At 41.7% G+C, this 69,514-nt stretch overlaps 1 protein-coding gene and 1 pseudogene across 2 annotated transcripts; both read right to left on the reverse strand.

The window, feature by feature from the left end:
- The window catches only part of LOC147889501 (uncharacterized), an 11,299-nt pseudogene extending 831 nt beyond the window's left edge, over positions 1–10,468 (reverse strand).
- A 9,210-nt stretch (positions 10,469–19,678) lies between these two features.
- LOC147889502 (polyadenylate-binding protein RBP47B'-like) lies at positions 19,679–60,535 on the reverse strand. 2 transcript variants are annotated; one of them, XM_087391186.1, is made up of 8 exons: positions 60,242–60,535; positions 59,298–59,778; positions 50,335–50,417; positions 31,940–32,070; positions 20,861–20,969; positions 20,605–20,766; positions 20,056–20,162; positions 19,679–19,975 (listed from the first exon to the last, which is right to left on the reverse strand). In XM_087391186.1, the coding sequence occupies exons 1-8, from the start codon at positions 60,428–60,430 to the stop codon at positions 19,885–19,887; spliced, it is 1,353 nt and encodes a 450-aa protein (XP_087247312.1). In that variant the 5' UTR covers positions 60,431–60,535; the 3' UTR covers positions 19,679–19,884. The 2 variants fall into 2 exon arrangements, with proteins under 2 accessions (XP_087247312.1, XP_087247313.1); XM_087391187.1 differs by having other exon boundaries at positions 19,681–19,975; positions 20,873–20,969.
- Between the last annotated feature and the right edge of the window lie 8,979 nt (positions 60,536–69,514).

The following is a 69,514-nucleotide window of genomic DNA, read 5'->3' on the forward strand; positions in this document are numbered from 1 at the left end:
CAATTTCACATTCATCCAACCTTATGACAAATGTAAGCCATCCCTAACACTCTTCAAATGTGATTTTGTAGAATTCAACCATTCTTTTTTCCAATTATTCAAGATCAACAAAAATATTATTCCAAGGATTATACACAGTGGTCCCCTTACCACCTTCAAATACATCCTCAATATGTGACCACTGACTAATAAAATCATCTACTTGATCATTGAGTGAAGCTCTTAAATTCCAAACTTCTGCTATAAGATTTGGAAGAAGCAGGCATTTGACCCTTTGATCCTTAAAAGTTGATGACACTACTTTGAAAATAGAAGAATAGCCTTTCTTGCTAACTTCACTCTCAGTAAGCGTCTAGCCTTTCCTGTCCCAGTAAGCGTCTAGCCTTTCCTATCCCTGTAAGCATCTAGTGTTCCTATGAGGTGATTATGATTGTTGTGTTTGTCCAAATTTGATCCAATGTTAATCCATGTATTGTAGTTTGGTAGTGTATTAGTTGTCGCATATTTTGACATTCCATGAATGTGAGTAGTTTTTGTGTTGTTTTGATTCTATAGTCTATATTGAAGTCTCCAAGGATATAGGTTGGAATATTGGAGTTCAAGTAATTGAAAATCTGGTCTAGTAATTGTATTAATGTATTTGTATATGCTTATGGTGCCTTCTAAATGTTTACTATAGTTGCTTCTTGGAAGCGTGGAGATTGGAAAATTGTTAGTAAGCATTCGATGCATCATGGAAGTAATATTGCTTGTCTATGAGTTCTACTTCCTTTTTATAATAAGTTGAGATGCCAAGACCTTGTGTTTCATTTATTTGTTGAAAGCTGGGGATATTTGTATCATGGCATTGCTCACAATGTGTTTCTTGCAATATAAGAATGTGTGTGATGGAGTATGTTAGTATTACAAGGTATGTTTTCTAAGTTCTCTGTGTTTGTGGAATGCTCTTGTGTTCAAGAAGACCAGAAATGGCTGATGTGTGCTTTGTTCCGTCAGGTTTTTGGAATCAAAGGTCCATGCACAATTTGAGTGGAGCCTATTAATTTCTTGCAAAATTGATGTGTCAACTTTTGTGTGTTTCATTTGTAATGGTTGTATGATGTAGAGATTCATTAAATCTCACATGCATGACAATGTTGTGTAATCCAAACCATGTAATTTAATGCATGTGGGGTTGAAACCCAAGCAATTCATTGAAAGGCATTGGGAACGATGAATTGGTCTTGCAGCCATTGGTTATAACAGGAACTGATGTCTACAAACCTTTTTGAGCTAGTTTTTCCCTATTTGAAACTCACAAGTGACCTAGAATATTGGTGTCCAAGATGGATTTGTTTTGTGTGTGTAGAATATTGAGATCTTTGTTCTAGTTTTGGTGCCAATTTGGGTGGATGTGAAACATATCCATGCAATAAAAGGTTCTTTCTCTATACTAGAGTCCATGAACATGGCATTCGAACCGTTAATGAGACCCTTTGAAATGTTCAAATTACCAGAACAAAGTTCGATAAGCATACTTGGTTTGAGACGTAGTTCATCATGTAGGCCTCCTGTATTTTTTAGATCAATTGGATTGTCATACTACATGGTTCATGGTTGTGTTCTACACTTAAAGAGCTTTAAATATGTCTTTACACCTTGAAATTTGGATAGCACATGAAAAAGCTACATTAATTTGAGAGGCTATGGGTTTTCATATTTTAGTGTATTTTTTCATCCAAAAGACCCCCCCGCAGGGCCTCACATGCTATGAAAAATGTACAAATCTTAAAATATTGCATATTTTTCAAGGTATATATGTTATATTTTGTGGGAGGGGGGACATGAAATTTTCATATTTTTCCCTTGCATATTTCAAAATTTTAAACAAAATCCATGCATATTATATATGGACCTTGTCCCCCCATACCTTGGATTTTGGACGAGGGTAGTAACATATTACATATTGAGTTGGTGCCCCAGGGTTCTTCAATTTCATTATGTAACTACTCTTTCAATTTGGAGCTTTTGGCTATCTGCTATATTTTTGCATTCACCTCTTTCTCATATAAAGACTTATACATGTGCGCAACTTGATACTGAGCTGTGATATATCCATGCATATCTTTTGTTTTGTTGCCCATAAATTTCAGCAATGTTGTCAGATTTGAGAATGGCAGTGTACTTTGGATAAGGCATTTTTGATAAATCTTCCCACCATAAATCGATATGTTGTAAACCTTCTCCCCTCATGTTTTCTCTTTGCATGGTGCCTATGTGTTATCATTTTGGAAGAGGCACATATTCTTTAGCTAAATCAACATGAAGATGGTGTTGTTGTCTCTTGTTGGCTTGTTCTATAGAGTTGTAGTTTGGTGTTGCAATTTTAAATGCAGTGTTTTTCCATTGCTTTGCAATTTCATTACTCTTTCATAACGAAAAGACTCTTGATGGCAATAAACTTTGAAAAACAAGACTATGGGGAGATTAGTTATGGTATTCCAATGGGGAGAAGCTTAACAATCATGGAGATGGCTAGAAAATGATTGAGAGAAAGATGTGGCTTGTAGGAGCATTGAATAATAACGCTCATGAGATATGGGAGTGAATATAGAAGAATATCTTTATTCTTTCATCCTCTCTCATCCTCTGACATGTTTACAGTACTTATGAATATTTTATTGAGCATTTTATTACTTTCCCATATTTCGGACTCACAAAAAAAGAAATTGTGGATTTCTCTCAGAGCCCCAAAATGAGCTCCCTTTTTTCCTAATGCGAATTTATTGGGGAGGGTAGATATCTTTGTTGAGAGTTCACGCTCAACATCATGTGATCATGTGTGCATAGCACCATCATGTGATCATATGTGCATAGCACTAACCTTATAGAGTGCTATAAAGGAAAGGGTTAGATCCCCTAACCCTAACCCTAAAAGGGTTTGTATATATTCTATTTTTTCAACTAATTCTAGTGTACAGTTAGTCATTTGTGGTGTGCTCTCTAGCTGTGCCCTCTCTCCTCATCTCCACTCTTCTCCTCTCCCCTCTTCATATTTTGTCATGGTATCAGAGCTTCCTTGTCTTCCGCTGAGACATTGAGATTCTTGAGAGTGTGAGAGAGATTGTGAGATTGAGAGTTCTCTTGAGTGATTGTGAGATCCTTCCCTTCACTTCCGTTGAGAGAAATTTCTGTCCATTTGAGAGAAATTTCCGTCCATTTGAGAGAAATTTCCGTCCATGAGAGGTATTCTCTTTGAGTTTCTAATCCTTCTTCTGTGAGAGAGTGATCTTCTTCGAGAGACTTAGTGAGTTCTTTGAGAGATTTCATTGTGTGTGAGAGAGAGATCCTTTGAGAGAAAGTTCCATTGTGAGATGTTTGGTTGATAGAGATGCTCATAAGAATTCAAGTGAGAGTCTTTTGTTCCTGAGAGAACTTAGGGAAATAGATCTTTGTGAGAGCTCCGTCATTACGAGCTCCTTCAAGTCAGCTACAAAGCAAGCTACTCCTACATAGTTTGGCTCTCCAACTGCTACTGGAAGCAAGGCAACGCGCATGCCCACTTCCAGGTCTTGGAGTTCTTGGTAACCACTCCATATAGCCGTTCAGATAGTCTTACTCGAGAGATGAAAAGTGGATTGCTTCTACTCCATTTGTTTGGATGGCAGTACAGAGATAGTATGCGAAGATGAAGGGGTTGTAGCGTGGTGCAGCAACAACAGTAGGTTCTTGTGGGCCTCTCACCTTTTTAAGCAGAGGTTCTTGTGGGTCTACCATGTTTGGTATGGATGTCAAAGAATAAGGCAAGGATAAAACTGAGGGGGTGCACTTTAGATCCCAATGGGCCTCACGAGTTGCCTTTCCCTTTGAGCGTGTTAGGTTCTTGTGTTTTTGTCCCCTTTCTAGGGACTAGTTCTTGTGTAAGTATCGTAATTGCTCATGTCGCTAATTCTCATTGCATGATCATGCGAGGGTACAAGGGAGAGTCTCGTGGTCATATATTTTTCATATTTGCCTGTGATCATCCAATAGTAGGTTCTTGTGTATCTACCTCTTTTTTCAAAGTAGGTTCTTGTGGCACTATTGTGATCTTTGTTGCAAATGATGTAGCGCATTGCATGGTACACACCAAAGACTTGCGCATTCAGGGAAACCAGATGAAGGTGTTGCCTTGGTAGAATTCTTGAGTTTTCAAGAAATTTTTGGGAATGTTTACATCAAACACTTATTTCATTAATTTTGGACTTGTCAATGTACAAATTCATTTTTACATATACTTTTGGACTAGTTTTTGGATAAAATTGAAGAAAATCCCAATCTTCAAAGCATATATGAAAACATAAAAACAAGCATTTTTTTTTATATTTTTAAAGGAGATGAAACTAAAATTATAAAATTTAACGCAGCCTAAATAAGTTACATGAAAAAATAAGATTCAGCAGTTATAAACTCTCTTAATATTTATAATGGTGTTAATAGACACCTTCAAAAGTTACAGTATTAAGGAAACTCACACAATATTTATAAAGGTGTTGACAAACACCAAAAGTTACAATAAGCCTAAGATAAGTTACACAAAAGAATAAGATTCAGCAATCGTAAACTCTCTTAATATTTATAATGGTGTTTAGGAAACATTTTTAAAAGTTACAAGTGGATGTAGAAAACTCTCACAAAATTTATAAAGGTGTTGAAAAACACCAAAAGTTACAATAAGCCTCTCACTGGAAGGCAAATCTATTTTCTCTCTCTATCCTAAATTCAACCCATTTAAGAGCTAAGCTCATCTCATCCTCATCGATGTAGTTAAAATTACAGAAGAGAAGTAAGGATTAATAAATTTTCTCTTGTATAACACTTTGTGTATTCCATCCTGGGGTGGAAATCTTCCATAACGAGTCACACGCGAAGATATCCCACTTTGAAAGTCTATCAGCTCTCTCCTATATGACTGCAATTTATCTATTTCACTAGTAGCCATACTAATTTTTCTTTTCTCCTCCTTCTCTAAGCCCTTCTGACAAGCAAAGTCGTCCTTTTAGTACTGGGTTAACGGAGCTGGATTTTGCTTTTTCTCCTCTCTTTTCCCCTGGTTTGGTGCTGCTAATGGCTTGCTCGACGGAATTGATTACTTCAAAAAGATCCATGGAAACAAGAGGAGGAAGGTAACGAGAGCGAGAAAGGTAACTAGAGGAGGTAAGGCAAGATGGAAGGAGTATTCTTAAGGAGAGGAAGTAAGGCTGCGGGCAAGATGGAAGGAAGAAGCTTGAGGAGAGGAGTAAGGTAAGAAGAGCAAAGTGGAAGAAGTGTTTACTGTGGGTGAGATGTAGAAGGCGAACGACTAGAGAGGGATTTATAGAACTGCAGACTCATAATGCGAGATGAAAGATTTAGAAAAAAGAATTGGGAGAGGCTAAGATGACTAGATTGTGTGAAGTAACAGATGCAAGACCGTAATGTGAGACATGTGAGATGGTAGATTTTGAGTACATTGAAATCTATAAAAAAAAGTAATGGAACACAAGAACGATATAATTATTAGAATCTCATCATGAGATGTTTTTTTAATATAATAAGTTAGACTGAGATATTTTTTTGATATAATAAGTTAGATCTACAGATGCAAGATTTTATATAATAAGTTAGACTTGCAGATGTAAGACCGTAATGCGAGACATGTGAGATGATAGATTTTGAGGACATTGAAATCTATAAAATAAAGTGATGGAACATAAGAATGATATAATTATTAGATTCTCATCATGAGATATTTATTGTATATAATAAGTTAGACTTCAAAAAAAGTAGAACCGATTGAATAAATTTAGAGAGGTGAGTTTTCCATTGAGTGAAGTAAAAAATGAAAGACTGTAGATGTGAGAGACACCTGAAATGATAGATTTTGAATCGTTTTAAATCTATGAAATAAAGTGATTGAAGACAAGAATAATATAATTATCAGACTCCCTTCTTTCATCCATCCTAGCCCTTCTACAAGCACATTCTTTGTTCATCACTCTTAATTTATCATCTCTCCACCCACCATGGATGTCCTTGGCATTGTCGGAAACATGGAGTCTGGAATTGATAGTCTCAAGAGTGGATTGCTGACCAAGGAGCAAGGAGAGAAGTGAGAATTCGACAAGGCTCTCCACTGACACAGATGGAGAGAGAGGAATTCAGTGCATAGAGGCAGATAGAGAGGGAGGAGACTCAAAAGATAGCAAAGAGCGAAAGACTTTTACAATGTATTATAAAAGCACGATAAGATCTCTTGGAGTTGTTAAGCAACCTACGTTATCAAAGCACTCAGTATGGCCGAATTGATGCTGAAAGAACAATAAGGGCCTCCCAAAGAGATTATAAAGAAACAATCTATGACTACTTGAATTTCTTCCTTCATTGTAATTATGTTGAGGATACGGACGTGAAGTCTGTGGAAGATTGGATTGTTAAGAAGATAAGAGATACTAATAATGAGATCTTCTAGTGTTATCTCGGCTTGTGTGGCCTGTAATAGTTTTGTATTCTCTACAACAAGCCTGGTAGGGCTGAGCAGATCATATTAGAATTGCTAATACAATTTATTTTTTAAGAATTGCTAATACAATAATAATACAAATTGAATAAACATCATAAGTAAATATCCTAATGTATTGTAACATTTAACATAAGTAAAAAAAACACTATCATTAGTCAACACAAACAAGATAAAAATATTCAAGGACTCATGTTTCTGTCTACATGCTTTACAACGGAATAGAGTCTGATGAATCCTCTTGAGGTTGTGATGCTCTAAGAGAACATTGGGTCTCTACTTTGTGTGTAGATGGTGTACATTGAGTTTCTACTTCTGGTGCAATCAGGATAGACTCAATCTCTTCCTCCTTTGCAAGATGTGATGTTGTAGATGCACATTGAGTCTCTACTTCTTGTGTAGGAAGAATGCATTGAGTCTCTAGTTCAAGTGGAGACTGTAATGCTTCTGCTTGAGGCAGAAGGAGACTAAATTGTCTCTTGTTTTTCTTTGGCTCCCTTAGGTTCTTCATTGAGTCCATCATGTTATTTCCCAATGGTAGCAGTTAGGTAATGAACAATTTTAGCCAATAAAATCTTGTAGCTCGATGTATATGCTTCTATTGAGACATGTTCAAAATTTTCATTGAGGAACAACATGAAGATATAGGCAACTCTCCACCCACTACTAAACTTGTCTTTCTACTCCACCATGAGGTGTGTTTGGAAAATTGGTTGGTTTGATGCTCCCTGACTTTCATAATCACAGATACTAACTTGTTTGTAGATGTGTCCATCATGACATATGACAAAGTGAATTTGTGTAGTAAATAGTAAGATGCATGTTCATAATGATATGATAAAAGAACACTTACTTGAACACCCCATGAAAGCCTGTAAATGAATTGACAAACCAACAATGGTTGTCATCAAGATCCCATACTATCATGCTCCAATGTGAGCTACATCACCAATAAAGCACAATGAGATTTATCACAATATTAAGTATTAATTGACACAATATTACAAATAAAAGAGTAAAAGAAAGATTGAGATGATACTAAGTTCTCATAATATGGCATAAAGACCACTAGCATGCCATCCAAGTCTAAAGGTTGTAGCATTGAACTAACATCATCTACCATCTTCTTGGTGTCACTAAGTACAGCTGAAAGGAGAGAATCGAGCATACACACACGATTCTATACTAATGTAGGAAAGTGAGATACAACCGTACTGCAGCAATAAGTAAACAAATGTTAGAAGCAGATTGAATCAAATGATTGAAGTATCAAGCCAAGAGATGTTCATATCAAACCTGAGAATGGCCATCATGACTTTGTCATTAGCCTCTTTCAAAGGGTCAGAGAGGATTGTAACTTCCTTGCTACCAAATGTCAGAACATGAGGTCGCTTGGTAATGATAACCCTGACCTCAAAAGAGCTCCCCATTTCATCCAATACAGCGGCGGTTACATTAGGACAACTTATGGGGATAGCAACCAATGTTTCCTTTGGATGCTCCACCACGTTATCAATAAATGCCTTTATGGTAGATTACATAAATGCATGTAGATGCAAGTCTATATATGTCGACAATGAGGTTTCACTGCCGCTCAAATTAAAAATTTGGGCAAGGAGCAAAAAGCAATTATATCCAACTCTCCACCCACAACTGTGGCCATCATTTTGCTTCACTGTGGGGCATGTTACATACTCTATTTGATCTTCTAAGTCACCTTCCATTTGCATAAGTGCATCTATAGCACCTACCAACTTCCGAGCCAATCTACACATCAAAATAGATAACATAATTGAATGTGCGCATTGCATAGGATGCATCTCATTGAAGTAATTGTGACACAGGTAGGTTATAGTTACTCTGACACACTGCCATGGATAGATGCTATTGAATTGACAAAGAAACATTGCTTGGCTAAGATGTTCACAATCACCAAGCTCCAATGCGAGCTGCATTATCAATTAAGAATAATTATTATTTGACATAATCCTCTGCAATGTAATAGATAAGCTAAGTAAGGATTGATACTCACTCCTCATGATATGTAGTAAGGATAACTCGCACCACAGTCAAATCAACAAGTTGTAACCACTTAAAAACATCATCTATGATATTTTGCTTATTGTGCTAAGTACATTAGAAACAAGAGGATCGACCATATATGCACATCTTTGTATATATAGGGGAAGCTGTTCTAAAACCATACTGCAATAAAAAGAAAGAAAAGAATATTAGTTCATTTGATCCAATCTTAGAGGCCTCCACATTCGAGCCGTCATCTCTTTTTTCTCAATCTTCTTTGCCTTGTCTTTAATCAACGATGGAGCCTCATATGTGACATCTCCCTTCTCACATGCAAGACACACGTCTTTTATCTTATGAAAAACTTCATCACTATGAAAAATTATCCTTGTGTAGTCTTGATACCTGTCCCTTACTATCTTAAACCTTGTAATCACCTCTGTTCTTTCCTGTTTTCCCCTTGGTACAATGGAACTCAAGCATGTGTAGAAGTCAACAAGATTATCTGCTTCCACTTTAGTTGTAGTTCTTTTGAGAGTGGTCACAGGAGAATGAAAAGTTCTCCATATGGTCCTCACTTTGAGCAACATCTCTGAAGTGGAGGTGATCTTTTGTAGTGCATGAATGTCATGATTAAGTCTTTCCGACTCAATCAAATACTTTTTCTCATTCTTGAAGATACAAATGCTTGCAGAATAGTGGTGGAATTGAGGCACACTCGTGAAGGTTTGATAAGTACTTTCTCCTTTGTTGTATGCCTCTCTAGAACACTCATTACAAGCATCTATTGCCTCAAATGTGCAATGAGTTAAGAAATTTCTCTTGGCATCCTTTATATGTCGTTTTGGATCATTCATTGAACTCTATCCTTCCTGAAGTGAGGGAACTTGTTTTTCGAGGAACTTAGTGAATTGCATCTCAAAATATATAGGCTGAAAGAAATTGATGGTTTGACTAGAATCTCCTTTGACTGGCCAAAATGCCCTTGGACGGATTACCAAATTAGAAACAATTGGTTTTTTCCCATCAATCAAAGCCTGAAAAATCTTTTCAGCATAGACAATATCTAAGGTCCTGCTATTGGTGAAGACACTTGCTTTGACCACCGTTGAAGCATGTACAACTTGAGTCTTCTGGCCCCATATATATCCTAGATCCTCATTTGCCACTACCTCATTCAAGCAAAGATTTAGGTTCTTCATTTTGATTTCTGAATATGACTCCATTTCAAGACCCTCTGCATCCTCTTCATGTTCTTCCTCTTCTCTTCTTTGCCCTTTCTTTGTAGATGAACAACCTCTTTTTTAAGTTATAGGACTTGGAACTGTAGCTCGTGAAGTACTCGCCTTTTGCATTTGAGGTCGGGGTTTATTTTTTAGGAGCTCTATGTGAACCACTTTAGATCGCCCTACTTCTTCTTTGAGTCCTTGGTGAGCAATTTTGAAACAACTCACGTAGCATACCCTAAAGAAACAACCGAGGATGAGGAACAAAATGCAATCAGCCTCTTGCATACCACCGCCCCCTCTGCAGATATTCCATTACCGCCTCCACTAGATCTCGCCCAACCCACCCAACAAGCTACCCAACCTCCTCTCCCTCGGACAACACTACCCGAGTACTCATCCAATGCTTCCAACACCACCACTACACAGCACGAACACTCCCCATCCACACCATCACCTCCAACGCTCCAGTCGAGACCTCCCTGATGAGGCATTCAACATGTTGCTCAAAGCAGCACATTTTGTACAAAGCACCAACGTTGCGACTCCTACAGGCCCCCCAGAGATAGAGCCAATGCCGCTTGCTATGACGAAGCTCCGCCATCCCCACCAAGGTCTCCTCTTGAAGATTTTCATTGGTGTCCAAACTTTCAATCCTTCCAAGAGTTGCCAGATAAACCAGCTCAAGGGCTCCAACCTCCATCTCTATAAGATTCTGGAAGTGCTCCCTTGCACACAGTTCATAATGCAGTCATTCGACGATTGGTGCAAAGCACATCCTAGGTGCACAAGAGGAGGATACAACCTCGCCCCTGTCCCAAGGATTGATGCAGATGCCAGTCTACATCCCAATTGGTGGATCCCATTTTTGAAGCTAGAGAAATTTTGGTGCTATAACTATGGCAGCACGCCCATCGATCATCGAGTCCACCTACTCTACATGCCCATGGAATGATATTGGGGACTTGGGCCACCTTTCGAGCTCTCCAACAACAAGACCCAATGTGTTGTACAATTTGCCTAAGTATAACTTCCCAAAAGAAATGACGTAGGAAGGTTTTTTCTTTCGCCTCCAGTCATTCAATGACACTTATGACTCCATCCCCAATCTAGTCGTCATCACTATGGTCCACTTCAATCGCCTCCACTGCCGTCCACTTCAATCGCCTCATCCTCTTACTCCTCCGCGATCTTCCGACCCACAGCCACCCCATCGATGACCGCATTCAGAATCTGACCAACCAGATTGTCTTCAACCTTGACGACTCAGTTTCACGACCTCTGACTCTACCTACGTGTCTGCAACCTCCACGGGCATCACCTCCACACTTACGAGGATATGCATGCCACCCATTTTTGGAAGTACCACTACCTCACTCACCTCACGTCTAGGCAGTTGGACTGCTATGCCATCCTACAGTCAGTCCTCTTCACCACCCTCCTCCAACCCGATCATCAATAGGAAAGGGGACATGTTAACATCCATAGAGTACAACCACCAAATGCAAGGTAATCAATGAGAAAATGTTGACCGAGCTGAATGATCCCCAAATACCCTAAGCCCACCCAAAATTCCAAATATTTTAGGCAACATGCACAGGTTGTATGTTCTAGTTGCCCCTGCCTAGAACAAGGAGGTGCTGGAACAAGGAGATGCATACTTCTGAGCCATGAAGAGTGCATGCGCCTTGCACTTTTTAGTTCCACATCCACAAGAAATAGCGACACCAACGGAAATAGCCATGAAAGGATTATAGCTCAAAATCAGGGAGTTTGTTCCCCAAATATCATCTTGGGTTAGGGTTACGATTGAGTGTCCTGACAAATCTGAGCTCGTCCCACTCCAGGTTTGAGTCTCATGCATCGTGCATGATACCAAACACGCGAAGTGTGAGAGCGCTCAAGGAGTTTGAGCCCCAAATCACCCAAGCCTAGGAGTGGTGAGGCTAACACAAGCACTATTTGGGAACCGCCGGTTAGGACCACCTCCTAACACTAGGTTTGTCCCAAGCACTTTAATATGGTTAACACAAGCGCTATTTCCGCTAGTAGGGAGAGTTGGTAAGAATAGCAATATGCCTCGGTGCCCTATGAGCCCAAGAGCCCATGGTTGTAAAGTCAGGGAGATTGCTAAAAAGGAAACGGGTTGGCCCTCCCTTCAAAAGGTGACTTGTATAAAAGGCCAAAAGTTTGACTTTGGTCTTCATTCTTGTTTGCACAAGTTTGAATACAAGCTCCCTCTTCTCTTTCAAGAGAGTGTTTTGGGTGTTCTCTTGTTTCCATTGTAGTGCATTTGTGGTTGTCACTCTATCCCCCTTACTCCTCTCCATCCGTTCGCACAAGGAGCTTCTTGATCTGCATAACATTAATATTAGTGAGAGGAAGTCCCCCTCACATCCATCCGTTTGCCTCCTCTCCATCCGTCCATCTCCTCTCCATTAGTTCGCCTCCTCTCCATCCATCGAAGTCATCCTCCTCTCCATCCATTGGCTTCTAGGTTCTTTTGTCTCTCTCTCTCTCTCTCTCTCTCTCTCTCTCTCTCTCTCTCTCTCTCTCTGTGTATATACATATATATATATATATATATATATATATATATATTCAAATGGGAGCAGGTCGTTAAGGGGGAGAAGAAGAAGAGGAACAAGATGGAGGAAAGGGGGAGGTGAAGGCTAGGAGTGGAGAAATGACAGGAGTAAGAGCTCACAAGGGACTGGCTATTTAAGGGCATGCTCTTTGATTCTCAAGCTATGTGTGTTTAGAGAGTTGAACTGCAATAGAGCTTGAAAGAGAGAGAGAGAGAGATGTGTACAAATGAACGGGATTAGGAGAAATTCCCAACCCTTCTAATCGTTTTCTTTTTTACACTCTTTAATGTGTGTAGAGAGAGAAAGAGAGAGAGAGAGAGAGAGAACCACACAAAGGGAGGGAGGGAAAAACACAAACACAAACACAAACACACACACACACACACACACACACACACACACACACCAATAGAGAGAGAGAGAGAGAGAGAGGTGGGGTGGAGCAAAACAAACACAAAGAGATCAAGATCGAGAGAGAGAGAGAGAGAGAGAGAGAAGTGAGGGAAGGAACTGAGAGGCAAAGAAATGAGAGAGGGAGAACTAATAGCCAGAGGGACAGACAGAGAACTGACACAAAGAGAGAGAGAGAGCTGGCTTCAAAGTTGTGCATGTGTAGAACTAAGAGAGAGAGAGAGAGAGAGAGAGAGAGAGAGAGAGACCATTTCCTTTTTATGGTGTTTTTTTTGCTCAACTGGCATTTTATTTGCTCAACTTTGACATTTCCAATCTCTATTACAAAGTGAATAAAGTAGTTTAAATAAAAAAGATTTGCTCAACTGGCATTTTATTCATTAGCTTCTCTCTTAAGTATGGAAACTTTTGGCATTTTATTTGCTCAACTTTGACATCTCCAAACTCTATTACAAATTTGAATAAAGTAGTTTGAATAAAAATGATTTGCTCAACGAGCATTTTATTCATTGGCTTCTCTCTTAATCACTCTCAATATAATAATATTATACATAAATAATTACTTATTAAACACATTTATATCATATGGCAATATCTTCCAAGTGTTTTTATAGTATTAATAACAAGATATTTATGAACATGTTTCTACATAAGTTTAAATTACTGTAAATAAGTATTAACTTGGGCTTATATATCACTCTCATAAAATACATGTAATATTTAATACTATATATGCAAGGTTTTCCAAAATATAACCCCATAGATGTGCTCAAATGGGGTTTTCCGATCAATTTGAGTGGCTGAATGACTATATTTGGACATTGGATGTGAAAGTTATGTCACTTTTAAAAGTGTTGTCCAAGGTAGTTTCACCAGCGAAACTACCTTGAAAGACCTTGTTCAAAGGGGTTTTGCTGGCAAAACTACGTTGATGGCTTGCTTCAATGAGTTTTCTTTAGAGAAACCCTTTCATGAAGATAGGTTGAGAAAGGTTTTTCAATCTCACCCCCTATTAAGTAAAAAGTTGTAAGAAGGATCATAAGGGAATTTTCATAGAGAAGTCTACTCTACATGTGGGTTCAAAAGCCATCCCATTATGTTCTCACCATTCCCAAAGATTCACATAAATATTCGTGTATAAAATAGGCATTCCTATAATACTTTTCATATTTCTAAGTGAAACTATGTTTTCTTTTGATCCATTTTTGTCATATTTTTGCATAGTTGGAAGCTTTTTTTTTCCTTCGCTCGAACGCTCGGAAAATGCTCGTCCCCCAAGTAAGGCTAGGTAAGGAGCAAAATCGAATAGTGCATTGTGGTCACAAAATATTTAATGCTGTTGTTATTTCTGTTGAGGACCTCATCACCAACTGGCTTCCATGAAGATGAGAGGGAAGAGCGGAGGAAGAGGGGCAAGCTCAGAGAGCAGACGATGAGGGAGAGGGCTAGCTTGAGGGGGTGATAGTGAGGTAAGGGAGGTGGCATGAGAGAGATGCTCAACAAGGGAGAGTAGAGGGTTGAGAATTTTAGTTGAGGCACATTTGTGCCGAAACAAAGTTTTCGAAGCCCCATCCACTCTGAAACTAATCAACTTTAGAGTACCATTGTATGCCTTGCTCAACACTGTGAAGAAAGAATTCTCCCAAGTCTCCACCACAGTGACATAGAGTGACGTACAAGGGATCAGTGGAAGAGGTAGGCAACCAGTCTGAGCAAAGAAGGGCAAAGTAGCAATACGTGACCCAGAAGGGAGAAGGATGGAGAGCAGAGCGAAAGACTAAACACTAGGAGAGGTGGGGAGGGGGGATCCAATGGAGAGTAAGAAGGAGAGCGAGAAATGAGAAATAGGAGGAGAATGGTTGAGGAGGAAGGATGGGCATGGTAGTTCATGAAGAGAAAAGGAAGCAAGAAGCAAGGCTGCTTAATATTTCATCATGGGGTGGCTTGCTTTCTACCCCCCTCCTCTCTTTTGTCCCAGCTAGGCCATCCTCTCTCCTCTCTTCCCTCCCTCAGCCCTTCCGTGTTCCTGTCCTTGCCATTCTCTCCCTACTTTTAGTCCTTTGCTCTCTCCCCATCTACCTCTCCCTCGCTTAGCCCCCCCTCATTTCTCATTATCTCTCTCTACTCAGTCTCTCTCCCTCCCTCTGCTCAGCCCTCACTACCTCCCTCCACATCACCTCCCTACATGATACTAATGCATGGCAGTTGAACCAGTGGAGGCAATTTATACGAGAGACCAATGTCGAGGGATCAAATGCATGGCGGGAGGAATGAATAATGAGATAGCATGGATAGATAAGACTCACAGGGCTAAGGTGACTCAGAGGGTTGAGGGCTCACGTGAGGATCGAAGAGTGAGATGGGTTGAGGGCTAAGGTGACTAAAGAGGGGAGGAGGAGGGAGTGAGAGAAATGAAGAGGAGGTCGAGGAAGCTTTTTTCATGCAAGGATGGTGACACACTGTGATAAGTAATATGATTTGGGGGAGGAGGGCAAAGCTTGATGAGATGTAGTCAGGATTGAAAGGTGGGGATGCCATAGCTTCAAAGAAAGGACATAGAGCATACAAGAAGTAGGTCAGATGTAGATTTTTGAGGGGATGATTCTAGATGCCATTAATTCATCATGTCATACGTCTTTTCAAATTTTTAATGCCTAAGGGACCTTATTTTATCTTCATTAAACACATTAACAACCTTCTCACCTTACATTAACACCTCCGTATGTGGGAGCAGTAAATAATTGGAATTTTGATTTAAAGTTTGTTAGGGGCACATATTGATGTAAACAGTGGCCTAAAATAAGGGAGAGTTCTTGTTGGATTTCGCACATGTTTGCATGTGAAGGAGGGTTGGTTGACCTAAACATGAGCTGCTTCAGGCTTGTTGCTGCATGAATTTGTTGTTCGGTGTTTTCAACCACTGCTTGGAGGCTAGATGACTGCATATATGGCTTGAAGCTGGCCAAGTTGCTTGCTAGTGTATGCCTGCGTACTTGCTGGAAATTGCAAAGATCAGAACTGATTTTTTGGAAGTGCTACTAACTAGAAGAAGAGATCCGGAGCAAGTAGTGACCTAGAATAGGAAGAAAAGAGAGGATTTTGAGGCTGATCTGTTGGTTTATAAAAATCATTCTAGGTCATCAAGAGTATCAATACGTAAATATTGTTTGATTTATATAAAACTACTTTTTTCCTAGATCGCCACATACATGCACATATGCATACAAACATATATACATATACATAAGAGTATCTATGCATGTGTATGTAAGTGTGTATGCATGCACACACTTTTTGTTATATTGTTTCTATCATTAATTCTTGCATTAGTTTTGATATTTCAGGTGAGAGCTCAACAACCACGTTGATCATTATCTTTCGATAAAATAAATGGGATAACACATAGATTCAGCTTTAACGCCTCATGATAACTATTCTCAACTCATGAGAATTATCCAATTGAAGGGTTACACCATTTAATGTCTTATGCATACGCAATAACATTGTATATAACAAAAAGATTTTCCTCACCTTGAGTTTAAGCTATCCAAAGAATCATCATTCTCAATCACTTAGCTAAAGGCCAATTGAGTGATCTTAGAGAAGTATGTCAAAAAATTTTTAAACCCAAAAAACTTTTAAACCAATGTTTATCACTTCTACAACATGAATGAATGAACCAATCTAATGCTTTCTCTGAATGGTGGTCGAAAAAATATTTGCCTATTTACATCATGATAAGATGTCACTCAAGCACACATTTAATCAATTCTAATAGGGAACCACGGATACCAACGTCCAAACAACTTTGAGCACTCACTTGTTAGCTTGAATTTAAGCTCACATGACAAGAAACTCCTTTTTGAAAAATGGTATAGTTAACAACCACCAAATTACTCTACATTCACCAATTACACCATCACACCTACTAGGAAAAGGATGATTATCACCGTATATTTGCACAAGCACAATAAAGATGTCATTTCCCCTTCAAGTAAAGGCTCCTTGAAGCCAATTTAATTGTTGAAAACACTAACATGTACATGCAATTTTAGATGACCAAATGCAAAGCATTGATGGTATGGATGGTATTTCTTTTACAAGAAATGGACCTCATATTAGAGAAATCACCTTGAAGATCAAGCCACCTCAAATCAAAGGGTCACCACGAAGAGGATGATTTGTCATCATTACTTACTCTAGCAATCAAGGACATACCAACAATGCAGCTTAAAATATACAAGATAGTTCTCAATGGATTCTCTTGTAGTGCCCATAGGTACTTACACTAAGATGTAAAAAGTATGGCCGACAAAAATAAACCTATATTCAAGAATATAAAAACTTTTTAAATATGACCTCTCTAAATTGTGCCGATGGACAAGCTTGATCAATTGTGTATCTCAAGTTGGGTTTTATTGGTGCACACTAATGCAAAAATAAATGAGGATAGACAACTCATTCAACTAGTGGAGCACATATAAACCTCTAAGGAAATCATCAAAGGATTTTGTGTCCACAATTTTACATATGTATCATCATCAATGGCAAAGGTTGATGTCTACAAGGAAGAACCGACTATGCTAATCTCATCTTGATATTGTACCAATGGACAATAAAAAATGTCAATTGTTTAGGATGATAAATATCAAGTAAAAGTTCGCCGAATCTTGGGATTGGGGTAAAGATCCTTCTAGTACCAAACATGAAAAACTACTTCATGAAGGATTGATTAGCATACATTGGAATTTGGAACACCAATTTTTACATAAAATAATGACCCATTCCAAGAGATTAATACTATGCTTGATATCTCCACATACTCATTATTTAAGAAATCAAGAAAATTTTGCTCATATTTCTTATCATGAGGTATTGAAGTCCTACTTTGTACTTATTCACAAATGATTTGAAACATATGTAGTGTGATAGTTGACTCAATGCAATTAGGTATGATTTCCCATATTGTGGATTCTTATACTATCCATGTACTACAATAAGTATTCAAGGATACTTTTGTTCAAACAAAGATACAACTCCCCATCCACATGTTATTGCTGCTTCTTCAAATACTTTTGTTCCCACTGGTTTTAATATGTTGCAAATATGCCCACTAATGTTCATGCAACTATGTTGTGGCCATAGAGGATGTTCAATATCTACAAGATGTGCATTTAATGGTCAAGATTTAATGGATGCCTCATAGTCTCATTTGGTAGAGTTTAAGGGGATCAAACACCTTCATTTTGATAATAGTGAAACTCTTCCCTTGAATACATTTAAGAAAAACCGAAGATTGTCCTTGGATGACTTAATCCTCATGCGTCGAAATGGTTCTTACTTTGATAATAATGAAATTGTTCCCTTGCCTACTTTTAAGAAAATACCAAAGATTGTCCTTTGGATGATTGAATCCTAATGCATCGAAATGGTTATTACTAAGTTTTCATTTTGACTTTAGCCTCCAAACTCCTTTACCACAACCTCATATTAGTAATTTTTTGCTTATGTACTTCATTCAAAGTTTTTGCCACTCTTGAGGTTTCCAATAAAGTATTTTATAAAAGTGAGTGAGTGGGTGCTTGCCTATGTGCGTGCGGTGCAAGAGAGCGAGCAAGCATGCAAGCTTATGGAGACTATCCAATAATTGATTGGAAGTTTTACAATTCAAGGCCTTAAAATATAAATTTTGTTATCATTATTGACCACAACCATCAGATTTATGCAATGGTCAAGGGAAAAGAGCTCTAATGTCTAGACAACTTAAGAATCCTATTGCGAATGCACATCTTTTCGTAAAAAGCCCCGTGCACTTTCCAAGACTAATTAGTCTACCAAAATTCATCTTATTTCAAGGTCTTGCAATTTAAAGAGCTCTCTTCAATAAAAATATATGTTTAAAATTTATCGTTTGGGAAAAAAATCATATTTATCACAAGGAATAGATACACCCCTCTATTTTGGTTGTTAATAAAGTCCCAACGTCATGAGAGATTTAGTGGTCCACCTCCAAAAATTTTCCTAATTCCCCATATGGCGATATCTTCACCAAGTCAGCATCTACTTACTTTTTGACAAATTGACCAATAAAGCTCATGACTCTCATAAGTTACTTATTAGAATATGCTTCAAAAGCAAAGAAAATCATGCATAATACAAGACAAACAAAAAGCACCAATTATGGTGGAGTCTCAACTCATGCCACTTGCACGGGCATATGCACCTACCTGCACCATATGGCAAAATCATAGGCATGCTATGCCATCCACAATATTGGACGTGTCCATAAGGATAGGCCACACACACACGAGTGTGGGTGTGCATGTCCATGTGAATACCATAGTTATTGCAAGCTATTCATTCTCCAAATCCTGAATAGAACAGTCGTGTATCTTGCAGTTCAACACTTATTTCAAGCTATTATTTCCCCGAAGGTTGAAGAGAAACCCAATCTTCAAATAGAAACATCAAAGGTATCCCTTTTCAAATCAATGCAAGCTGCTAGTTATTCTACAAGGCTAAATTGAACTATTGGCATTAAGACATCAATGCATCCATTACCTTTCAGCTCTCACTCTACATACAACCCCAAGCATCAACACTGCTTCCTCCAATAAAACCTCACAGATAGAATCTAGCCACCTAGAATAGACTTCAAATCTGCATCTTCTAGCACCAGCTAACCAGGGATTGATCACAGAAAAACGCATATTCAAGATATTGCTGATGCCTGCTTGGATATTATTTGGGATACAATACAGGTTGAGAAGCCTCTCCGACCACAGCATTATACTGAAAGAATAAACGTTACGATGCAGAATGCAACAAGCAGCTCCTCAATGATAGATGCAGTGTAATCTTTTCTTCATAGCCATAGGTCCCCCCCTCCCCCCCCCAAAAAAAAAAAAACAAACAAACAAACAAAAAAAGCAAAAAAAGGAACAAGGAAATAGAAGGTACGTGTGAATATAGATGCATATACAACATGCAGAAAGCTCTTTCTGATAGGAGCTTTGCATCATACCCTGCCTATCCAAAAACCATGAAATCCAAAATAGCATAACATCCATAAAGAACTCATAATCTTCCTTCTATGCTCCTCCAGCTCTGAAATATCCGATTATGCGGCTTGCACCTGTTCTGAAGTCTTGAGCCAAAGATGGCGACCTAAAGCAGAAGCCTCATGAACTGCAATGTAAGACGCATTTAACCTGCATCAATTGGAAACTGTGTGATCAAATAGCACAGACAACTATTGTAACATGTCATTCAAGTCTAGCCTTCAACTTACTTGTCAATATCAGGTGGAGCGAGGGGATCATAGATTTCCTCCTCTTGGTCAACTGAGGGAACCATACCATGGTGCGAAGCAGTTCCTGATACAGCCTGAGCTTCCATCTGCACCAAATACCATTTTAAAAAATATATATTTATTTCGCAGAAGGCGCCATGATAACAACAATCAAAATACTACCATACTAGCACAAAATCCTATTATCCTTTACGACAAAGTTGCACATAGCACTTCACATGGACGTGTCCATAGTTTTTAACTTGATCCTTCAAAGGGTATTCCATCTTGACATTAGTCTATTCGCTTATCTCTACCCTATAACTCCAACAACAAAGAAATAACAATGGCATGCTTTGTTAATTGGCCCAACAAGCAACTGTTAACCAAATGTGTCTTCATGAATCTGAGCCCAATTCATCCTATAACAGAAGAACAACCGATGCAGTTAACCACAAGCATCCATTTACTATCCGAAAAATGCCATACAATCATAAGAAAGCACCCTATGCTTACACCAAGCACATAATTCAAAGAAAGAAATAGCACCTGCTGAGGGTAATTCTCGTTTCCTCCATATGCATAACCATACGATCCTGCATCTTGAGGATTAGCTGCATATCCATAGTTGTCATATCCTTGGCCATAGCCATAGTAGCCGGCATTCCACTGGTTTGGATCAGGCTGTGCTTGGCCCCAAGCATTGGGAGTCTACATTAAACACATGTAAGGCACACAAGAGATAATGTAAAAGATAGAAGACTGATGTCTTCTAAATCCGACTGATTATTGACAAAAAGTGCACCTCAGGATAGACCTGCTTATTTCCAAGACTTCTGCCCCAAGACAACCGGATCGCTTGCTGACCAATTACTGTTCCATGCAGCCTTTGCAAGGCTTCCTCAGCACAAGACCTGGAAGGCAGACACAAAACTTAAGCTTCAGAACAAGATTAAAAAAAGATAAATTTTCTTTTTCTATCACACGTGCATATACATATATGTATCTCTACACCTATGCCGCCGTGTGTGCATGGGCGTGCGTGCGGGCGTGCGCGCACGTGTGTGAGCGCGCGCACATGTATATTTATATATCTATGGACACTAATGAGCACACACGAGCACATACATACATACATTTGTTTGCTTATTTATTTACGTGTGCGCACGAACGAGTATGTTCTATTGATAAATATATATTATAAATGATACCATGACCTTCACTTCCAAAAAGGGAAAAAAAAATTAGTTTGGTTTCAACCTTATGGGAAGGTTGAAAACCATGACGTCCATCAACCTAAACACATGTTCACATATACACACATATGAGCATGTTCAAAAAAAGTGATGTGGAGGTAGTTCACTAAATAATGCTCATGGTACATTTGGGTTAGGATTAATTAAAGGATTAGTAGGTAGACCTAAGGTCCTAGGTTAGGGACCTTAGGTTAGGACATCCTTCTTGTTATGTCATGGATAGGGTTTGAATTTTAAGGGCCGCAAGATCCACCAAGCCCCACCTACATCCATCATGGATAAAGGGGATGAGTGCCAGGAGAGACCCACCCATGGATACTATGAGATTCAAAGAAGGTATCACTAGCTTTTCACCCATGGATATCTGAATATGAGCAAAGTGATTGATGACCTAGACCAAAGACGTAATGCACGTTTCATACATGGGGTCACCTGACTCAAGCCTAGACTCACAAGACTCGCCAAGGAGCATGGCCCCAAATAGCAGGAGATCACAGATGACTTTTCCACAAGAGAAGGCGAGGTTAAGACACATCTACATTGAGATTATAAATTTAAGGCATGTCAAGTTAGGAGGCTACCACACGAGCACCCATCCATTCGTGGTAGCATGATTGCGGCATCTCAACAATAGGCTACATCACACCAACCACGAGAAAACCCTACAGAGAGAGTCAAGGATGCAAGTGACAGGTCTTGTACTTATTCCAAAGACACCAAGACTCCCCGTGGGACCAGAGTCAGGCCCACACAAAGTTCAAGCTACTTATGGCAAAAACATGACAAGACAAAGACGATTCACGATCCCTCGATCCCCTACCTTCACATCAAAGACTTTTGGCTCATGGTGCACCCCTTTATGCCAGGAGCAGCAGACCACTCATATATCCTTTGACTTGACCCTTTCCCAACCCTTACAAGATTTCCACAGGTCTTGCCTCCACATCTATGATAGCTAGACACATTTACTAGACCGCATCTATGATCATTCACTAGACCGCATCTATGATAGCTATCTTGCCAATTTCTTAGAGCACATAGATGAGAAACCTGACATAGATTCAAAAGCTCACCAACACAATCTACATCGCAGCACAACACTCCTTTCCATACACAATTAAAACATTGGAAAGTCACCTGCAAGGTTAGAATAGTTAGTACGATGACCACATCAACTGCTTAGTCAAAACCACTTAGACAATGTTGGCGCTCTAAGACCAACCAAGGACACCCTACTCAACATCAAACTAGAAAAGAGTAATTGTAGTTTACAGTAGAATTCCAAAGAATTTTGGATGAACTTGTTGGAGAAGAGATCCATGTTCTATAAAGAATTATAGAACCCTAGCCTTTAGGAAGCTTACATGGATACACTCTATGATGTTCCTAACCAACCCATGGACATCCCTCACCCCACCACATCCACGCTCTTCACTACAACCCGCCTAAAAGAAGCCATCAAGAGTCTCCAGAATGGTAAAGCCAAGGATCAACAAGACCTCCAAGAAGAAGAGCTAACCCACAAGTGAGAGGTACTTGCTACGATCCTAGCCAAAATGTTCAATGAAGTCTTTTCCACGTGCCTTTCAAGCTCTTGGACCGCACACACCATCATACCCATTCAACAAAGTAGAGGATCCCATGCAACTACCAGACTATCATGCTGAGAGCATAGGCTAACACGTTACGCTATAGGACAAGTAGGTTTTAGATGGGATCGCTCCACACTAGACCACTTCTTAACTTAGAGAACCATAATAGAGGATCTCAGATTCCAAAAACAAAGAGTATGATGTTGCTTTCTCAACTTTCGAAAGGCATTCCACTCTATGTCTCAAGCTCAACTCATCACACAACTTTGAACTTTCAGTATTTGGGAGGTCATAGCTTTGCATGAGAGGATTATAAGCAATGTGCGAGGACGTGAACTACACCATTGAGTGATGCAAGGTTGTTGCACCTCCCCACCCTCTTTAGACTTTACATGGATGAGCTAGCCTCCTTGTGGATACAATTGGAGGTTGAGGATCGACTCGCACATAGCTTTGCATGAGAGGATTACAAGCAATGTGCGAGGACGTGAACAACACCATTGAGTGACGCAAGGTTGTTGCACCTCCCCACCCTCTTTAGACTTTACATGGATGAGTTGGCCTCGTTGTGGATACAATTGGAGGTTGAGGATTGACTCACACAATCAATTATACTCATATATAAATGATGTGCTGCTGATACCAGACACAGCACAGGGTTACATATGCATCTCACAGCTCTACAAGTTTTTGTGAGGGCCGTGACATGAAGGTCGACTTAGTAAGATGAAGGTTATGATCTTCAACACTAACAAGGCTCAGCTCTAACAAGAGGCCTTCACATTTGGAGAGGGGTAGGCAAAGATAGATAGGCCTTTCGTATACTGGGGGTGCATTTTCACAAGCCCCAAGTTTACCATAAAACCAACAACACATGCATGACTGACCGAGGGACGTTCCTCCTTGTCAGGGCTACAATGATCCAAGCACATTTCCAACATGTGTACATAAAGTCACTCCTCGTTGACTCTATTGCTGACCAACAGCTTTATATGCAGATGGATTTTGGGTGGATCTCCGAGCAAGAGACGGATGAGTGGACTTAGATTTGAGAGGCTAAAGGTAACAATTTCATCTTGCATGATTTGAGGGAAGCAATGTATCTTACATGACATCATCCTAGCAAATTTGCAGCCAGACCTCTCCGCATAACCCCTCATTCTAGATCATTACATACCTAGAATAGACAGTTTCAATGGACGGATGCAAGTCAACTAAGACTACCATGGAGAGACATCTCATCATCAATGCAGCTTGCCACTTAGGGAGATGAACAAATAAAGTATGCACAAGCATCCACATGGTTTTGATTGTAGGGCGTGTCTATGGTAAAACTACCCCCACACCAACATTCTCTAGATGCCGCTAATTTGGGCTTGAATCAACAGGAGATTCATCAGATTTTTTTGGGCCTTCAGTAGCCCCCCGCCCTACCTACCTCCCTTGTTGGAAAGGTCGCCCCATCTGTAAGCCCCAAATGAGGAGAGCATGGGGGAAGGAGACCTAGGGCAAGATCTGCCCAAAGAAGAGACAAAGGTGGAGAGGGGGCTGCCAAATGGGCAGCACCTCACAGAGAAAGAGAAGAGACTGCCATGTGGGCAGCAAGCCAAAGCACATACCTAGAGGTACAAAAACGACCTGGAGCAAGGTCTCTGGGCTGAATGGGTCTGCAGCAGACAAGGAGGCTGATAGCGCAACAGTACAGACCTGTACAGAGGGCTTGGAGCAGATGCAGAGGACCATGATGCTGGAACAGAGGCGCAATGCAGACGACATTAGGAGCAGGATGGTTTGGGTGCCGGCAAAAGACCTACAGACAAGTCGGCCTGAATAGGGAGCTGGTTGGGCTGGGAATAGCCAGCCAACCATGCCCATTTATAGGCTGGGTGCTGGGCTAGGCCATGCATGGAAGTGGCAAAGGCCCTAGTAATGTGAGCCCCTCAGGGGCAGTTGTCCAGCAGGCTGGTCAGCCTGTTTGGGTAGGCCAGAATCAACCTGCTGGTCGGTTTTCTTGAGCAGGGCTTTTGCCCTATAAATAGAGGCACTTGGGCCTCATAACATCATTCACTTGGAGCAGCAGTTGGAAAGCAGACACCAGCAGCAGTAAGCCCACCCTCGGACCTACACACAAGAGGAGGAGGCTCTGACATAGGGCTGCAGACTGAGCTCAAGGTGCCGCCCACCTAGGCTGGCTTCCGGACAAGGTGGAAGGGCTCTGGAGAGAGTCTACATACACTCGAGGTGGAGCACGCGGACTCAGGGTTCTAGAGGAGACTAGAAGATAGAGAAGGACCTTTTGGTAAGATCAGAGTACCACACCTTGGTGGGACTCTGGATCTAACTCTTGTATCGTGTCCATAGCTTTGGACGGAAATATATTGTTTTGGTGGATTCTATATCTGGCTTTGTCTACTATATATTTCCTGATCTGCACATATGTGAAGCACATTAAGTAAAGAAGTTTGTGATTCCACTCCCCACACACACTGTGTGAGCTCCTAGGCTATTCTATCAGTCTTTTGCTGTGCGTACCCTTTGTTGGTTGATTTCTAACATTCCTCCCCCCCCCCTTCTCTCTCTCTCTCTCTCTCTCTCTCTCTCTCTCTCTCTCTGACTCTGACTCTGACTCCTCACTCTCAGTCCACCTAGCTCCCCCTCAACCCGCCTAGCTCTCCCTCAGCCCCACACTTGCTTTCACAGTTCTATGCGCGCCAGTAAAGCAGCTCCCACAACTCGTGGCAGTCCTAGGCGACTCCAGGCCGTGGCAGTTCCAACTCCAAGCCACTCCATCTAGTAAGCAGATCGCGCTGCAGATCTATCATTAGATCGTGGCAACTCTGGGCAACTCCAAGCAGCACACAAGACGCGTGCAGGTTTAACTTCAGTTCGTAGCAGAAGGCTAGTTCGTCGAAGTAACTCTCAGTTCAGTTTTCATCTCACAGCAGTAGCAGGTTCAGTTTCTTAAGCCCCACTTCAGGTTGGGCTGAACCCTCGAGTCCAACTCGGGGGTTAACTACAGCAGATAGGTTTTTCAGCTTATGCATATTACATGAAGACGCCCAAGTGGCTACCAGGTCTGCTTGCTTAACGCTTGCAGCTTTTTCCCTGACTCCTCCGTATGCAAAGACATATCAAAGGATGAGACTATTTCAGATCCACAGGAGAGTATTTATTACCTAGCACATGAAGTTCAAAAACTCCAGCTCCGACTTGCAGCTCTAGAAAGGAACGTTCAGGATATGGAGGACAATGGAAAGCAGAAAGTCATCCATGAGGTACTACACAAATGTAATGCATCTCCACCAGCACCACAGCTGCTTTCTGAAGTGCAGGAAATGGTCACCGCTCAGGTGAAACTAATGAAAGAAGAGATGATTGTTGATGTATATAGCAAAGTCAACAAAGCTGATCTTTACATGGAAGTGAATGAGCAGAAGCCAGAGAAACTAACAAGCTGATTTATGCGTGGGGGGATTACCAAATGGCTGTCTTGGCATTACGCGAATACACAAAAGATACAGTCAATTGCCTCAATAAGAAGATACCACAAGTGGAATGGTATCCAGATGCTATTTGGAATATCCAGCAAAAGGGAACACAGATACAAATCTCTCAAAGTGACAAGGCAGCAAGGATTAAAATTCTCTGAAAAACACACAAGCTGAAGGGCACGAAGATACGGAAATTTAAGGAGCCCACTCTGACTCAGCTCAAGCAAAGAGCCACTGAACTTATCAAATTGAAAGAAGCCAAGAAAGCAGGAAAATGGGTGGTCTACTAGGAAGACAAGCATTGATTAGCGAATTCAAATCTAAGTCCAAAGACTCTCAGTCTTAAATTATGTAATGAAGGTCACGCTATGACAGTACGAGAGAGAGAGAGAGAGAGAGACACACACACACACACACACACACACACACACAAAATGTGTGATCCCCTCTCCTCGGAGATGATGTAGTTTCTTTTTTATGTGTACCTTGTCCCATAGGCCCATGAGGCCTTCTACAAATGTTAATAGATCTCTTTCTCTCTCAACAGTCAACCTTGGGAAGACCAAGGTCATGATCTTCAACACCTCACGTGCAGTACTAAGGTAAGCCAGTAGATATAGTGCAGTCCTACACATACTTGGGAGCAATCTTTACAGGGCCAATTTATAGAATGGTAGATGCGGCCAGAGCACAACTCACATGTGGACAAGGAGCTTTGGCCCGACTAGAGAGCTAGTGCTTTTAGGGGCACTTTCAAGACCCGCCAACGAAGGGCTAGCTTTTCAACACCCTAGTGAGGCTGATTGCCATGTACCTAGCACCTTTCCGGGGGAGCTACCTTTCAGCGACAGAGCGGAAGAGATTTGAGCAGCTACAAGTGATAATGGGTTCCAGAATGATTCAGAGTAAGCCCTTAATCCCACATCAGATAGTGCAGGCAAAGTTTGCCATGACACCTCTCCAGATCGATGCCTTATTCCAAACAGTGACTTACCTCGACAAGGTGTAGGCCTTACCTCATTGAGACTACCGAGGCTAGCACTACACTCTTCCATACGACTAGCAGACAGCAGAGATGATACATGGTATGCATGCGTATCCACATGGTTTGCCAGACATGGTATCCAGATGGACCGATTGCCTAGTACAGCATGTATGCACCACCCGAGTTGATCCCTCGAAATGAGATTAACCATATCATACGGCTAGACCTCCTCCAACTCTGTACATCTCGGACTTGGGGGGGAAGGGGTTTCCCACCAAGATCCAGTTTTATCGTGATCATTTCCTAATAGTATCGGAGGATCGACTCATCATCAGACCAATATCTCGAGGATAGAGGAGTCGCACATGCATTGAGGATTGCTAGTGGCAAATGCCGGTCTCGTCACATCAATTGGGGATCGAGGCAAGGAGAGATGCGGGCATACCTAGAGAGCAGCGAATGTGCAGGTCATGCACACTTGAGAAGGTCGAGACAGAGGTGCATTTCTTATGTGTCTGCCCAATCTACTATGAGATCCGGGAACGCTATCACTGCCTCTTTCAAGAGGGGCATGGCTTTGGCCCACTCTCTCGCCTAAATCCACTTCCATGATCAAGTTTGCATTGGGTTCTACCTAATCGAGATGCGGACACAAAGAGACTACTACAACAAATCAGACAATAGAAGGATTGATAGCACCACAGGAGGCTGAGCCTAACCGATCACAACGACATGTCACATATTTCTATACTTTCGAGTCTGCTCTCGGCCATAGAGGGATCGAGGTCTGACCCATGTCTGCTCTCCTTAGAGAGACAACCCGAGACTCTCTATCACAGGGACGTGAAAAGTGATGTAAAGTATCTTTGTAACTCAACCTATGCTTAGCCCGAGGTTAATCATGGTTAAGTCTTGTAATGGTTTGGCCGTGAGGGATTGGCTACAGGAAGTGCACACTTCTTAGAAGTTCCTAGAGGCAAAGTCTAGGTGCACCACTAGGTCCTAGGGACAAGGCAAAGGCTTTAAAAGAGGGGTCTAAAAGTTGGGCCCAAGGACAACCAACGTTATCCTCGGTATGGGGGTTAGGACTTTAATGAGGGGCAAATGGCAAGGAGCTTCCATGTGTATGCATGCCCTTCCCCCCCCCTTCCATCTCTCTTCCCTCACTCTCCCAGCGATGCTAGACGTTTTCAGTTATTTTATGAGCTGTTTGAGCTGTTTCAAGCCTGTTTTCAGTGGTTTAAAGCTTGTTTTGGCTGTTCCAAGGCTAGTACGCACTCCTAAGAAGTGCTAGAAGTCATTTTTTAACTTTTTGAAAATTTTCGTACGGATTGTATGGGCATCCGTACGGACGGGTACAGCCGCCTCCAGCAAGTGCCCAAGGTTGTCTTTTGTTGTGCTAGATCTTTCTGCACGTGTTTCTGGATGCGTGGTGGATTCTGGAGCTGTTCTGGACCAGTGCAAGTTGGAGGAGGAACTTTCCCTGTTGCTTTTGGCATGTGCTCTTAGGAGGACTCACGCACAGATCCCGAGGCAATCATTTCGAGACAGATATGTGGACCTTCTTTCCTCTACAGCTCTTTCTTGTTCACCCTCCGCTCTCTACCTTCATTTCTCTCTTCTCCTGATTACTGGAAGACACTTGCACCATGTGGGGAGTCTAGACAGAGGATAGGTGCGAGGAAGGAGCTCGCCCCACTACCACAGACAACGGGAATAGGTTCCAGGTTCTGTTTTTCCTTGTTCTTTCTTGTTTTCAGCTTTTTGCAGTGCATGCGTGTTGTTTGCAGTCCTTTCAGGACTCCTATAGGTTCTAGCAAGCACCCAGAGGCAAGGGTGCTCCTATGGAAGGCCTAGGGACTGTGGATGCATGTGATAGCCTTGAAGCTACCTTGAGCTCAGTTTGTCAGAGGTATGGATGCCTGAGTATGCCTTGCCAGTGGGAATTCTAATGGTGCACTTGGATTAGATGCCTTGAAGACAAGTAGAGGACTTGCAGAGGGGAACGGTGCAGGGTTGAACCCCTGTTGTAAAGCATTTCCATTCAGAAGCATTAAATAAATACCGTAAGGGGCGCCAAGGCATTTAGGGCCAGTGGGTGCACTATGTACTAGTTTCATTGAGCAGGGGCATTCTAGCCTCACCTTTGTTATTGTTGAAGTTTGTTTCTAAGTTGTGCTAAGTGATTGAAGTCACTGAAGCATGCATTGTGGCCATTTATGAAGTTTATGATTGAGTAGAAGAAGATCACTGCCCTTTTGTTTATCGAAGGCCGGTTTCACTCTCTCTCTCTCTCTCTCTCTCTCTCTCTCTCTCTCCAACTCCCTGCCTAGCTCAGCCCGTAGCTTCTACCTATAGTTCCCGCCTTAGCCCATAGCTCCTGCTGTAGCTCTCGCCTGTAGATCCCACTTCAAACCCCACCTCAGCTCCACCTTGTAGTTGCCTAAGTGCCTCAACAAGGACCAGCCTCAAATCCATAGTTCACAGTTCGCCACACAATAGCAGCTCAGTTCAGGTCGGGGAGCTGCACGTAGGAGCCCCCAGCAGGGTCACGGGACAGGTCGCAGACAGACAGGTCAGGCTATACCTAAGTTAGGGCTGACCCCCAGCCCTGCTCAGGGGTTAAGAACAGCCCCTCTGAACCCTAGGGGTACTGTTTAAAGCTCAGCCAATATGGAGAAGCAGCAGCAACAAATCTCTGCTCTTGCCACCCCAACTCACCACCTTTTCCCCAACTCCCTCCCCTATGCATTGAATTACCAAAGGCAAAGAAGGAAACTCATGGGCATAAATCCAAAAGAACAAGTCTACTATATACAGTAGGAACTCAGACAGGTTAAGGCTAGACTTGCCTCCTTGGAAATGAAAGTTTGAAAACAAGGGAAAACAGGAAGTAATACAGGAAGTATTGCAGATACACAATGTAACAGCACCTGCACCACAGTTGGTGACCAAAGTCCAGGATATAGTTACAACTCAGATCAAATGAGCGAAGCATGAAATTACAGCAACAATCGACAATAAAATCAGCAAAAGCGACGTGTATGAAGAGGTACAAGAACAGGAAAAAGGGCTGCTAATACCCGATGTCTACACATAGGAGGATTGCCCAAGGATGGGCATGATGGGAGCATGACACAAAAGATTCATCATATTATAGCAGCAACCCCCCAGATTGAGTGGGACTCAAAGGATATAGTCTGCATTTCCAACAGGGGACACAAGACAAATTGGTTCTCAATGATAAGATGGCAAGAAGCAAGGTTCTCAAGCAAACCAATAAGCTTAGAGGCACCAAGATATGGATCTTGGAGGAGCTCACCCCAAGTCAACTCAAAGTGAAAGCCATAAAAGTGACCAAAGTGAAGGACGCTCGCAAGGCAGGAAAATGGGCTGTTTACGGAGATGGAAAAGCACTTATCAGAGACTTAAAATCCAAACCCAAAGACTCTCAGTCTTAAACTGATGTAATGCAAGCTGATTACTTTCATAGTAGATCATAGCTAACCTATAATACCTTTGGGGATGCTGATGTACTCCCAAGAGACTCTCAGTCAATAACTGTTGTTGGTGTTCATCCTTTTTTGGTTTGTACTTTGTCTCGTAGGCCCACAAGGCCTAAAGTTAATCTCTCTCTCTCTCTCTCTCTCTCTCTCTCTCTCTCTCTCTCTCTACATGGGCCCGTGAGGCCTCCCAAGGACGTTAATCTCTCTCTCTCTCTCTCTCTCTCTCTCTCTCTCACACACACACACACAACACATGCACTTTTTTGGGTGAAATCACACAACACGCACGTGTGCACACACACACAAACACACAGAGCAAGGATTTGGGAAGTAAGCCCAACTGGTGGAATAGATATGGAGCTCACAAAATTATCGGATACTGGGCCTATCAAAATATCAAATATCAAAGAGATGTGCACCATCCAAAAGATTTGGAAAAACATTAAAGTATACTCGAGTACCCAAAAAAGCTCCTGGAAAGGGCCCGTAACCTGCTCAGATCATCCCCAAACTCATAGATATACACAACATAAAGCTCCAGTTGTAACTCAGAATAATAGTTCTTTCAGCTGTCCAATAGATGCTGTTGGGCCTCTAGTGGATACCCCCCTTCTCTCTCTCTCTCTCTCTCTCTCTCTCTCTCTCTCTGTGGCACACAAACACTGCTTGTCTGTGTCTGTTTCATTCTGCCTAGCTCTGCCAAGAAAATCATCCTGTCTCAATCCTCCCTCCCTCTTTCGCTCAGACCACCTGAAAATTCAGGTCCTCACATTCCTCATCCTTGTTCTATGAACCTCTCATTCCAAAGCAAAGAAACCACTTTGAAGAGTTATATACATGTAATTCTATCCATCTCTCAATTCATAAGCATTTGGCATCTCTCCCCCAATACCCATTCCCATTTCTGTTTGGGTTCCCATTTCCAAATTTTGGGCTTTGTCCCTGTTAGCATGCAATTATCCTTTGTATTGCTTTATGCACAGTCTCTCCTCCCCAAAGAAGCGAGACAGGTTAGTTGAAGCAAAAAAGTGGTAAGGTGATCAGAATTAGATACCTGTAGCTAAACTGCACAAAGCCACATCCTTTCCCATGGGGAATTTTGACGTATACCAATTCTCCAAATTGTCCAAAGACTTGTCGCAAATCTTCATCCGTTACATAAGGATCCAAACCACCAACAAAAATCTGCAAACAAGCGTTACACTGCTCACATCAAACGGCACTACAGAATTTAAAGCACTAGTGAGCTTCCACAATTCAAATGGAGATGTGACCACAAAGGGAACAAACGACAGGAAGAGGGCAAAAGAGAAGGGGAGAAAGCATGCACGATAGTTGTTCAGTCATGTTACATTAAACTCATCCATTCAAAAAATCTGTCAAAAAACTAGTGTTTAAGCTTCCTAAAGTCAATTAGATCAATTGTTATGCAGACGCAGTTTTAGTCAGTTAGCGACCTGTGCATACAGGCCAGAATCTAACCAAATACTATGGGATAGTTTGCCTGGGGTATTCTATGATTCTCCGATGATAGAACATACATGCATTTTATAGGGACCTTTACAAACTTTGAAATTTAGAGGCAACTGAGGGATTCCCCTCCATAAAGAAGATATCATATGTTTAGAATAGTTGGGCAAAGGGAGGATGCAACCAGCACGGTACACACTGCAAGAGACCTCAAGTTTGGGGTGGATAAATTCCAACTCGGAGATGCGTGGAGAGTGGGGAGGGATGATACATACAAGAAGCTGTTGGTGTACTGAAAGGAAAGCATGGAGTGAACACAAACTGAGAATTCTTGCTTATGGAATGAAGAAAGGTGAGGTCCTTAAGTAGGCACCTCTTACATGATCACTGACATCACTGATGACCTCTGAGCTCCACAATCATCTCCTCAATCTGCTCCTAGATTCTCTCAATCATCCTAGGTGGCTTCTATCACCACCTGACTGTGCTTATGGGCACCTAACTGTGCCTCTAGCACACACACATAGAAACCAAGGTGTGCCTGAGGCATACACCTTGAGATATCCCAACAAAACCCCCCCTCAAGGGAATGCCTCACGCTATGTCAAGGATACAGCTAGCACAAGGTGTCACATGCCATCTCATGGTGGTCATGGATCTATCAATGGCTAGGATCTCAAGCTAGCAAGGGTTCCCATGGGTGTAAGGTAAACAAAAGGAATACAAAAGACCTTCCAATGGTTATCTCCCCTCCATGTACATGCACACAATGTCTGCAGGAGGTACCATGGAGCAAAAACACATACACATGGCCTACATCATATGGTGACCAGAGGTGTTTACAAGATACACAATAGTTTATTTCATTCATTTTGGAGGACTATCCAGGCTGAGTACCTTGACTCAACAAAAAAGAGAGATCTGGAGCATACATGGAGCAAAAACACATACACATGGCCTACATCATATGGTGACCAGAGGTGTTTACAAAACACACAATAGTTTATTTCATTCATTTTGGAGGACTATCCAGGCTGAGTACCTTGACTCAACAAAAAAGAGAGATCTGGAGCATACATGGAGATGATTCAAAAAAGCATAATCTTCAAAGGATGCCGCATCTTGTGGAGGCACATCCACAAAAAGTAGATTGGCATTTTCTGACTTTGAAGTTGCTTCCTTTTTTGCTCTACAAAACTTTTCATGATGATTGTTTTTGCCACAGTGTTTGCATGGATTGATCTTGAAGCAGTCTTTTGAGAGGTAATTAGTCTTCCCACAATGATTGCAAGGTGAAAACTTGCCCTTCTGGATTTTTATGGCATAGGCTGTGTCATTGCCTCTCCAAAGTTCCATGTGCCTTTCTTCTTCTTGAAGAGCAGAGATAAGACCTTCAAGATTAGGATTAGGAAGATTTTTCAAAGTGGTAACAACATGATCATAATCTTCAGGCATACTCTTGAGCAATACTGCCATAGCATCATCTCTAGTGATAGGAGAGTTGATAGAAGCAAGTTGAGTCATGAGACTCCGCATGTAATTGACATGGGCAGCCAAAGGAGTGCCACTAACCATCTTCAATTCAAAGAAAGCAATCTTAAGTGAGAATTTTGAGATGTAAGAGCTAGCACCAAAAATAATATCAAGCTTCTGCCAAGCTTCTGAAGGAGACTCTAAGTCAGAGATGTGATGAATATAGTCATCTCCTAAAGCAAGAGCAATGATGCCATATGCTTTCTCCTCTCTAGCAGGATCTCTTGCCGGGCGTGTCGGAGCTGAGGATTCTCCAGCATTGGAAGCTGTTGAAGAAGAAGTTGAAGTCGACTTGACAAGCCCCCAGAGGTTTTCCCTCATAAATGCAAATTCATCTGCCATGTGTGGAAGCCCTTACCATTGAACTTATCTATATTCAATATGGTAGCCATGAGAGGATCTAACCCAGGAATTGGACAGTGTCCTCTCTCTTACAAGGCTAGAAAAACAACTGAAAAGCTTCAAAGTATAAGCATTTAATGTAGCAAAGACTTGTGACCAAATTTCAATCAATGATGCTTTCACTTACATGCTTCACAGAGGTGGCTAAATGAAAGTTTTCCAAGCAAATCTAGGTGTAACAACTCAAAGCAAAGCTGTAGCCACAGTTCTACTAATGTTATTTAACACTTTAAAACATTAGAAATGCTAAAGTAGCATCTAATGTAGCATCAAACTCACAACCTTGTCAAAACTGTCCAAAACAAAGGCCTGAACTTGGAGGGCTTGTATCTCACTCTCCAAAGCAAAGAAAAAGGGGCTTTCTAAAGCAAAAGAAAGCTTATATACCAGAGAAGATCCACTGAGGAGGAGAGGCACAAATCCGCGTCACGTCGCCATAGCTAGCTTCTTCAAAGTCGACTGGTTTTTCTTTGTTTTCTCCTTGAATATGCAGCCATTGCTGCTCAAATTTCAACACAAGATAGCCCAAGGTATGGAGAAGCTTCCCCTGAAAGGAATTAGAGAAAGGTGGAGCAGGCACAGAGAAAACGTAGAACAGAGATTCGACGATCTGCGCGAAATGGCGACCAACAGAGATGATGATACTTCAATTCCTTCCAGGTGAAGGTTCGCCCCTTTGAGAGGTATCTCCAGGAGGAAGGGCTTGGAGAATGGAGGAGAAACGGAGGAGAACAAGCTTTAGCAAGATTTGGGAAGAAATGGTGAAGATGAAGAAGAAGATGATGATGTGGCACAAATGTACTCAAGGGGGATCAAAGGGCTCTGATACCATGTTGGTGTACTGAAAGGAAAGCATGGAGTGAACACAAACTGAGAATTCTTGCTTATGGAATGAAGAAAGGTGAGGTCCTTAAGTAGGCACCTCTTACATGATCACTGACATCACTGATGACCTCTGAGCTCCACAATCATCTCCTCAATCTGCTCCTAAATTCTCTCAATCATCCTATGTGGCTTCTATCACCACCTAACTGTGCTTATGGGCACCTAACTGTGCCTCTAGCACACACACATAGAAACCAAGGTGTGCCTGAGGCATACACCTTGAGATATCCCAATGCAGATTGAACAAAGGAAAGAGGGCATCAGGATGCTGATGGAAACACAAGAAAGGGGGAAATGGGCAGTTTACAGTGACATAGGGTCATTATCCAGGACTGGAGAGCCCCAAACTAGGAGTACACAGTCTATGGGACCATCAGTGCTTTGTCATTCACTTTCTGAAATGCGAAAGGACTCCGTTGTCCTTGTCAGGCAATTTTTGCAGAGACTTTCCAGGGGGAACATCTTGTAGTGTACACTGAGACACAGCAGAGCCCAGAGAGGGACTACCCATAGTACATGGATACACATGGCAGTCTGCATACCATCCCGAGACCCACACAGGCAGAGGGCTAGAGTATCAAGACTCTTCCAATCCCATCTATAGGCACTGATCACATTTCACCAACATACATGAGCACGCCCACTATATATATATTGCCCACATGGAGGTGGTCACACTGTAGAGAACCACATCATGGGATCCCCTGCCTTCGTGCCATAAATTTCTGATCTCATAATGCACCCCCTTATACCAAGAGGAGACTCTCTTTGCTAAGGAGACACCGGGACTGAGACCTGCACACCCAGTCAGTAGGAGAGTCGACACAGGTCCTATGAGCACCTGACACATTCATCATCGTGGCATCTCGACATCAGGCTGCCTCACGATGTACCTGCCCAGTCTACTATGAGATCCGTGGACAATACCACTGGCTTTTCCAGGAGGGGCACAGTTTTCTGCCTCCATCAAGTAATCCACTTTCATGACCAGGTCTGCGTTGATCTCTATCTGAATGAGATGTGGGGACACAGAGAGACCCTACTGAAAAATATCACACAACAAGAGGTAGCTTGAGCACAACAGCATGTCACATATGTCTACACATTTGAGCTAGTTTTGAGCTTCTTAATGTAGCACTTAGCAAGGGCCCTTTGCCTCATCCCATAGTGGCTTGTATTGTACCTTGTCTCATCTCGTATGCCTATAAGGCCTCCCGGAGCCTCTCTCTCTCTCTCTCTCTCTCTCTCTCTCTCTCTCTCTCTGCACCCGCCCCTCAGCCCTCTAGCTCCGCAGCTTTATCTCGAAGCCCCAAGGTCAATAATGCGACTATTAACTATCACAAGGATCTTGAATAAATGAGGGAGCATTATGCCACTAATTCAGACTTTGGAGAGATTATGCAGCATATGCAAGACCGGCAATCAACAAGTCAATATTCAATGAAGGATGAAAGATGATTGCCTATGCATCATCCGAGACATGAGGCAAAAGATTCTAAAGGAATGCCATCATATGTTGACCATAGAGGAATTGCAGCTACCACTCAAACTTTAAAGAGGTATTTTTATTGGCTCGCTATGCGTAAAATATAAGTTTGGTACGGAATGCCTTACTTGTCAAAAGGTCAAATATGACAGACAGAAGGCACCTCGCCTACTAATGCCTCAACTTGTTCCTCATGCACCATGGTAAAGTATTGCAATGACTTCATTTTTTATTTGCCATGATCAAAGTCACGAAATAATGGGATATGGACTATCATTGATGGATTCAACAAACACGCCCGCTTCATTCCAGTACACAAAACCATAAAGACAAATCATATGGCCAAGGTTTTTATGGCACAGATCTTTAAGCATATCTCTTTAAACACCATGGTATGCCAAAGTCCGTTGTCAGTGACCAAGACCCATGAATGACCAGCCTATTCAAGAGCCCATTGTTAGATAATATGGGAACAAATCTAAATTTTTCTTCTCCTTTCCACCCCTAGACAGATGGTCAACATGAAGTAGCAAATTCAACGGTGTTAGATCTTTTGAAATGCTACATGGCTGACCAAAAATTAGATTGGAAAAACTACCTTCACTTGTAGTTTGCATATAACAATACTGTTCACACCTTTGAGGTCGTTTATGGAAAGGTGATTCTGCCATTTATCTTGAGGACCAAAGAGGAGATATTTGCAGCTGATCAAAATGTCAAATGACAAAGACCTCCAAACAACTTTCAGTCAGGTTCAGACAGGAATAGAAAGGTATCAAGAAAAGCATAAGAAGACTGCAGATAAGCACAGGAGACAACTAGATCTCAAGCAGGGCGATTGGGTACTTTTGAAGTTTAAAAAAGTCAAGCTCCGCAAGCTTAAAGGCAAAGAGAAAGTATATGCAAAGCTATCTCCCAGGTATTATGGGTTTCAGATGAGATTAATGAGGTTACATACAGATTAAAACTGCCAAAGCATTGGAGAATTCACAATGCCCCTCATGTGAGACTTCTAAAGAAATATCAAGAGGAGGAGCCTACAAAGCCAAAAACAGAAGATCCACGGAATTGGATGAGCTCAAGGAGGTCCTTCAGCCAAAGCAAACTGTGTACTATATTGTACGCAAAGATGCCAAGGCAAGGAATTTTATGTGTACCTTGTAAAATTCAAGAACTATTCAGCATTGAATGCCAAGTGGATGGATAAAGACATGTTGTCTGATCATCCATAACTCCTAGATATTTACAAGGAAGCTTTTCAATTGACGTCAACTGAATAGAAGCCAAGGGAATGTCACCAAGTTGTAAATACTCCAAGTCAAAGTTCCAATTGACCATTTACACGATCATAACTATAGAGCTTTTCATTTATTTAATTATGATAAACAATTTTTTTTCCCCCATTCGTCAAAGTATTCACTTCAGTCAAACATACTTAACTCCAGTTAAGTATGCCTAACCTTGGTTAGGGAGACTTGGCTTAGGCCAAGAGGATTCACTACAGTTAACCAGAGCATTACAGAGCTGGCTTCTCCAGAGAGTTATGACTTCGGTAAACAAGGCTTGAATTCGGCTAAGGAGGGTTGACTTCTACCAGCCAAGATATTCTAGACTCCGATCGAAGAGTTTTGGCTTTAACTAAGGCGCCTTGACCCATGGTCAAAGCCCCTTAATTACGGTCAAGAGGGTTGACCTCGGTCAATCAAAGTATTTTCTATGTTATGTACGCACATGTATTTGGTGGGGATGCCCAAAGTGACTAGGATTAATCTAACATTTTATTTGGCATGCAAGCGCTAACTGTTAATGGGTGCCGTGGTGGTATGTCTCGTTAATTGTTGCAGGTGCCAAGAGGGGTTTGAAAACCTAAAGCCTTATGGAGCTTAGCAAGCAATCAAGAGATACTCCGTGTGGCCAAGCGCTATGAAGGCTCCAAATTTTCCCTTTAGGGACATGTAGTCTAGCCAGTAGTTTTTATATTGACAAGTGGCATGTTGCCAAAAGGATGAGCCATGGGTTCTTGTAAAAGTTTGATCACATTTGTATTATTCAGCCTCGAGCTGCAACGTTGTACAGAGATTTTTACTGTGAAATAAAGACCATACCGAGGGGTCCATCCTGTTGATTCTAGGCCCTAGTGTGTTTGTAGAGAGAAAAAGAAAGAAAGTTGTAGTAACGTCTTCGAGAGGCCTCACGAGCCTATGAGACAAGGTACAATCAGCAAAATAATTCATACAAGCCGCCATGGGCTGAAGCAAAGGGCTCGATAAGGCCCTTGCTAAGTGCTAAGCTAAGCTAATGATCTCATAAACTCAAAACTCGAAAAACACTCTCTGGGTTTCTCAAGAGACTCCAGTAGGTAATGCGAAAGCTCCGAGGACATATCCGAGAGTCGAGGTATCCCTCCGATAAGACACAAAGATGTCACGTATCTGTAGCTCTCTAGCTCTGTCTGGTCGTGGCAGGAGGCGTAGTCTCCAGGATCTCTATATATGGTGGACCGTGGGGCGACATCCAAGGTGACACCTTGGGTCAATCGATCCCCTTTGAGGATGGGCTAGATTCTATCGTGCGTGTTGGTCATCCTCTTTGACGCCTGCTCTAGGTCATCTATGCCCGCTGATCCATGCTATCCTCATGTCTACTATCTCCTCATCCTCTACTCCGATGTGTCCCGGGGCTGACTCAAAGATATAAAAATCAATGACGTGTCTCTGTGCCTAATCAGTGTCCTATGGTGCTGTCCCCTCTAGCTGTCTGATCTGGTGTAGCAGAGTCTCTCTGTGTTGCCACATCTCTATCAGAAAGAGGCCAACACAAACCTGGTCATGGAAGTGGATCAAAGGGGAGAGTGGGCGAACCCATGTCCCTCCTGAAAGAAGCAATGATAGCGTCCTTTGATAGTAAGTAAGGCAAATACATAGGAAATGCTCCTCCGTCTCCATTGCTGCCAAAGTGCATAGCCTGGTCTGTTGCTCTCTGAGTGTGCATGCGGCCCTCCTTGCCTCGATCCTCAACTAATGAGACGAGACCAACATCTGCCCTATCGCAATCCTCAGCACGTGGGTAACTTGTCTATCCTCCAAATACTACGGTCTGATGATCAATCCCTCCTCTGATACTCTCTGGAAATGGTCTCGGTAGAACTGGATCTTGGTAGGGAACTCATGGTCCTCCTCCCCAAGTCCATGATGTGTATGACTGGAGTAGGTCCAACCATATGATACGGTTGATCTCATCTCGTGGGATCTAGAGGGATGGGGAGTCCAAACTATACTAAAAGGCGATCGATTTGAACACCCTGAGACCAAAACCATTTGGAGATGCGTGCAAACCAAGCTTGGTTGTCCCAGCTCTCAGCTAGCCATCTAGACTAGGCATCTCCATCTCTGTAAGGCCCATACATTGTGTAGGTATGTCACTATCTAAAAGGGGCATCGATCAGCAATGGTGTCATAGTGAACTCAGCATGTATGATCTGGTGGAGAACCGATGGGTTACTCCTGATCATCCTGAATCCGAAGCGCCAATCGATCACTTGAGGAAATCGTTGTATGAATCATTCTATTTCACAACAAGGTGCTATTGTCATCGGTTGTGATAACCAATCATGCATTTCTTTAGCCAAGATGATGCTGACAATTCTGAGACAAAACACACAAAATGGTAGATATCACTATCACCGTGTAGATTCCATAAAAGGATCCAACCCTAATCACAAGTCATAACACAATCAGTAGTAACAACAAATCATGTAGCATCCAAACTCACTACCCAACCACCCATAACTACAAATCATGTAGCATCCAAACTCACTACCCAACCACCCCCAAGCACATGGGCTAAAGCTCAAACTCCCACAAGCCCATTCATATCGGGCATCCCCTACCACCAAAACCCATTCCCAAGGAGCCTTCGACATAGCATCTCATGGTTCGCCATGTAGATCATAGTTGCCAGACGTTTGGAAACGCGTTTGCAAACGTTTGGAAAATTTTCCAAACGTGTTTCGATTCAAAATTTTCCCTAGGTGCTTGCTTTACCAAAAATTATATGCCTACTATACAAGTACACATTCCCAGACCTAAAATGCATGATTTCACGCACTAATGGCACCCAAAACACTGAGGACATAGAGGAAAATATTTCAGCAATCTAATATGTTCATACACTCTGAATTGAGCCTAGGAAGGCATTTTCCAACAAAGCCTAATGGCGATAGCTCCTTCAACAATTTTGATAAAAATTAGGGTCCAAAATTGACCTTAGGGCCTTTTGCACAAAAACCACTGCCAAAAAACACGTTTTTATTTCCAAACGTTTGGCAACGTTTGAAAACATTTCAAACAATAAAAAGCGTGTTTCATTGGAACTATGAATCTAGATGACAGGAGCCTTAGCTCTCCACACCATCCAATGGTGTGTGGACATTGAATGAATGCACAATAGCCTTGATAACTCTTATATAGAAAAGCACCTCGCTATAAACTGTCACTTTGCTATTGTCCAAGTCGTCTAGACCCACGTAAGCTTGCGTCTCTCAATCCCAAATCCCCCTAGCCTTGCTAGAGTAAATCCACTAATCCAAGGATTAGGATCCAGGTACATAACATACTCCCCTTCTTCGAGCGTGTGCTTTTCAACACCATTGGGAAAGTTTTTCTATAAACTAGCAATTGACTCCTAGGTTGAGTCTTCTTCAAACCTATCCAAGTCCTCTAGACCCACATTAGCCTGCTTCTCTTAATGCCCCTTAACCTTGCTACATTAAGTCCACCAATCCAAGGATTAGCATCCAGATACATAACATACTTCCCCTCGCTTTTAAACAACATTGGGAAAGTTTTTCTGCAAACTAGCAATTGACTCCCAAGTTGAGTCTTCTTAAAAACTACCCTTAAATATAACTTTGAACTCTGAAATCAACTTGTTCTTGAGTTCCCTTTTCCTAAAATCAATAACTCTTTCAAGTTTCCTCAGCAATATAGGTCAAAGCGACAACTTCCACAAGTGCTTAGGGTGAAACGAGACTATTCCAGGGCCCAACACCTCTTTCAATCTATTTACATAAAAGATCGGGCAAACTTTCACATGTGGAGGCAATTCTAGTTTATGTGCAAACTCACTAATCTTTTTCAAGATCATAAAGGGTCCACAATACCTCTAAGGGATAACTTCTAGTTTATGTGGGGCCAGTTTGGGGGGTCAGCCAGCAGCATGCTGGTCGGTGGACTTTGAGGAAGCATCTACCCCTATAAAAGGGGCCCCTTGAGGGGCATAATATCATCCAGCAGATCAGCCAAACAAGGAGCAGGAAGGAGTAGCAGAGCCTCATCCTTAGGCCTACATCCAAGAGGTAAAGGAAAGCCAGAAGTGGCTGCAGACTAGCCCATAGGGCTGAACCCCAGCCTGTCTACCAGGGCAGCAAGGTGCTGAGGTCTAGATGGAGAGCCTACATACGCTCGAGGTGGAGCACGCGGGCTCAGAGATCTAGAAAGATAGTAGAAGAACCCTTTCGTAAGATCAAAGAACCACATCCTTGTGGGACTCTGGATCTATCTTTTGTATTGTCCATAGCTTTGGACAAAAATATATTCTTTTGGTGGATTCTATATCTGGCTTGGTTCACTGTCTATTTGCTAGTCTGCACACTACATCTATGTGAAGCACATTAAGTAAAGAAGTTCACACACACACACACACTTTTTTTTTTTTTTGGTGAGAAGAAATATATTATTACTGTAAAATAATTACATTCATAGTTACTTCAAAAGCGGAGTAACTACTACTCAACTGAAAATCTCAATATAAGCTATAAATACATCATGTTCAATCAAATGAGTTTGAAAGCAATCATAAAATGATTGCCGCAGAGATCGTTTGAAAAAAACAAAAGATGGAAAAGTAGGATCACCAAAGACTCTATGATTTCTGTCCATCCAAAGAGTCCACAGTGCCCAGTAGCCACCCAAACAAAAAATAAATCAAAACCCTGTCTAGCTGCATGAAAACCAAATAACCAGAAGAACCTGCCAAAAGTAACAGTAGGAAATCTCGCTCGAAGCCCCTGTCGAATGAGAGCGAGGAAATCACAAGTGTGTGGACAGTGCCAAAAGATATGAAGCACAGATTCAACAGAATGTAGACATCTGTGGCAAACCGGGAGCAATATGTCTATGCGCGAGTAACTGCCCAGATAGAAAAATGCCAAGTAGGACTCGCCAAAGGAAAAGCTATTGCCGAAGAGGGACTTTATAATGCCAAAGGAGACGCAGCCACTTTCTCCACCAATTTAGTGGGCGATCCATATGCCAAACAGAATTTGCTCTGTCAGAAATCCAAGGCGGAAGTAACAACACTTTATACAGAGAAGGCACTGTGATATGTGAGAGCTTCAAAGGACGGGCTGAAGAGGAAGAAGAATGTAGAGTCCAATCCTCAAGCCTGTCCTGAAATTTCAAACGAGGTACCCGCAAGAAAGGTTGAAGCATTTCAAAAATTTTATGCCATAAAGGACGATAATGAGCTCCCAAACCATATTTGCTAGCAGCCGTAGAAAAAGATAAAAGAGTGCCATCATCCTGAAGTACATCCGCCACACAAGAAATGCCTTTGAAAGCTATAAAATAAGAACGCCTGGGTTCTTGTATAGCCAAAGAAGGGTGGAATACTTTGGACTAATAAATATTCTCAGCCCTCAAGGAATTTCCCGACAAAGAATCCCTGCCGTGCCATTCCAAGTGGGATAAAATATGCTTCCAATCAAGAAGCAAACGAGAGACAAAAGGGCAGCCTCTGATCTTTCCTTGAATAGAGCCAAATAGAAAATCCCACTGTGTAGGCTGCCAATGCCCAAAAGCAGAAGTATCAACATGCAATAAAAGAGAGCGGATCACGAAAGCCCAAGGCTAATCCCCTTGCATAAACTGCAACATAATTTGAATATTGAGTATGCTAAAACCCCGTGCATCTTTGGAGAGCAGAGATGATGCATAGAAAGTAATCTGAGACTTTTCTTGCCATTTTTTAAACACCAAAAAATCTCAATGAAGGAAACCAGATCTAACTTAGTGAACATGATGAGAGGCAGATAGAATTGTATGTATGCTATCAACATGGATTGCGTTATTTGCAATCGAACATGTAATGGCCAAGTTGCAAGCTTTTAATATTCAAATTTTGCCCTCAACTTTGTGAGCACCCAATCAATTTGTTGAGAACAAGTGAGCCCTCAACCTAGAGGATAGCCAAGATGTCGAATCAATTGAGAAGTTGGAACAATTTCCCCAGGCCACAAAAGACTATGCCAGTCTTTAGCATGCAACGGCAGTAGCTTTGATTTCTGAAAATTTACATGAAGACCAGCAACCAAACCATATGTAGAAAGAGCCTGCATAATCATGGAGAGATTGCTCTGAGTATTTTTCGGGGTAAAGAAAGAATCATCAGCATATGCTTGAGCGATCGTGCTACGGCTGCCAAGAATTTCCAATCCGTTCAGCATGCCAGTGTCCAAAAGGTGGTCCATATATTGAAGCATTGGATGAGTGGCTATGGCAAATAGTAAAGCACTGAGGGGACATCCTTGCCGAACAAAACCACCAAGAGTCCAAGTTGTAGAAATATCCCCTAAAAGTATGCAAGCAGCTTTACTATCTTGATATAGCCAATCGATAACTTGCTGCATTTTTGTGCCAAATCCCAAGGCCTGCATAGTTGATGAAATAAAGTCCCACTTAACAATATCAAAAGCTTTGGCAATATCAATAGCAAAACATCCTGCTGCATAAATTTAGCATATTCGATTCCAACATAAGCATTAGCAATGTTATCTATGATATGCCTACGAGGAACAAAACCATATTGCGCACGATGCAACCCATCATGTAAATAGCCTTTTAGCCGATCAATAATTATTTTGGTAGTAAATTTGTAAATGACTGGCATAAGCATGATAGGTCTCCAATCAGCCAAAGATTCATAAATTTGCGTTTTTGGAAGGAGTTTAACAAGACCTCTCTTCCATGTGTCTGGCATTTTCTGATTTTGCCAAGCAAAGTTCACCATATGCAACAATGTATGCTTCAAAAGAGACCAATATTCTAGAAAAAACTCAACTGTAAGACCATCCCATCCTGGAGATTTCCATCTACCACAGGATTTGATTGCATCTGGCAAACCTCTCAGTAAAAGGTTCCTCCAATTCCAAAGCTTGAGTAGTGGAAATAATAGGAGAAACATGCCGCAAAAGAAAATTTCTTGCAGACAAAACTTGCTGCGAGGGAGGATTTGCAGAACCAAACTGCTAAGAGAAATTATGTATACAAACAGAAGCAAGTTGTGACCGTGCTGTAGTCCATGAACCATCAGGTAGAAGCACCCTGCAAATGTTTGTTTTTAATCTCTTCTGATGCAAGCTTTTAAAAAATTGTTTGGAAGAGCAGCCTTTATCTGTAAAAGCTCTTTGTCTTGCTCTAGTCTCCCATTTAGCCAATTTCCTGTTATCATTGATTTGAAGACAATGTTAAGCTTGGCATAGTGTTGTTTGCTCATGCAAGGACAAGGGACGAAGATGACTGAGTTCAGTGAGGTCTTGACAAATCAATTTGGCCTGAGCAACAGTTTCCCTCAGAGTCTTCATGTAAGACTTACCATAACCTCTAATTACAACTCGCATTTTGGAAACAACAGAATCCCATGCATTATCAATATCAAAGTGGCTCTGAGAAGACAGAGATTGATATGCTTCAGTAACCATTGCCTTGAAAACAACATGTTGCAAATAGCTATTGTTGACAATCAGATGTCCCCTTTGAGGCAGTCTATCATCTGGCATATCATAAAAAGATAATCTCAACCATAACGGTGCATGATCTGAATGCATAAAGGCATAGTCAATCCACATTTTGCATGTAAAATCATCATTTTGTTGTGGAGCGACACTATACCAACAATCCAGACGTGCCTGATAAGAAGAAAGGGCATTATGTTGGAAAGTGTATCCTGGTGACAAAGGCTGCAATTCCTTCCAAAGATCAACCAAATCAAGATGCATCAGTAATTGCGACCATGCATGCCTTTCAAGGGTTAACATATGAGTATTTCCTGATGTATTGTCACCCTGTTGCGGAGCATTATTGAAATCCCCACATATAAAGGCATGATATCTCCATGGATATCGTTGCATGTCATCCCAAATTGTACTTCTATCCCGAGAAGATTGAAGTGCATATATAGAAGCAAATTCAAACACCTCGCCTTGAATGATGCATTAAAGAATAATCCATCTGCCTTAATTGTCATTTAAAGCAATAACTGGCTGAAGCTCGTGCTTAATCAGAAAGACCACACCTGAGAAAGAGTGCTCCCCAGCATAGAAGATATTATAGCCATTGTAATGACCTGTCTTTCCTGCATAGACATGTTGATTGTGTTCTTGTAAAGCCACTATATCAGGTTGAAATCTATTGATATACAACCACACATATTTCCATTTCCTACTGTCACACATCCCCTGAACATAAAGTGTAAAGCATTTGATATGAGCAGTCATATTTCCAAATATTTATAGGAGAGAAACAGCTATGTACAGCAGCAACCTTAAAGATGTCAACCCTGCATTTCTACCTCAGGGTCAGGGCCTCTTCCCTGAGAAGAAACATCTGCCTGAGGAGTAGACAACAAAGCAGCAACCTCTTATTCAAGGAAGAGGGTTCTGCTAGCTGTCACTGCAGCCCATGTGATCCCAATTCCTAAATTGACCTCTAGAGAGTTTCCACTAGAAGATGCACCATTCCAAGTGCGAGGGGGTGGAGGTCGTCGAACAGAAATAACTTTTCTTGGACTTTGCTATCCATCAATTGGAGTTTTTGGTCCTTTTGCTGAGGGTTGAATGTCAGAAAGCGAAGGGAAAGAAGCAGTCCCATTTGAAACCATTGGAGCTTTGCCTTTATCTTGATTCACAAAAAACTGTCTATTACCTTTATTTTTATTCCCAATAGAGGCAGGAGCATCCTTATTAGGCATCTGAACAGGCAAAGTGACAAGAGGCATTTTATGCTGACTCATTGGACACTGCGAAGCCATGTACCCAAATTTTTTACATTCAAAGCAAGCCCCTTCAAATAATCCCCATTTCAATTTATAAAATGCACTTCCCATGTCAACATTGTTCACCGTAACTGAATAAGATTGATGTGGGGTTATCAGTATCCCAGAGAATGCAAAATTGATTAGAGTTGCCGTTAGGTCGTTGTGGGCAAACCACTTTGCCTAAAGTTGCTGCAATTTTAGGCAAGAGTGAAGCCATGCATTGCGGGAAGTCTACAACTTCAACCCAGACCGGACATCTGTGTCGGATCAAAGCCTAAAAATCCCTTGTGGGAGACCATGGCAAAACGTGCACCATTTGCTTTCCAAAAAAGAGTGGCAAATGTTCCAAAAGCATTTGCCTATGAATCTCATCTACCATAATGACCTCAAAAAAACCTCTAGCTGCATAGTGTACCTTCCAAACAAACGAGCCAACCAGTGTGCGGGTCAACCAGTTGCCTACCTTTGCAGCAGGTTACATCCAACCTGGGAAAAATAAAATAACTGCTGTGTCTGCAAATCCTTCATGCATGACATCATAAACCAGTTGTGCTTCAACAGAATCATGCACTGGGTCATGCTAACCCTCAGCCTGCTTTTGCTTTTTGCATTGAACCGATTGATCCTTTTGAAAAGTTTTTTCATAAGAGTATTCAACCATGTCTTCTGAAGAAGATGGAACCCAAAAAAGGGGGGTACCTATAAAGTGATAATAGAGAAAAAACAGCCCACAAAGAAGAAGAAAATAGTGTATTTGCAAGGAGAAGAAGGGAAAAGAGAGATTTAGGGATTTAGAGAGAAGAAAATACAAGTTCTGTAGAAGAAAAGAGAAAAAAACCAGTAAAAGTTCCCAGATGAACTATATTTCAGAAAAAGAAGGGAGATTCTGGCGATGGAAAGACTAAACAAGACCCAGAAACCAAATAGGAGAGAAAGGGGAAGAGAAAGCCCTCAGAACCAGCGTACAGATGCAGTCCGTGAGCAAAACCCTGCACAAAAGCGGCCCAGGAGCAGGGAATCAACTAGCAGCAGCAGCTTGAGCATGGTGGGACAGGCCGGCAGGTCCGTACACCTGTACGAAAACTGTACAGAGCTATGGCGGGCTGTACAACAGGTAATTAATGCCCCAAAACACCGTTTTTTGTACTCTGATATGGCGCAGCAGGTAGAGGCAAACGGGCTGGTCTGAAGAGGCTAGGGAGCTGATGGGAAGGCTGGAGCAAGGGCTGCAGGTCCTCTCTCTCTCTCTCTCTCTCTCTCTCTCTCTCTCACACACACACACATACTCTCTCTGTGATCTCTCTCTCTCACACACACACACACACAGTGTGAGCTCCTAGGCTATTCTATCAATCTTCAGCTAGGTGTACCCTCTGTTGGTCGATATCTAACAATGACGAGTTCCCTCGAGGTGGTGCAAGAAGAGCAGTAGAAGTAATTGAGCTTGTAGAGACTAATGTTCGTGGTAGCATGCAGACTACGTTGAAAGGAGGAAATTACTACTTCCTCAAATTCACATATAATTTCAGCTGAAAATTTTTAAAAAGCTACGCGAGTGGTTGACTCCCCTTGCTAAGTACTTCACTCGTAACTCTGGATCATAAACGAGATGTATAAGTAAATCGTCTTTACCTATAACTTCCCACCTCTTATGACATGTTGGATGGCTTTATAAATGCATGCAAAAGAAGAGAGAAAACAATATATAGCTTCATAAGACTAGAATATATCCAATCTTACAAATTAAATTTTTTTATAGAACTAGAAAAAGAAGAAAGGAAAGAAGGGACAATGTAAGCAAATTTAGACAAAATTATGAGTAAATGAGAAAAATACAAAAGCAAAGCTACACTTATGGCATAAGCTGCCATCTCACAATTGAAGAGGGATAGCATGTACATGAGTGTGTCAATAATACACATAACGTAGCTTGTCTAGAACTATGTATACAAATTAGAGTTTCCACAACCCTAGATAATGTGGTAGTGCCACATGGCAAACCAAAACAATTTTACTTTCCTCTTACGTAAAGAAGCTATGCTACCCAAGCGTGACTGATGTCAAAATTTGAATTGGCCACTAGTTGGTTTTTAAAAATATCAAAATTTGATAAAACCAATGATAATTTCTACCATCGTGTATTGATGTCACATGCACCCCTGCACTTGGGTGCAAGGTGACACACTGGCTACATCAACAAGTGCATAATAGTTCCCAGATAGGAGACTTTGTCGTATGCTGTGACCCCTTTGTGAGCCCTTGTCCAGGGACAGTTAGGCACAAGCTACGTAGGTCAGTAAGTCAGTTCTTGTTCTTCACTAGTACCCACTGGAGAACAGTAGGTTAAGTGTTTCCATCTTATAGTTTAGGTCTTGGCCTAGGTTAGGAGTCCCTTTAGGGTCCCCAAAGGCTGGACAGGTAAGCAGGGAAGGCAGCCTGCAAAGGCTGCCCAAAAACTCCCCTAGCAAATGAGCCAGGGAGGGCTTTTTATAGGCTGGTTGTAGGCCAACCAGTTTGTAAAACAGACCGACTCAGTCGGCTGTTTACAGACTGGGTTGGCTCAATCCAGCCCTATAAAAGGGCCCCTTGGCTGGCCCTCTTTCCTCATTCAGATGCCTTCAGCTCTCCTACAAGCTCCACTCCAGCCTCCTTGTGCAGCCCCTGAGATCCTCAATTCTGGCCCTACTCTAGCCTCAGTCCCTTGGCCATCAATTCAGCCTGATCTGAAGGTGTCCACGCAGCACAACAGTCGAAGGTTTGGACCAGCAAACGGAAAGAGATTTGGACACAGTCTCCTCAGCTTTTCTCAGTTTTCTTTACAAACTACACAGCCTACTTCTTAGCTCTTGTTTCTCAGTCATATCTCAGCTCTCTCTCAGTATCTATTACTCTCAGCTATCACACTCTCACTCACGCGGTAACCCTGCATTTCCGGTAGACAGCACAAGCCTCTCCCTTGCCTTGCAGAAGCATCCAACATCGTCAGTGTGGACAGCATCAAGGTCTCGGTACTGGTTGTTGTTGCCTCTCAGGTCTTTGGGTCTGCTATACGTGTGCACAGTGAGCTCTTCAGAAGCGCGTTCCGTGCTCTCTCCAAGAGTGTTCTTTGTATTTCTCAGTTCTCCAAGTATAAAGCAAATTCTCCCCTGATTGGGGGAGGGGGCCCTCAGTGGGTACAGGGACCCAATCGGTTGTCGACTCTACTCTCTCTCTACCCTCATCTCCTTTCTCTCTCTATGGTAAACAACACTCATTCCTCGCTAAAGCTTTAAGAAGGTCTTGCTGTGAATAACACGATCAGATTGCCGTTGCATGTTACAATTGTTCATGGAAAAGTAAACTCATGGCATAATGTAACCTAGCTTGAAAAAACTTCCCTAATCATCTTTGAAAAATTTATGCTTAGACGCTTGTGCATGCAACTTCTCCACCTTGTAACTTGCAAAACAATCTTCGAATACTCACCAATGCACCAAAATATCATCTAACAACACCACACTATAATTTCCTAAGTAGGGGCAAGATATATCATCAAAGCTGCCAATTGCGTTAATGACACAAAATGCTTAGGTAATTCATACCGTAGTGTTGTTTGGGTCATTATCATATGTAAGAGATTGCGAAGAAGATGGCGGGGTGCTGTATGCCGGTGATTGATACGAAGCTGTACTCAAACAAATACAATCCTCAATAGTCAGATGCAAACCAAGCAAGCACTAATCATCAAGCAACCAGTCAACATTCCAATTTGACAAAGGAGGGAACCTTCGTTAAACATAACACAAATGCTCTTTTTACTAGAATGGTATATGCACACATGTGCCTTTCCAAATAAGAAATGGGCACATCAAAAGCAATCCCAAGTATAAACCACATATAAAGTGAAACATGTACCACACTCCTAAAAAAACAGAGAATCCGAAACAAGTGGTGGACTTATACATGCACATTGCACTATACCAAGGCCAATAATTCCTTTAGATTGCCATAAGCCATCACTAGCATGTGGACGAAGCCAACAAATAGATGCATAGTTACCACACCTACAATGAGAAAATGATGACAGTGATGATGACCATCTCTCTACAAGGGTCTTAGCGAGCCCATTGCTTCAGCCCACTGCGTCCTCTATGAGTCATTCTATGATTGTATTGTCTCATAGGCTGCGAGGCCTCTTGAAGACACCTCTCTCTCTCTCTCTCTCTCTCTCTCTCTCTCTCTCTCTCTTCCCCCCCTCCCTCCGGACAGAGGGGATGATTCGAGTTATAGCAGCAAGACACAAAGGGAAATGGGCTATGCAAAATAAATGAAGAACTCTGACTATGGTCAAATAAAAGGTCAACTTTGTATTTAGCTTGGAGTATTTACAACTTGGTGACATCTCCTCGGCTTCTAATCAATTGGCCTCAACAGAAAAGCCTCTTTGTCAATATCCAAAACTTGTGTGGATAATCTAACATGTGTTCATCCATCCACTTGGCATTCAATACCGAATAATTCTTAAACTTGGCAAGGTACCTATAATTTACCTTGCCATGGGGTCCCTTGCATACTATATGATACACAATCTGCTCTGGCTGGAGGATCTCCTCCAACTCATCCACATCTGGTGGATCTTCCAATATAGCCTCTATAGGCTCCGGTGATATTTCTTTAGTAGACTCACGTGAAATGCATTGTGGATCTTCCAATGCTCTAGCAACTCCAATCTATAAGCTACCTTATTGATTTCATCAGTGACCCGAAAGGGGCCATAGTACTTGATAGACAGCTTGGCAAACAATTGCTCTTTGCCCTTAAACTTGCAGAGCCAAGCCTTCTCAAACCCATCCCCTTGCTTGGGGTCTAGCTGTCTTCTATGCTTACCTAAATCTTTCTTTTGTTTCTCTGAGATCTCTCCGTTGCTGTCCGCGCTCTCTGAAGATAGCTGACATACTGATCAGCTGCATATATCTCATCTTTAGTCCTCAGGATTTGTGGTAGAATCACCTTTCTCAAATGGGACTTTTCCTGTGGAGGTATGAACCGTTGTATGCAAACTCCACGAGCGAAAGGCACTTTTCCCAATCTGATTTCTAATCAGCCACATACTAAAAGATCTAAGGCAAATGAATTTGCTACGTCACTTTGACCATCTGTCTGGGGAAAAAGAAAAAAAATTCAGACTCGTCCCCATATTGTCAAATAAAGCTCTCCAGAATATTGGACTGGTCATTCTGGCATCTCGATCAATGACAATGGACTTTGGCATTCCATAGTGCTTAAAGATCTAGGCCATGAAGACTTTGGCCATGTGATTTGCCTTAATGGTCTTAAGCACCGGAAGATCTGCAATGGCATATAGGCCTACTACATGGGCAGGTGCAAGCTGCCATGTGGGCAGCAAGGACAGCAAAGGATGCGTCAAAACAATGTACACAGGCCTTGGAGCTGGGACAAGACCGCAACAGATGCTGAAGCAAAGAAAACCCTGCAAGAACAACCAAAAAGGGCCTGCCAATACACCTGCAGATCTACACAGAAGACAGCGGGTCGGGGCAGGCAGAACAGCATCAGAACAGCAAGTCACACTACAGCAAGGCTGCCATGTGGCAGTAAGGCACTACCTGTGTCTGCAGATCTGGGTCGGGCCAGTCTGCAGACTGGTCGGTAGACTTTGGGCATCCAGCCCCTATCTAAGGCCCCTCCAATGGGCAGGCACTCATTTCAGGTTTTGGGGCTTTTGGTGCCTTCGACTGGGATGCCTACACAGCAGCAGGGACGTCCAAAAACACATACAAACAGTGCCTCATATCGGGCAGCCATCACAGCAGCAAGGACGACAGGAATCAGGGGAGACTTGTGCCTCACCATTGGCTGTCCACTGGGCAGCAAGGAGGTGTGTTTGCAGGAAATCCCTACGCAGCCAACTGAAGCTCTAGCAGAGCATGCAAGTTGACAATGTTTTGAGGGTGCGATGAGGACGTAGAACAGTTTTTGTAGTTACAGGCATCCACATCTAGGCAGCACCTTGTTGCTGAGCTTTGTACAAGGTCTTCTGCATCCTTGGATCAATATATATTTATTGTTTCTACTCTCTTGAGCATAGTTCAATTAATGTATGCATCTCTCTCTACACAACTGCACACATTACAGAAAGCTGTGAGATTTGAAGATTACTTTGAGGTGAACAATACAGGCAGAGTACTACAGCTCAAAGACAACTTCATTCTTTGAGGATGAGAGAGTGACCTCGACCAGCTCCTTGTCGCAGACGAGTGCCAAGAGCTATAGTTCCAAGACAGACATCATCACTTGTCACAAAATCCCGAGTCCTTTTGAAACCCAAAGATTTTTAGTCATGAAGCCCCAAAGACAATTGTTGGTGTCATCCAACTTATCCTCTTCAGCAAGGACTCCGAACACATCACTGGTATTTTAGGCCATCTCAGATAAATGCACAAAAATACGACCTCTCAAAAATTCACTTGCTCTGAATTAAACTGCACCAACAAAATTCAATAACCCCCAAGATAATGCTTGGCCAAAGTCTGCACAATCTGGCTGAAATCTGACTTGTAACTGCAAATGAAAATCCCCTTGGCACAAGGGCCAAAAAATGTAAGCAATGGAGACCAAAACCCCTAAACTTATGAGGCCAAAAATGCAAGCAATGGAGACTAAAAGCCCTAAAGTTATAAGGGCAAAAGACACTCCAAATGCAAGCAGAAATGAGGCAAAGCTAAGCAGGAAAGTTGCAACCTGTATAGCAAGCATCCAAACCTGTACAGCCGTACGTACGGCCTTCCGTACGTGCCCTTTTTTGGGGGAAAATAATCAGGGTGCCCATAAGTCTAAAAACCTTGAAAAAACGTTTTTTCAGCCCCTATTCTAATCCATACGTCTGTCCCAACTCCTGACCTGGTCCTCGAATCCCGAATAGACCCAATTGCTGCCAACTAAGGCCCGACTTGGCTGTGGTTGGCTGTGGCTGGCTTCAAGGCTGCCTATATAAGCAGCTCTTTGCTCCTTTCTTCAACAGGAAGGTCCCCTCAAGGCTCAGGCTCAAGCTCAGCCCTTCACCTTGCATCTCGCCCTTGTGCAGCCTTGGCCCCCTACCTGATCCAAACTCTAAAACTCAGCTCAGGAGCAAGCATCAAGGTAAAGCTATAGCTGCTCTCTTTTCCAATTTTCCAGTAGTTATGGCTGCTCTCTTCTTAGTTTAGTTGAAGGAGATCTTCAACAGCCTACAAGGCTTCAAGTCCTCTTTTGCTCCTTTGCCTTATTTGCCCTCTTTTGCAAATTTGCAGCTTGCAAGTCTGCAATTTGGAAATGGGAAGACAAAAAGGACCTGAATGGAAATTTGTAGAGATGTTGAAGCCTTTGGGGAAGGGCCAGTACACAAGTACTACCCTCATAAATGGGATGGAGGACCGATCCACATAAGGGCACATTTTCTTGGGCTTGGGGGCTTAGGGGTTGAGAAGTGTACCGCCCCTCCCGAAAATGTGAAAGAAACTTGTCAAAGATTGCAAGCAAACGCAGATCTGAAAAAGGCTACAACACAGATTGATGCAGATCTGCAGATGTGGCTGATTTGGGGGATGCCTCGATGAGTGGTACTACAAGTGGAAGTGCATCTGCATATGAGCCAAACAAAAGAAATGGGAGAAGTCAAAGGGAGTCTTGGCCAAGGCATGGGGGTCACAGGCATGAAAGGAAGCATACATTGCCCTTCGTTGCTTTTTCTTTGCAAAGGACATTCCTCATTGGAAGGTAAGGAGCCCTTATTTTTTGGAGATGGTTCGTGCAATTGGCCATGTTCAGCCTAGCTTCAAGCCTCCATCCTACAACGATTTGCACACGAAGTAGCTAAGAAATGAAGCAATAAAGAGATGCCACAGTTTCGGGATAAGTGGAAAAGATATGGCTGCAGCATATGTTGTGATGGCTAGTTTGACACTTGGCGTCGGCCTATAATCAATATCATGGTCTCTTGCATTTTTGGCTCTGCCTTCTTGAAGTCAATGGACACAAGTGGGCAATATAAGTCAGGGGAGTACATTTTTGGGAATTAAAAGATGCCTTCCTTGATGTTGGGGCTCAATGTGGTGTAGGTGTGTATGGACAGCGCATCTAACTACGTGCGGGCAGAAGAATTGCTGGAGGAAGAGTAGCCCCATATTTTTTATACAAGATGCACATGCCATTGTCTTAACCTCTTGTTTGAGGACATTGGAAAGCTCCCATGGGTGAAGCCAGTGTCGATACATGCTAATATGATTGTGACATTTGTTACTGAGAAACACATTGTGTTAGCAATGTATAGAAATTTCAGCAAGAAGGAATTGGTGAAGCCTGCACAAACACAGTTTGCTTACATGTTTATCGTGTTGGCAAACTTGTTGGATGAAAGCATTTACAATGGATTGCGCCGCATAGTTGTTAGTGATGAGTATTGCAGGAAGAAGGTGTTGATGCACTCTCCATTGCATGTGGCAGATTTTGTTCTCTATCCTATTTGGAGAGAGAAAAATCCAGATGGTGACGCATAATGGGTGGATGGATGTCATAGAGCAGTACACAAAGTATGATGTTGAGCGCCAAGGCACATTATGTGATGAGTTGGATATTTACAAGTCCATGTCAAGCATAATTGCTCGTGCAATTTGCGAAGGACGAAAAAAGAATGCATCAAGGGGTGAAATGGTGTGAGACATTTGGGGCTCACACACCAAATTTACAGCGGTTGGCTCTTCGAGTGCTCTCACAAGGCACATGTGCTTCTCCTTGCGAGAGGAATTGGAGCACATTCTCCCTTATCCATACTAAAAGAGGGAATAGGCTGCTTCCATACCGAGAGATTAGTATACATCCATACTAATTTGCGTCTCATCTCCAAAATCAAGGAAAGGGGATTTGAGAAGATAGATGTGACCCTAGAAATGATCAACAGGTTGCTCACCTTGCAAAAGAATAGAGGGATAAGAGATTGCAGCCAATGGAGCACTTTTTCTATTGGCCAGCTTTGGATGTTGCTACAGCTTCAAGTAGCTCTACTCTTTTGGAGTCCCATGGCAAGGCAGATGGGGATGATAGTGATGAGGAGGAGGAGGATGAGGAGGAGGATGGCATTGATGCGGATGATGATGAGAATGAGGATGAGGATGCAGCTTGAGGCTTGAGCGTCATCGGTTGTGAATCGTGGTACATTTCAATTTTCAGCTTTATTTCCAGGCTGTGGCAGCCTTTTCTTATATGATGTTTTGGTGTAGTACCGACTTCCAAGTTTCTACTACGTACTACCTTTGATCATGATGTTGTGATGTAGTATTGATCTATCATTGACACTATGACACTATGTATTAGAATCGAGATTCCAGATGCCTCTGATCTCTGGAGGTGGACTCTTTCATGAATCCTGACTTTAATATTAATACAAGTTTGATGTTTCAAGTTGAAAGTTGAAAGTTTTGTAGCTCTATGTCAATGTAATGTGCACAATGCATATATATATATATATATATATATATATATATATTAATGGGTAAAATTAGGGTCACAAATTATGATCACATATGTTTCAGCCCCAGGGGCTGAACCATACTCCAATCATACTTCTGTACTCATATGAAGTATGCGTATGGTAACGTATGAAAAAAACTATGACTGCAGCAGCTCCAAAAGTTCCAAAAGTCCACAAAAGAGGCACCCAAATCTATAGAGGTGACGGCTGAGTGAAACAAGGCTAGACAAAAGAGATTGTTTGCCACAAAAGTGAATTATTTTGCTGGCCAGAAGTGCTTTGTAAGGGCGGGGGAGGATTGGGGGAGCGAGAGGCAACCGACTCTAATACCAATTTTTGAGAAACCAAAGCAGGGTGCACAAGGGTGGGGGAGAAACAACTCTATGAAATGTTCCATAAAAATTGTGATTTGTCCAAATGGCACTTCTTGAAATTGTAATTTCATACAGAGCTGGTTCTATCCCCGTTTGCTGAACTGATGCATCATCTCGATGTTCCTCTTCAACAATTCACCATTCGGAAATGTCAAATGGGTAGATGATCAAATTGGAAGCGTTCTCCCTCATTACTCATATAATGACTGCAAAGCCTTCAGGACAAGCATGGAAGATATTGCAAGATTACAATACAGGCAGAGTATTGCAGCTCAAACAACTTCAATTCTTTGAGGATGAGAGAGTGACCTTCACCAGCTCCTTGTTGTGGACGAGTGCCAGAAGCTATAGTTCCAAGACAAACATCATCAGTTGTCACAAAATCCAAAGTTCTTTGAAACCAAAAGATTTTAGTCATGAAGTTCCAAAGACAATTGTTGGCGTCATCCAACTTATCCTCTTTAGCAACGACTCCGAACACATCACTGGGATTTTATGCCATCTCAGATAAATGCACAAAAATAAAACCTCTCAAAAATTCAATTGCTGTGAATTAAACTGCACCAACAAAATTCGATGCTGCACAAGCTAATGCTTGGCCAAAGTCTGCACAATCTGGCTGAATATACCTAGATGAATCCAGGAACATTCCCAAACTCGTCCTCTAAAAACACAACATAGTGCAGTTTCAATCTCATGATAGTCACTCACAAGGTTGAAAACCATAAACTCCATCATGCATGGCAGGGACTAGCTACTATGACATCCCCACTGACGTCATCGGCGCCCAACAGTGGGTGTAGACCATAGTATAAAAATATGCTCTCACACATACAAATCCACACACCCACACATACTTGAGCATCAATTTATACAAAGTCTTCGTACTGAGTTTCTGTCAGCACTCCGGAGGTGAAGGGCAGACTCAGCCATGATGAAGGCTAGCACTAAAGGAGAAGGCTAATCAAAAGGTAGTCCAAAATCTCTTCATTCAAGCTACAACTGCTTGTGAAGTCTAAACATTTTCATTTTAGTCTCTCCCCAACAAGCATCTAAATCTAAATCTAGCTGATAGGGCAACGCACCATTTAAGATAGAAAGAATTATCACAATACCAGCAGGCTGCAACTGGCTGAAATCTGACTTGTATCTGCAAATAAATATCCCCTTTGGCACGAGGACCACAAAATGCGAGCAATGGAGACTAAAAGCCCTAAAGTTATGAGGGCAAAAGACACTCCAAATGCAAGCACAAATGAGGTAAAGCTGAGCAGGAAAATTGCAGCCTATATAGCAAGCATCCAAAAACAGCAGTATTTGCCTCCAAAACAGCAAAAGAATAGGTCAATTGTTCAGGACAGCAGTAGATGCTACTTCCAGATTAGGGTTTTCTGCAAGAACTTTAAACAAGAAGCAGCCACTCTGAAACAAATTTAAAACCTAAAAACAGGTCTGGAATAGATTCAAAGCCCTAAAAAAGAGTTTGTAGCAGATTCAAAACCCAAAAAAAGGGTCTAGAAACACTTCAAAACAGCTCACCCTGTCTCAAATCAGCTACACAGCTTGAAATCAGCGAAAACACTACCAAAAGTGAGTCGAACACATCTAGAACAGCTCTGAGCGCTTGACAACCAGTCAAAAACCACCAAAAATAGGTGCAGCTTGTTAAAAAACAGGTACAACAGGTCAAAACCTGAGAAAAACTCCTCTAAAATGGGTCATCCAGCTCTGCAGCAGCTCCAAAAGATCCAAAAGTGCACAAAAGAGGCACTCAAACCTGTAGAGTTGACAGGCGAGGGAGGCATGGGGGAGCAAGAGCCAACCTGTACTACTACCAATTTTTTAGAAATCAAAGCAGAGTGCACAAGGGTGGAAAAAAAATAGGTGGCTGAACTGTCTATACAAAATGAGAGTTTGAAATGCCGTACAAGGGTATAAAACCCTAGGGTGTAACCCTAACTAAACCCTTACAAACAGCTAACTTGATTGCTAAGTGTGTTAAAGGAGGAAACCTCAATGAGACAAAAGTGGCCCTAACCTTATTTAGTACTAACCTAACATTGACCACTGCAGTAATATTTCCACACACACACATGTATATATGTATGTACATGTAGTTAGAGAGAGAGACGGAGAGAGAGAGAGCTCATATGTATATATGTATGTACATATAGTTAGAGAGAGAGATAGACAGAGATAGACACACACACATATTATGTATACGTAATATATATTATGTACATATTACTTATACATAATGTGTGTGTGCGTGTCTCTCTCTCTCTCTACACACACATATATACTCGATTGCTTTTCTCCCCTTATCTATTGGTTGGCCTGCAAATCAGTATCTGAGCACTAGCTTACTTTCAGCTATCTCAAGATCAACATCTGCAATGTGTCATACTCACGACAACCTTTCACAAAGTTACACTGTTCAACGCTGAAGGAAACAATTTCCCAGATCCAAAATCCAAGACATTGTAAAGCAATGTTCAAGAATAAGCTTTCCAATGCATGAAAAAGCAATACACAGTCAAACCTTCGAATAATACACAAAACCGATTAGTGAGAAGTCATGAACAGAACGAAAAGAAAAGGTTTAGCTTTTGGTGATATGATTCATTATATATATCATGATTTGAGAGAAAAACCTGTTATGTACCTTTTGCGTTCATCTGCTGTGCAGGAGCCATAGCTTTTCTTGGCGTAGCGGCACTGATTCGCATTGGTCTACTTGAACAATATACACCATTCATTTCAGTCATTGCTCTAGACCTTTCAGATTCTTCACCAAATCTCACAAAGCCATAACCCTTAGAGCGTCCAGTGTTCACATCAATGACCACCTTTGCACCTTTTACAGAGGGATAGCGCACCCTGAAGGTTTCTTGTAAAATATAGTCAGTTACATCAGGAGCAAGGTCTCCAACGAAGATGGAATGTTCAGGCCCTGCTTCAGGTCTCCTTTCGCCAATTCCAAAAGAAGCCCAATTCAGCCTAAACGGTTGCTCTGTTTGCGGCATTTGAGTACCATTATACGTTTGCAATATTTTCTCAGCAGTGGAGTGGGATGTAAATTCAACAAAACCATAGCCTTCCGGATGCCCAGTGAGCTTATTTCGGATAAGCTTCACAGATGCGACCTGAAAACCAAGTATTCATTAGGCCTGTGTCACCCAGTATGGAGACATAGATTCCAGGTCAATATTTTCCAGTTTGAAGGCCCGTGAACGTTTCTAAAGTTAGCCAATGTGTGCCTATTCCAGACAATGTCATCAACCAGAAACTAAAACGTTAAGTTTATCCCAATGACTAGATGTGAAGACTCACGGACTTCGCATCTAGTCTCACGGACGCACTACAACGGGGCATATTTATAACATATCTTTATCATTTGGGGTGTTTACGCATCCGTTATGATATCCCATAGATTTCTACCTAGAGTTGACGAAGATGTACGCACAGATTACACCCGTAGGAAATTACAACAGGGATTTAAAATCCCCTACACCACACGCACGCACCAGAAACAAGAACAACCAAAGCAAAGGTGGGAGGTCTTGTACTTGCACCTACAAAAGTGCGTCGGTTCGCAAGACTCGTTACCTCGTTTGTATGAGCGAAGCAGGAATAGACATAATTGTCGTCCATCCAAAACTGGAGGTCTCCGATCCAGAGGGTTCGGACCTCCTCCTGAGTTTGGGGCTGATGGTGATGATGCGACTGCTGGGAGTAGACAGACTGCTGCTGCGATTGCATCATCGACCACTGCTGGTACTGCTGGTCGGTTTGCATCTTGTGAAACTTGGAGAAGAAAATCCTGTGTGTGTTTTGTGAGAGTGTTTGTGTTTCTGTGCTTGTCTAAGGAAAAAAAAAGAGAGGGAAAGATACATAGAAGGATGGGTCTGTCTTTATAGGTGCATTTTGGAAAAGTATTTAGACCCCCTAACATTTGGAAATATTTGACCAATTGCCCCCCCCCCCCCTTTCCACTTTGGGTGTTCTCCCACCTCATCTCGCTTCCATCTCATCCCGATGCTTGTTCAGCACAGGCTGTCATGGTGGCCGGTTGGCCCGGTGGGCCGCTATGCGTGTGCGGTAGGGAAGAGCAAGATCCCTCCCAATTGCAAAGTATTCAAAACACGTATTAATTTGTGAGAAAATGAGGGTGGGAATGGTGGAAATGCAAGGGGAGAGTGATTAGTGAGGGAGCCCCTCTCAAAGAATTTCCCTTTTCTAAAGAGACTTGAGAAATGGAAAAAGGGAGGCCAATGTGTGCACAAAAAGCAAAGGCATGCATTGCGATTTTGGTTGTGGGAGTAAAAGTCAAATCCTTTAGCAAAACTCCAAACATTTTTCAGGGCAACTTTAACAAGAGAAACCCCTAATGGAAAAGTATAGACTAAGGTGCTCGTCATTCTTCAATCCCTATAAGTGGACATATAAGCATAAGAGGGGACTTGTAAGATTGAGTGCCTTATATGCTATATACATGGATGTGGAGTTAACAATTATGTAAAATCATGTAAATTTTCAAGTATAGGGATACTGTAAATACGTACTTTGCTTGCAAGGGCTATAGATGGCCCAAGTAAGAGAGGGTGTACTCCTCGCACATTCTTGGCAATGTTGTCTCTCTCTTAGAGGCCCAACACACAAATAAAAGTGTGTCAATGATGGCCGACATTGAGAGTGGGAATTAAACCCAAAAGAGGAAGATAAGCATGTGCTTGCCTAGTAATGATAGGTGTTTAAAATCTAGCCCTTTTGTGTATAAGCTAAAGTACTAGGTGGTCAATGAAGTAGTTCCCTATATTGTTTAGATTAAACCTTTAAATGTTGCAATTCTCATATGTGCTAGATGAGTAGTGAAATGCATGATTATGCTAGCTCAAACTAGGAATACGTTTTTTTTTCATCTCTTAATATTGCATCCACAAAAATGGGATGCGATAAGGTCGGGGTTCGTTGGTAGTGGAATGGTCATCCCAGTAACAAGCTACACGTCTCAATATGAGTTCATCTGTCTCGATCGACGATGGTAATGAGAGGCCATAGACACTGATGAGATTGAATGCTCACTGGAACCCCCTCTCTATATCAGAAGCAAGTGAAGTTTGTTGCATTGGATTGACGTCTTGATGAATTGCTCAAGGCACATCTAAGATATACATGATTTATAGATTGAGAACACAACTATGAACACAATTTGATCTACGAGACAACATTACTACAAATGTAGAAGAAAACTCGACAAGATCGTACACTGGCATATCTATGAGTAAAAGAAACTAACAAGTAAAAAGAGTATACATTGTATGAGATGAAAGTATGCACCTTTCATATAAAAGAAGTAAGCGATATAGCATAAAAGTTATACATGTAAAAGTAACACATGTTTCTAAAATTCATATGATATATTGGAGAAAGGAGGAGCATTGAATAAAATTGCCCCGACCAAAGCAATCCATTGAAAAGGATGCAGAGAGCAAAACTAGCAAAGACATCCATCTCCTTCTTTTTTCCATCCCTCTTTCTTTCATTTTATTCCATCTTCCCTCTACAAATTAGTGAATGACTAGTTTGCAAGAATGGAGACATGTTAGGAGATTGGAGAGCTAGGTGGTTGAAAAAATTTGGACCTAACTAACCTTCCTTACAAAACTTGCATTCTCCCTTATAGAAAAAACAAGAGAGAGGTCACAAATCCTATCAAAAATCAAATCAAAGCACTTAATCAAAAATTAAAAACATTGAGAAATGGAGATTGAACATACCTAGCAAACAAAAAATGGAGGGAGAGGGAGAACACTTTCATGGAAGCTCCCTTCCTGCACAAGCTTCCATTCCTTGAGAAGATGAAAGCTCCTTTCCTAGCATAGGGAAGTAGAAGATGGTAGGGAGTTGAAGCTATGTGAAGGTTGGGTAAGTAGGAGAAAGCAAGGGAGGAGGGAAACAGCAAAGAGACAAAGGTAAAACTATTTTGTAGAGCTTTGGGCCATGGCTTTTTAGTTCATGTACTGTCGGTATAGCCGTTGCAAATTCCTAGTATTTGTAGCAAAAATATGGAGTGTATTTAAATCTATTTCTATTGATATTTTTATCGTGAAAACCATAGTACTGAGGAATATTTTAGTCATGAGTTTTAGTCGTGAAAAACCATAATACTGAGGAATGTCGATCGATGATGGTAATGAGAGGCCCTAGACACTGATGAGATCGAACGCTCATAGGAACCGCCTACCTATATGAGAAGCAAGTGAAGCTTGTTGCATTGGATTGCAATACGTCTTGATGAATTGCTCAAGGCGCATCTAAGATATACATGATTTATAGATTGAGACTCTGAACACAATGATTTATTGTAGAACATTACTACAGATGTAGGAATATTGATCGATGATGGTAATGAGAGGCCCTAGACACTAATGAGATTGAATGCTCACATGAACCGCCTACCTATATGAGAGTCTAGTGAGTCTTAGACATGCCACATGTCATATTGGGAGCCATCCCATGGCTTTCTAGAGTCTAGTGTCACACTATATAGTGTTGTACTTGTTAGATATCAATGCTCCACTCTCGTGTAACTACGTGGGAACCAGCTAACTCTACTTGTAAGCCCCTCATATGAAGAGAAGGCATTTGAGTAGCTCGGTTATCTGATAGATCCTGGTTTGAACACTAGATGGGGGCCATGTGTGGCCTGATGGCTGGACGGAGTTGGCACACTGCTAACTTGGCTACAGGCAAGTGCGGGAAGGCATCCCATGACTAACCGCACTGAGGGTAGATAGAGCATTTCTCGGGGCAGCCCACTCTTGGGTTGCGGGGCTCCTTTGGAAACCCAGATGATCTCAGATGGCTCTGGGCCGAACAAGTGAAGCTTGTTGCATTGGATTGCATTGAACTTGTCTAATAGTACATCTTGATGAATTGCTCAAGGCGCATCTAAGATATACATGATTTATAGATTGAGAATGCAACTCTGAACACAACAATCTATGGGAGAACCTTACTACTACAGATGTAGGAGAACACTCAACAATACCCTATAGTGGCATATCTATGAGTAAAAGAAACTAACAAGTAAAAAGAGACACTTTGTTTGAGATGAAAGTATGCACCTGTCAGATAAAAGAGCTAAGTGAAAGTTATACATGTGAAAATAACACATGTTTTTTAAATTTGTATAATACATTGGAGAAAGGAGGAGCATTGAAGAAAAACACTACAAGCAAAGCAAGCCATTGAAAAGGATGTGGAGAGTAAAACTAGCAAAGAGGTCCATCTCCTTCTTTCTAACCTCTTTCTTTTATTCTATTCCATCTTCCTCTACATATTAGTGAATGATTAGTTTGCAAAAATGGAGACATGTTAGGAGATTGGAGAGCTAGGGGGTTGAAAACAATTGGACATAACCTCTCTTACAAAACTTGCATTCTCCCTTGTAGAAAAAACAAGAGAAAGTTTACAAATCCTACCAAAAATCAAATCAAAGCACTTAATATAAATTTTAAAACATTTATAAATGTAGATTGAACATACCTAGCAATGAAACAGTGGAGGGACAAGGAGAACACTTTCATTGAAGCTCCCTTCCTGCACAAGCTTCAATTCCTCACAAGATGAAAACTCCTTTCCCTAGCAAGGGGAAGTAGAAGATGGTAGGGAGAGATGATGCATGTGAGCAGTTGAAGGTATGTGAAGGTTGGGGTACGTAGGAGAAAGCAAGGGAGGAGGGAAAAAGCAAAGAGATAGAGGTTAAATTATTTTATAGAGCTTTGGTCCATGGCTTTTTGGTTCATGTACCGTTGGTATAGCCGTTGGAAATTCCTAGTATTTGCAACAAAAATATGGAGTGTATTTTAATATATTTCTATTGATATTTTATTCATGAAAAAACATAATACTAAGGAATATACCAATGGATACGCCAACTAATATATCTATTACAAACAATATACAAGCATGACATGTTTCAAAAAAGTATCGAACCAAGCAAAAATGAAAACCCCAATTGCATGCAAAATCTAACGATTGAAATCTACAAATTCAAAAAAACATTTACTTATCATCAAACATTGTTAAATTATGTGAATGGACAATACCTCACAGAGACCTTTGAAGGAAAAACATGATCAAACTTGTCCTCCTCAATGGTCCCTCTTGTAATCTAGGATGCTGAAGTTGATGAATTTGTCTGCAAAACTAATTATATGCTTCCAAACAACTCCAAATCTATTTCAAACCATCTTTTGTAAAAAACCTCAATAGTAAGAGTATGTCGTTTAAAACAAACAAATCTTTCTTCCTCTTCAAATCATGTATTAAAATAAAACAACACAATCACCAAAACAAACTACAAATTAACTACTTCTTCAAAGTTGCATCATAAAATCTCGTTAATACAACAAAGCATTTATTGTGGTTTAAGGGGTTTTATATATATTTTTGGAGTATTCACACGCTTTTGACATGCTGATGGATTGTGTTAATAAAGTGCATTCTTGTGGAGAGCATGCTTGAGCATATGTGAAGATTAATGACCTACCTTAAATCAGAGATCCAAGACGATGTCATGTATCTCACAAGGACATATGGACACATACATATCTCACAGGAGTTGCACCTGGGCTAAGCACATGAGAGACTAGAAGTAGTAGCAAGAGTTGGCAGAATTTTGAGGGTAGAAGATGGGATCTTTTCACCTTGGAAATAGCAACAAGGGCCATTTTGCATCCTATTTTATAAGTGTATTTTACTACTTATTATCTTGTCTTTTAATGTATTCTTTTTTAGTTCTTTTTCCTTAACATGCTATCATCATTTCTCATAGACAACTCTTGTTGATATTGGCCATTCACTAACCACCAACGATGGGTTTGAGCATGCTTATAGGCATACACTCGGGCTCTCTTCAACAATCTTGATTCAAAGGGACTACAACTCGACGAGTTTGCAACGAAAGAGGTAAGTCTTCAGCCTCTCTTACTTTCCAGACTAGTATCTTCTTTCAACTTATGAACATTTCCATTTCAATTCTCAAAAGGGTGACGTTGAGGGCAAGGCAAGGGAGGGGGGTGGAGGTGGAGGTGGAGGTAAGGATGGAGGTAAGGATGATAGATATGTGATAGGCCCCTTTGAGTGTGATAATTGAGGAGACAAGGCTTGTACTACATATTATCGTGCTTATAGGCATAAACTCGGGCACTCTTCAACAATCTTGATTCAAATGGAGTACAACTCGACTAGTTTGCAAAACAAAAGAGGTAAGTCTTCGGCCTCTCTTACTTTCTAGACTAGTATCTTCTTTCAACTTATGAACATTTCCATTTCAACTCTCAAACGGGTGACATTGAGGGCAAGGCAAGGGAGGGAGGTGGAGGTGGAGGCAAGGATGGAGGTAAGGATGATAGATATGTGATAGGCCTCTTTGAGTGTGATAATTGAGGAGACAAGGCCTGTACATATCGTCCAGCTTACTTCTTTAGACTTTGGTGTATTTATCGGATCATAGTATCTCATTTGGGTCTAGAGATGATTTTATATACCCTTATTTGGGTCTCTTTTAATTCATAATGCCTTATACAATCATGCTCCTTCAACGGATCTTTGTAATACATCTTGCGTATATATTCAGGCCTATTCAAGGGCTCATTTGTGATACACCTCACATTGTATTATGGTGACCTATAGTGGGGTAAAATGGGGCTTTGTGAATGCTATTCCACCCACAAATGTTTTTGTAGGATATATAGTGTCTATGTTTGACACCTATACTATCATTGAAAAAGAAAATATTAGGATCATTGAAGTTTATACCACCGAAGGTCATACCTTCACATTTTTATATGTTATTTACATCAAGCACTTATGATTATATTAAGGATCCCTTTCTTATATTCCAATAAATATGTCTATGCTTTCTAATGTATATTCCAATAAATGTATATCCCTTTTTAATGTATATTCCAATAAATATATCTATGCTTTCACAAACTAGGAAAAGTTTTCTTTCTTTATAAATTCCATTGGAATTTATTTATAAACTGGCTAATACTTTGTATGTGTGCTAGGATATAGTCAATTATAAGATGATGGATAACCTCTAGTGGTAAAGGAATAAGGCCATTTGCATTACTAGAGTGATCTGACATCATAGTACCTAGCAAAATACCATTGGCTTCACTCCTATGCAAAGCCTAGTCTCCCACATAGTAGCAATTTAGCCTCTCTACTAGGAGTCCGTCATGCTTGCACTACCCAAAGGAGAAATTGAGGCTAACTTGAAGCCTGGACAACTTCACGTCTCTGCAAGGGTCTTTGCCACATGTTGTGAAGATGAACTGCTCGCAAGTACTCCTCTCTGCCATCGGCATCTCAGCGAACAATGCACCCATGTTTGTCCTCCCCATGCTCTAGATTGTTGAAGCCTTCAACAATAATCCAAGAGTCTATGTCTGGGAACGTCTCTATCAATTGTCTCTAGAAAGCAGGGTGCTGCTGTCCACAAGCTGGGGCATAAACATTCATGATGCATGTCTTGGAGTCCCTACCATAATCATCCATCCATAATGCCCTACTTGTGATCAGCTCTCCATGGTCGAACACATCCACAGACACTGCTTGAGAAACTGAGATCCAGACTCCCCCACTCCTACCTATTGCCAAAACCACACTGTTGGGCCTCTCCTAGGCAAAAAATGATTATGTTGGCTAATGCCTACTACTAAAAACATATGCTCTTTCATCGAAAGGAAATCCACCAATCTCCCAACCATTGCCCTCTAAAGCTCTTGAAGGATATAGGTATTATGGCTACTATTGATGTGCACAATCGTGGAGCCCATGCACGTTTCAACTCACAAGTGTCCACCTCATGAAGAAGAAACTTGAGGAAATAGATCTCTCTTGTGAGAAGTAGCCTTCGCTACTGTGTTTGATCATCTCACTAAGATTTCAAGGGACATTTGGATGGAGAGTAATCTACATTCATGCATCTTCGTACAAAATGCATAACAAGTTCCATGCCAATCTCGAGGGCCCACTACATCATGAATGACACCTCAATCCCTAGCCTGCTGGTTGCACCTAGTGTGTAGAGACCAATGCGTGACTTGTGAGGTGTATCTCCGATCCTAGGTGGATGACACCCATGGCATAACCTATGCCAAGCCTCTCAAAGGAGAAGCTTAGCTGAAATGTAGCTGAGTTACCATGGTTGATCCACATATCCAGTCCCTATGGGCCCATTCACCCCTCCATCACGCTATATATATGGTCCATCATACAATCAAATAGAGAAGGGGTCCACTTTCTTGCCTGTGTAGGCAAAGTTAAAACCAGAAAGGGCACGTATGAGGCCAACCACTCCGATCAAGCCCCCTTTTCAGGTCTGAAGGATCATAACCATCAACTCTAATGTGAGGGGGTATGAATCAGGTATCTCTAGGTAGTTCTAGAGGTTGATGCTAACACCATGCCAAAGGCTCCACCAATGGAGTCTATAATGGACCTGTATTCCTTAGGAATCAAAGCTCACTAGAAAGCGAGGTATACGATGGGTTGACTCCATATCATCAAGTGTGAAACCATGGTACCAAGGGATAAGGTAAACAAGATGTTGGTCCAAAAAGAGTGGGCTCCACTCCACCAAAGCCTATGTAGTGTCAAGGGAACTCGAATCGAGAAGGAAAATCCCTCTGCCATAGATGGTAAATTCCTATATGTGGCCCCCATTCAATGCTAAGCTCACCTGCAACCAATCATGTACCTAGCTCTTGGTGGGTGTAAAGCCAACTATGCTACCTAAAAATACCCGATCGTGATGTGACTATATGGCTTTCTTCACCTGGTGTTTATAGTTTAGAGAAAGAAGAACCTTGACAACTCGGGGAGTCGATTGTACTACCATGTGAGCCCCTTGCTCCTCTAGCCAAACCAACACCACCAAGATCCATCTTCAAAAGAAAAACATAATCGCTACATTGTGGGAGGAGGAAGAAGGAAAAGAACAGCAAAGGAGCAAAGGAGAAGTCCTTCAGGAACCTCTACTAAAAAGGAAAACAAAGATAGCCAGCCCAAAGGAATAGGTGGGATGTGGGCTACTCTAATAGTCCCAAAAAAGGGGGTTGAAAGCTCCACGAAAGGCCTCAAACTGGAACACTAAGACCTCAAAAGGAAAGGGTTGGACAAGGTTCAACAGCAAGAGCCTCTGCTCCTAAAGGTAGACATAGAGGATGGGGCTACTTGCTCGAGATAAGGGCTAATGAGTCCTCCTTAGATCCTCAAAAGGGAGGTGCAGGGTCAGTAATGCATTGCACCCTACCTTACCACACTTGGAGAAAGCCCTAGTAGCCGTACCCTGTTGTTCCTAGTCCACAAGTCAGGCATGGGGGGCACATGACCACAGAATGAGTGGGGGTATTGAAGAAGGAGCTCAAGAGTGGCATAGGGAGATGGAGGGGGGCACAGGGGGGGAAGCTTGGTGATGGTGGGAGGGGGGTTAAGCACATCGAGAGGAGGAGAAGCTTGCAATGCATTGTATTCTGTTGTATGAAATTGTTGGTCTTAAGAGATTTATAGTCCATTGGTCTTTCCTCTATGTGCATTCATCAGGTTGTTTTGCCCTTTTTAGAGCGCTGATTGCGTGCATTGGCTCTTCCATCATCACTGCTAGTGTCAAAGTCTGTCATGCCATCCTTGATGTCAATGGCTACCACATGAGTAGCACTGAATGTTTCGTCTTTGCAGATTTTCTTACTTAGGCTTGCAATGAACTAGGTTATGAGGTACTTATCATTGGGGCGTGGGTCACATTTGACAATTAAGCATTTCATCTTTCCAAGGTACGGGTGTACATCTTCCCTTTGACCT

The sequence above is a fragment of the Dipteris shenzhenensis genome, chromosome 20 (assembly GCF_047967505.1).
Source record: "Dipteris shenzhenensis isolate YYH24624 ecotype China chromosome 20, Dip_SZ_1.0, whole genome shotgun sequence".
Lineage (NCBI taxonomy): Eukaryota > Viridiplantae > Streptophyta > Polypodiopsida > Gleicheniales > Dipteridaceae > Dipteris > Dipteris shenzhenensis.

Bases quoted from the DNA above. Each gene is read 5' to 3' on its own strand.
- LOC147889502 (XM_087391186.1), bottom strand. From the start codon at position 60,430: ATGCAAACCGACCAGCAGTACCAGCAGTGGTCGATGATGCAATCGCAG. The intron at 59,779-60,241 runs GTAACGAGTCTT...CTTGGTTTTCAG, and splicing joins GCTTCGCTCATACAAACGAG to GTCGCATCTGTGAAGCTTAT. The intron at 20,767-20,860 runs GTGCACTTTTTG...TGTTTAATGTAG, and splicing joins ATAAGCAGGTCTATCCTGAG to ACTCCCAATGCTTGGGGCCA.